Source organism: Pan troglodytes, chromosome 6 (genome assembly GCF_028858775.2).
Source record: "Pan troglodytes isolate AG18354 chromosome 6, NHGRI_mPanTro3-v2.0_pri, whole genome shotgun sequence".
Lineage (NCBI taxonomy): Eukaryota > Metazoa > Chordata > Mammalia > Primates > Hominidae > Pan > Pan troglodytes.
Window position 1 is genome coordinate 128,980,302 of NC_072404.2, and position 72,089 is coordinate 129,052,390.

At 35.6% G+C, this 72,089-nt stretch overlaps 1 long non-coding RNA gene across 1 annotated transcript; it reads right to left on the reverse strand.

Moving 5' to 3' along the window:
• Positions 1-38,908: 38,908 nt before the first annotated feature.
• LOC129144602 (uncharacterized) lies at positions 38,909-41,417 on the reverse strand. Its single transcript, XR_008549050.1, has 2 exons — positions 40,844-41,417; positions 38,909-40,741 (listed from the first exon to the last, which is right to left on the reverse strand). It is a non-coding gene; the product is annotated as an uncharacterized LOC129144602 (long non-coding RNA).
• Between the last annotated feature and the right edge of the window lie 30,672 nt (positions 41,418-72,089).

Consider the following 72,089-nt stretch of genomic DNA (forward strand, 5'->3'; position numbering starts at 1 on the left):
GGGAGTCAAGAATTATTCCAAGGATATTGGCATGAGAAACTGGAAGAATAACTGGTTATTGGTGACAAGAAGAACACCTTGAGGAGGAAGATAAGGAGTTTGGTTTTAAGTTAAGATGTTTATGAAATATCCAAGTGGAGAAGTTAACCTGTCAGTTGGATGTATGAGCCTGGAGTCTAGGAAAGAGTGTTTCCCACAAAGAAATAATATTTAAAGCCATGAACTTAGATGAAATCACCAGGAAGTGATTTAATGTATAAAATAGTTTCAAGGACTGAATCCTAGGGCGCTTCAGAGTCAGAGTGTGGGGAAAAGTGGAGGAACTAGTGTAAAGAAATGTGTCGGATTAAAAGGAAAATCAGGAGATTGTGGATTCCTGAAAGAAAAACATTTCAGGAGAGAAATCATCTAAGTCAGTAGGACAATAACTGATAATTTATCATTGGATTTAGCAATATGAAGGTCAATTTTTAAAAAAGGACAATTTCAGGGAAGTAGTAGGGACGAAATCTATTTAGATGGGTTCAGGGAGTCAGACAGAATGGAAGGAGAGGACCTGAGACAGTGAGGTTAGACAGCTCTGTGAGGAGTTTGGATGCAATGGGATGTTATGAAATGAAATAAATCAAGGGGGTTCTGTGTCAAGAGAAAGATTTTTTTCTACAATGAGAAATTATTGTCTATAGGCCAATGAAAATTATAAGTTACATGTTGTGACTTGTAATTAATTATTAAGAAAATTAATGATTAAGAAAATAATGGAGAAATTCCTGGAGGGAGGTGAGGGAAGATGCAATCTAATGTCTAAGTGAAAACATCAGCCTTAGGAGCGCAGGCTGCTCACACAGAGTATATGGACACAATTTCAAATCAGTGAGCAAATATAGGGTGGTCAGAGCTACTGAGATTTTTCTTATTGCTTCAATTTCTTCAGTAAAATTAGCTGAGAGTGCATATGGGGTAGGAAATATTAGAAGTTTTAGTAAGAAAGGAATGAAATATCCAGATAAAAACGATGAATAATGTAATACCCAAACCATTTGAGTTGACATGTTCCAGGCTGTGAGCCAATATTGAGGTCATGATATTTATTTTTTTAACCAGTCAAATGATTTCTTATTTATAGCTCCATACTGAAGGATCGACTGGATTCCGAGTACATGGGCTCCAGAAAACACTTTCATACCCTTTAGCTGCACATTTCACCATGAGGCAGAAGACGACTCAATATTAAGTCACTAATTAAGTAACTTTCTATATGCATGGCTATCTTCAAAGTTTCAAAATCACATTAAGTAAATTAGTATATGAATAAGCTAAATGCTTAGGCATTATAAATGACACTATAACTTTCTCTATCCATTTTAATAACAAATGTATTGATTGTTTATCATTTACTGACAGATTTCCTGTAATTTGTACCAGGGTGTCACAGACAAAACATGTAGGGCTAGTCTGATTTTCAAGAATAAACCTTTTCTATTGCAGATATTGACTCTCCAGACCATACATGGAGCGACTCACATCCTCATATTGTTGAAATCAAAGGCTGGCATAGTCTTTATTTCTATATGCAAGCTTGGTCATACAAAAGGATCTTTGTCCTGACAGATATTTTCTCCTGCAGAAGTGCTTCATTTTGGTTATTGTTTGGATTTGGTTTACAATTTTTCCTTCAAAGTTTTTCTTCAGTAAGCCTACTGAATATGCTAATGTGATTACCTCATGTGAACACTTCAACCTGACTTGATACTTTAGGTCTGTACTATCCAACATGGTAGCCAACAAGTTGCTATAGAACACTTAGAATGTTCCTAGTGCAACTAAGGAACTGAATTTTCAATTTTCCTTAATTGCAGTTAATTTAAATTTAAAAACAAATTATTTAAAACTATTTTTTCACTTAAAATACTTCACTATTTTTGCAGAAGTACAGCTCATATTAACCATTGAAAATTCAGCATATGAAGGGAGATGAGCTCTAGGGAAGAAAAAAGATTGAGATGGGCTGTAAGTGTAAAACACTTGCTGGATTTGAAGACTTAGTATGAAATAAAGAATAAAAAAATCAGCCTGATAATTTTTATATTGACTATTGAAATGCTAATCCCTTGAATAAAATGGTTTCAATAAATCACATAATAATAAAATATTAAAAATATTTTATTAGTTATAAAGTACTGTAAGATAAAATTAAAACATAAATAAGTATATCTTGCTTTTTAAATGTAGCTAGTAGAAAATGCTAAATTACTTATTGTGGGTCATACATATTTTTCTGGACAGCACTGCTCTAGTTTATTAAGTATAAAGTTGGTTCCAGATGAATAGAAAGGCTCACAGGTTATTACTGTTGTGAGACATCTTTCCCTCTGGTGAGGCAAAGAGCATTATTTTAACCTTTCCAATCATTTTCTCTCTGTGGCTTCAGAATTAACAAGGAGAAGTTACATGATGAAGACTATCTTTCTAAGAGAATTGTCTAACGACATAAAGAGTATCAGAGAAAAGAGCAGGTATCCATTCTAGGGTAGGTTCAAAAAGGGCCTGAATCAGTACTTGTTGATATAGAAAATACCAGAAGGCGTTGGAGAAATAAGTATTAATTTACTGAATGTTTTCCAATAAATTTCTTAGTTTCAAAGTCAGGAATAAAACATATCTACGAGGCTACCTTATAAGAGAAGTTTTTGTAACATGTGCATTCCAAGTCAAGCAGTTAAAAGACATATTGGCCCTTGTCATTTTACTTTTTTTTCTTTTTAATCACTACCTTTTCTTTTTCTTTTCTCTTTCTTTGTTTTTCTTATTTCATTTTCCAAGGAAACAGCAGAATAGCATGACCAGTCTGGGCAAATTTATCGGAATGGAGAAGTTTTATTTGGCATCTTCTTTCTTAGTGATATTCTTCCTCCTTTTCGCAATACGTTTAATGCCTAGAGCTACCCAAGGTCTCCATTTAAAACTCCAGCGAAAGACTACCTTTTTGAAAGAGAATAATAAATCAACATGTGCTAATATATTTTCTGTCCATTTATTAATATTTCATGGGCATAATGCCTTATCCCAATACAATAAAATTCTCAGGGCCCATGACAGGCAATTGGAGAATGTATTTTGGGAATGTCAGAACTTTTGTACCAAACTCAGATTTTACCATTTTGACAGCTGTCTATTCCACCTACTGGGCCTATTAAGGCTCTGTTGGTTGGTTTTATTAAAACCAATTTAACTTATTGAATTTTTTCCTGTTTATCAAAGAAAAATATATTCCAAAGCTCTGATAGAATGCAGTACTTTCTACACAGAGGTAATAATTCATTTTCAAAATTCTCATAGTCTCACAATTTCTTTAAAAAATACAGTGTGTGGATGCAGCACTGCTGCATACTCTTCACTTAGCCAGTGTAAAAGTTTCTTGCAAATATTTGATGGGAGTCATATTTGAGTTAGCATAACTTTATTTATTCCCTGGTGCGTGGGATTTTATTGCTTGGGTCCATGTGGGATAGTCCTCAGAGTGATAGATGACTCACTGAAACAGCTGTGACCTGACAGAGTTCTTGCTGAAAATGCATTTTCTGTATAAACTTGATTTTTTAAAAAACAATATCCATGATGTCATTGCAGTCTTCAAGTTCAACTCTCCCTGGGGATGGAGTAACACTCTTTTATAGGTGGTAATGGAACAGATGGGCTCATGTGGACAGCATGAAGAGGAGGGAAGAAAGATGGCAATGTATAAGAATTTGTGGAGCTAAACAGCACACAAAGTGGCCTATTTATTACTAAAGCTATGATGGACCCATTATGTGATGTCTTGAAATTCCTAGAAATGCCCCACTGGAGCTGGTAATCAACAGAGGATGCTGAGCAAGGCTGATCCTAGGCAAAACTGCAGGATGCCACATCAGCTTCACCTGACGAGACTCCTATAGTGCTTTTCTGCCCCATGCACACTCCCCTGTTGTCTTTTTTCATCCTTTCTAGAAGGATCCTAACAACATCCTCAGCTTATCTGTTTTTCAGTTTCTTCATCTTAACAATTAATAAACAATAGTTCATCTCTCGGCATAGTTTGTTTTTCTGTAGAGATGGGGTCTCACTATATTGCCCAGGCTGGTCTTGAACTCCTACCGTCAAATATTTTTCTTCACCATGGCCTCCGAAAGTGCTGGGAGTACAGGCATGAGCCACTATGCCTGGCCTTAAGTATTAAGTAAGTTAATATGTGTAACTTTTAGAATGGTGACTGTCTTATATATGTATTGAGAACATGTCCTTTGTATTACTTGAGAAACATCCAGTCAGAATTGTTTGACATATAGCCTAAACCCTTGGATCTGCTCTTTGAACAAAACTAGATGGTTCAGTTATCTTTCTTTCCCATGCCCTCATCAAAACTTATTGGTCTTGTGTAGCATTTCATTGGAGGCTTTTTTTTTCTATTCCAGATTTTTAAAAGCTATAAGCTAGCAGCTAATTGCTGGATTTGAGGTATACATGAGTTATCTGGGGCCTGCACAGTTAAAAGTGTTTTAATTTAAATGCCATTATTTAGAAATTCATCTATTTCTTATAAAATTATGATTTCTGATTTTCCTTGGAAAAAATTTTTAAAAATCTGGCAACCATGGGCAGTGGCCCCACGTGGGAACACACAGCTAGAACTAAATAGTAGTATTCCCTTTTTGATGCTGCACGGATCCTCCAATTCTCCAATCTCCACTACTCCTTATTTTTCCCTTCAGTCCAGCCGAATTCACTTTTCATTCTGGGCTCTGTGGATTTCTATGCTTGTGACCCAGGTGTCACAGTTGTCTTTCATGGACAGGTTATTTGTGTCTTCATGAAAACGCTCTAAATAAAAAAAAAAGGAAATTTAGTCCAGATGTGGAAGGATGCTGTGCCATTTTTGTATAGGAAGACATTTCATTTTAATTCCCTGAACATGTTCTGCTCTTGATGCTTAATCTGTTAACTCACTTGACTTTTATTTAGTCATGGCAAGGTGTTAGATTTTATTCTAAGCACAACAGGAAGTCACTGAGGGATTTTAACTAGAGGAGGGTTTAGTGCAATTTACATATTTAGGCCTTACTATGGTTGCTGTGCAGAGGTTGGAAAGGGTGAAATAAAAGAAATGGGAAGCCAGTTAGGCAGTTTCTGAAGGTGTTAACAAGGAGAGGAGGATGGCAATTTGGACCAGGTCATAGGAGTGATTTAAAAAAAAAATAAAGAGGAAGGAAGAATGGGGAAGAGGGGAGAAGAGGGGAGGAGGAGGAGGAGGAGGGGAAGGGGGGAGGGAGAGGGTAATCAATGCACTTCTAATAAAATGTTTCCTGTGGAAAATAAGACCATAGTCTGGCCCTGGCGCAGCACCTGGCAACTTTTTCCGTTTGCTTGTTCTATTCTTGTTCCATCAATATTTTCCTTTTCTTTCAAATGCCAAGGTTTTTCCACCCTCTGGACCTTTGCATTTGCTGTGACACTCATTCTAACATGTCGCCTGGATGTCTGTCATTCTTATTCTAGCATAGCTCATTGCTAGTTTTTATCTCATCACAACATTAAATCCTATTGTTTATTGCCATTTAATATTTCTTGTATATTTATGTTGTTGATTGCTTGTACTTGATTTGTTTGTTTCCCCTGATCAAAAATGTATAAGGTCAAAGACCAGTTTTGTTTTTTTTTTTTCAGCCATATCCTGGGTCCCTAGTATGGTATCTAGTCCACTCACTTGTTTAATAATATTTGTTGTATGAATGAGATTTTGTAGACATTTATTAAAATGTGAATGTGAGATTCACAACATCATCAAAGGTTGATTCTAGTTTTTGGTGGATAATTGGGTGGCTGGTGGCAACATATACATTGGGATTGTGGGGTCTGGGAGATCAACTCTCTTGTGTGGAGTTACAGGCAGAATTAGAGTTCTGTTTTGGATGTTGTATAAATTTTCTAGGGCTGCCATTACAAATACAACAGAAATGTATTTTAAGTGGGTAACTTAAAACCACAGAAATGTATTTTCTCTCGTTCTGGAGATGAGAAGTCTGAAATCAAGTTGATGGCAGGGTTGTTTAAGTGGCAGAGAAAAGAGATATGTTCTCTAGAGAGAGGACTATGGGTTGGAAAAGCCATCTTGTAAATCCTACAAACTTTGGTGGCAACTAATATCAGACCTTAAAAATAAAAGGTGAGAGGCATAGAAGACGGACATGGGAGCAAACAGACAGGCTGAGCAAACCAGAGGAAATGTAAAACGGGAGAGATGGGCCTGGATGTTTGATCTAAGCACAAGAAAAGAACAAAATTCATTCATTCAGTCATGGCTTTCCAGAGTCTGTCTTGTTATTTCACAACGAAGCAAAGGGAATCCAGTATGGCCCAACTTCCTTGGGATTAGCCATTGACTTTTCAAGATTCCAATATAGCAGCAGCTGACATTTCTACAGCCGTTGGTCCTCTTAGAAAGGTCTTGCTGGTGTGGTAAACCATGGGTTCCATATTCCCACATCACACATGAAAAAGGAACTTAGATGTTGAGAATATGTTTGCTGAGGCAGTGGGAAGTTTCACAATAATATGTCGACTGCACTCTTAACTTTTCTCAGCAGGAAGACCTTATGTTCAACTGAATCAGAACAATTATACTATTTCAGAGTGTTCACCACTGTCTCGTAGAACAGGAAGACAATCTTACAAATAGAGTACTGACAGTCACAAAGCCAAATGTTAATGCTAATGTCTAAATATTTTTTAGAATTTGGTAAGATCGGCATTTCAATACAATGCTGGAGGTATTTGGCAAACCAAGATGTGCACTCTCCATTCTGAACTCAGCCCACATACATTGGTCCACATCTGATATTGGGAGAAAGGCAACTGCAAATCAAGTTAGGGCATTCTCAGCGTCCTTTATCAAAACAACCCAGCAAATAAACTTGCAAAAGTTAAAAAAAAAAACTAAGCTATACATGAGTAAGTTGCTCTAGTGGCTCTACCTGCCTTTTTCCTTTGAAATGGATCTGAACTAGGATACCCTCAGTAGTCTGGGCAAGTGAGGAGCCCACCAGATTAGAGGCATCCATCCATCCATTTACTCATTCATTCATGTGTTTATTTTTGATTGTTTGCTTTTAAATTTTAGGTTGGAAGAGAAGGCACTTCTGTACTCAAGGACCGATTTCATTACTCTAATATCATATAAGGGAAGGGTTGCATCCTGGTTGCCTACTTCTACTTTCCATTTCTTAACTGTGTTATCAGGCTTACTAACAGTTTTAGTCTAGCAGACATAGATATGACTTATCACATCTTCAACTTACATAATATATTTTGAGAACCCAACCCCTCATCCCATCATTACAACAAATTGCTTTTGTATATTAAAATTGGACTTTCATACATCATCTAATAAACAAACATTTGCACTATCCTTTGGTAGTATTTATCTGTAAAGAGTGCAATAATGATTAAGAGAAGACTTCTTAGAGAATAATTTTGCAAATTACCTAACTCTCAGGGCTCAGATTCAACAAATGAAACATGGAGAAAATAATAGTACCCTTAATAGGACTGCAATGGTAATTAATTCAAGTAGTGTAGGAAGAGAAATTAATCTGGATCTGGCACATCACAATTACAATTACTAAAATTAGTGCCTCCACCTACCTAGTTGTGTGCTTTATTGCAAAGAGAAATTTAGAATTTTGATTTCTTAAAGAATTTGTACTATGGGTCTCAAAACTATTATATTTTGTCTCATATTTTTAAAATAATGTAATATAGAAAAATTAGAGTTCTGCTAGACTTCAGTCCACATGACATATTCACTTGTAAAGAAACAATATAATTAAAGAAAGTATACTATTTTTAAACATTTTGACTAAAAGGTGAGCTGTAATAAGGAGTGAGAATCAGACTCAAAATATTTAAGTGATACACAATCCAGTTACAATGAGTACCCCTAATATTTAGATTGTTTTCATCCAATATGTTTTTTTCATAAAATGGAACCAGAGCTCCTTGGAGAAATGACTGATTCTAGATTGAGGGCAAGAAATGTGCAAACTGAGGCTGGAATATCTTCATATGATGCCACAAAGCAAAAGCAAATAAGCTATCAGACTACCAGGTTTGTGTGAAAGGACTCAAGAACCAAATTTAAGAGGCTCTCATTGGCCAAGGATGGGTTACTTTGAAATTCAGTAAGAATACTAATTTGCAATGTACTGACATATTTCTAACGTAGTTAAAACTATAGATTTAAAATGACACTAAAAATAAAAATTAAATTAAAATTCATTGATTAAATTTGGAAGACTGGAGAAAATCATGTAAATTACAAAGGAAAATAAAGCAAAAAAATCAATGCTTAGTTTTCCTATATGAATTGTAAGTATAAACAAATAACTGATGCAAGTTTCTTTTTATAAAAATCTTCCAGCTAAGACAGGAAAGCAGAAACAATACAATTACAAGATCATAATTGTTTAACCTCTAGTGAATTAAATAAGCTAGGTAATGATCCCAATGGCTGCTGGCAACACATACACACACACACACACACACACACACACACACACACACCAGACATTATGTGTCTTCTGAAAGAATTGTAGAATCCCCAAAATGTCAAACTTAAGTCTGACCAATTCTCTACATCTAACCACCATTTTACAGTATATACAGGGAGCAGAGTAACATGTCAAAAAATATCTCAGGGACTCTATCAGCAAAAGCCAGCATGTACAGAAAAAAATCTAAAGAAAAATGAACTAGATTCTTCAACAAATAAATTTCAACTAATTGAAATAAGCCAGATACAGAAAGAAAAATATTGTGTGATCTAACTTGTATGTGGAATAAAAACAGAGCTAAAATACACAGAGAATGAAACAGTGGTTAATGTGGGTGGGGGTGGGGAAAGGGGGAGATGTAGGTCAAAGGATACAAAGTAGCAGACGTGTAGATGAGGTCTAGAGAGCTAGCGTACAATATGAGAACTAAAGTGAATAAAATTGTATTCTATTACAGATTTTTGTTAAATGAGTAGATATTTAGCTGCTCTTGTCTCACACACACACACACCCCCCACACACACCAATTAGCAATGTGAGATGGTAGACATGTTAATCTGCTTCAGTTTAGTAACCATTTTATTATCTATGTGTATCCCATAACATCATGTTGTAACCCTCAAATATACACAATTATATTTTTTTTTTAATTTTCAAGAGAAAAAAGGTGTGGGAGAAGTTACATGTACAAAGAGATTTAAAAGACATAACAAGCTATTAAAATAGATGGGTTTTTAATAGCTTGAATGTAAAGTAAGAAAGCTAGAATGAAGGCCGGGCGCCGTGGCTCCTGCCTGTAATCCCAGCACTTTGGGAGGCCGAGGCAGGCCTGAGGTTGGGAGTTCGAGACCAGCCTGACCAACATGGAGAAACCCTGTCTCTACTAAAAATACAAAATTAGCCGGGTGTGGTGGCACATGCCTGTAATCCCAGCTACTAGGGAGGGTGAGGCAGGAGAATCGCTTGAATCTGGGAAGCGGAGGCTGCGGTGAGCCGAGATCGTGCCATTACACTCCAGCCTGGGCAACAAGAACGAAACTCCATTTCAAAAAAAAAAAAAGCTAGCATCTAAAGTAAAAAAAATTTCAGAAAATGAATGCTCATATTTAGTGCTTAATCTACTTAGTGTTTTTGTAACTATACGTATTTCTTAATTCTTAGGAGTAAAAAATTAAGCATTCACAAAAACAATTAGGAATAGTTTCTTTAATATCTTGGAACAGAATTCCAATCATAACATATAAATCTACTGCTTGATTTTTATGTGTTTCACTTTTATTAATATATCCATTTTCAGAAATATATCATGTTAAATGTGACTATCATTCATATATTGAGAGCTAAATAACGTTTACTCTTTGACTCAATTTCTTTCCAGGAAGCTGTTTAAAGAAGGTAAATATTTCTATGAGAATGAATATAATATTTTATTAGTGTTATTAATAATACAATGTTTAAGATAACCTAGATTTCAAGTGCAACAAAACAAATTATAGCTCTTTGTGGGGGTGTGTTTTGTAGTGTTGGGGAAATCTAATCCAAAACAAAACCTTCTCCCAACCCAGAAATTCTCTCTACAAAGGTAGTAGAAAGGAAAACAACACTTTTATTACTGAATTAAACCAGAACACGGTGCCCATCACAGGCAATCTGCTAAGAGATTACAAAAACAGAAAGAAACCTTACCCTTTTACAAGCCAAGCAGATACAACCCATTACACACGTTTTTAAAATCAACAGTAACTTGCTCTCAAATAAGAAGCTTTAACAATGCCACACATAGTTTATCCTAAATTTAGCTGGTAATTTGGGGTGATCATCTGTGTTATCCAACTGGCTTTATCCAGAAGAAAAATAAACATCTCATATCTTTATGAAAGGAGGTTGCTTGGAGCAAGGTGCTCACCAACATTGGACTCCTACCTTTTCCTAGAAACTGGGAGATGGCACTAATATCTTTCTTAATGTTTATGCTTCAAAGAGATAGAGCCCAGGTCCTTGAGAAAGATATTCCTGGGTCATAAAACAAAAAGCCTACCTTGTTTTTAAAAGGATTTATATACATTTCAAAGAGTGGAGATTTACAATCACAAGTTTTTCAAGTAAATGCTCTAAGAGAAAAGAGAAGAGGAAAGTCTATTTCCTTATTTTCAACATGTATAATAACTAAGCCTATTATCTCTAATTTTTATATGTTCTTAGAATAGCTATGAAAGTTTTTTAATAGTATGGTAGCAGGTTTGCCATAAATGTTAAGAAAAAAATTTTGTTAAATTATATATGGCTTATATGCCAAATTTGCAAAACAAAACAATAACATATATGTATATTAAAATAATATTGACCTAATGTTATCTGTATTTGGAGAGTTATCTTTTATTTAGTTAATAATTTTTTATCTAATTAAAGTAATAGAAAATGATTTTATAACATTGAAGATACAACATAAAAATAGTATTACCTTAGATAATTTTATTTTCCTCTATTTTCTATTTTACCAGCTTCTTCATTACCTGCAGGTATTAAATTTATAATAATCAAACTGAAAAAAATACATTCTGTTCATACCAAAAAATAATTTCACTTTTGATACTTGAAAAATCAGACTTGAATACTAAATCAGAGGCATAGCCAATAATATAAACTGTTTGTATTTCTTACTTTATTAATTTTGACATAGGAGTTAAAAAGAAATTATTTAGTGAAGGTAAAGGAAGTCCTTTTAAGGTTTCCCTTTTAATGAAAAGCAACCCCCAAATTATTTCTTTTCTAACAAAGAGCAGCCTGTAAAATTGAGCTGCAGACATAGAAAAGCAAGCTGGAAGCTTGCACGGGTGAATGCTGGCAGCTGTTCCAATAGGAAAAGGCTACCTGGGGGCTATGCATGTCCAACATGGCAGCTCCATCTTCTTTTTCCCTTGCTAACCATGTGTGCAGTAGGGAGCAGACCAGCCAAGTAGAAAATCATTTGCAGAACCAGAAGATTACGCTGGTGTAGTCAGCTTCTTTGCCAGCCAAGTAACCATCACAACAGGTCCTTGGGCCCTATGTAAATCAGACACCAACTCCTCAAGCCTATCTATAAAACCTTGTGTACTCCGCTGCAGGCCAGAAGTCCCACTCAGGCACCCCTCTCTCTCACAGGAGAGAGAGCTATTCTCCTTTCTCCTTCTTTTACCTATAAAATATCTACTTCTAAACCCACTTCTTGTGTGTCCGTGTACTCAATTTCTTTGGCATGAGACTATGAACCTCGGATATGTATCCCAGACAACAACGCCACTTAAATTATATACAAAATATAGAAAACCCATTATTTTTCATTGACTTTTTTAAAATTCAAAAACATGCTAATAACTTTTTGAAAAAATAAAAGCTTTAGGGTGACAAAATTGTTCAGGAACTAAAGAGTGGTGATGATCACACAATGCTGCAAAGGTACTAAATATTACTGAATTGTGTGAACCTTGAAAATTTGAGACAGGTCTCAGTTAATTTAGAAAGTTTATTTTGCCAAGGTTGAGGACACATGTCCATGAGACAGCCTCAGGAAATCCTGATGATATGTGCCCAAGGTGGTTGGGGCACAGCTTGGTTGTATACATTTTAGGGAGACATGAGACATCAATCAATATGTGTAAGAAGTACATTGGTCGTCCAGAAAAGGGGGTAAAACTTGAAGCCAGGAGGAGGTTTCCAGGTCACAGGTAGGTGAGAGACAAATGGTTGCATTATTCTGAGTTTCTGATAAGCCTTTCCAAAGGAAGCAATCAGAATATGCATCTATCTCAGTGCGCAGAGCTGTGATTTTGAATAAAATGGGGGGCAGGTTTGCCCTAAGCAGTTCCCAGTTTGACTTTTCCCTTTAGCTTAGTACTCTTGGGGCTCCAACATTTTCCTTTCACATTTCCCTCCTTTTCTTTTTAAACATCTTTTGGAGAAAGCATTTTAGAAGAAAATGAGTCTCTGGTCTCAGGTTTCATCTGATCTTTCATAGTTAGGAAGGTTTATTCCTAGACAGGTAGGCCCGAAAAGCTCATTTTTAGAAAGTTGTGAAGTCTCAGATCCTATGAAGAGAAAATAGCAGGAGGAAGGAAGAAAAACAACAACAAACAAAGGAATGATCCTAGAAAATTGATATAGATCTTACGTATGTAAATAGGTTGCTGTTTTTTTTTTTTTTTTTTTTTGTAGTTTAAGTTGTCTAGCTTTAGTTCTCAGGGCTGTAAAAAAGAACAGCTTAGTTTTCAGTGATTTCAAATTAGAAATAAATGAGGGGGAAAGGAAAAGAAAGAAGAAAAAATGAAAATATTATTTTGGAGAGTTGTAGGCAGGAAAAAATAGAATTCAGCACAAATTGTAGAAAACAATAAAAATTGAAAAGCATTAGGCAAGATTAGAATCTAACAACAAGTGTACTATAGTTTTGAAACATAATTTTTCTCTGTCAAGTTTCCCATTTTTATTAAAGACAAATCATGGTAGGACTGATTTGCTTTATTATACTTGGTCAGATTATTTGTATAAAGTGCAGAAAAAATTATTTTTTATATAGGCTTTTTAAAATTGGCTTTGATGGAATTTTATTCCATAGAAGGCATCTCAGATAAGACTTTTTTAAAGCTGAGCTCAGTCATGGATTTGTGCCATCAAATACCTATGAGTTGGGTGAATTTCCTCTACTCTTGAAGTTCCAAGATATACCTGGGGCTCCAGGACCTGTCAGAAAGTGACCTTCTTTACTTACCACAGGTCAGAAACCCTGTACAGGGATTCTGTACATAGAACATGAGGCCAGTTTTCCCAAGGGTTTTAATTGGCTCCATAAGTCAAGTTTGATTCCTTAAAGGAAAGCAAACCATTCCAGTCAAGGTCTTGGTTAAATAGCAAGTTTCTTCAGCTGTGTCCTGTTACTTATGAAAACAGATTCTTATTGCACTTATGCAAATAACTGTATTGCCATAAGTTAAGAATGCTCACAAATAGCTTCCAAATTCTGGAGAAATCAGGTAGAGAGAAACAAATATGCCCCAAATTTTGTTCATAAAAGTATACTAAATTGTTAAAAGCTATCAATAACTCAAAAGTTTCAAGACTCTGAAAAACAAAACAAAGGATCAGCAATGTTTTAAGCAAAAAGTCAAAAATATTAGTTCAGTCCATGCAGTTAATTCCTGTTCTGCTTGATATTCATGAACATTTTAGCTCTCCATAAGTCCTGAAAGTTTTTCCTCTATTCTGACGTCACAATCTCCAAGGTTATCAGAAACCTGCATTCAAGAGCACCTGTTAGAGTTTTACAGCTGATTATAAAACCATATTCTAAAGAGGACCAAAACAACACAATTGTCCATGGATGACAAAAGGTTTTATGGCAGCCATAGTCAAAGAAACAATTGACAAGGAAATCTGTTACCTCTGTGGCACACAATTTTAACATAACAACTATGATTATTACTGATAATGTACACTAAGTTATATCAGAATTACAGAAGTTTCCCATAATTTTGGAACACATACCAATAACATATTTATACAAATACAGGCCAAAGAAAACTAAACACCATTTCATATTTGACAAAGTTTCCGTATAATTTTTGTGCCAAACAAGCCAAATTATGTCATTTTTGGACTTAAAGGAGCCTAGTGTCTTAAAGGAATAATTAGGTCAGGAAAAGACATAATTTATAACTTGATTTTGGAAAGTTTGTCAAATATCAAAGGTTTAAAACACTTGGTATCACAAAATAGGATCACAGGTCATTGTAAAATAAGTCATTCATTTAACCAAAGTGATAACTCAAGGATTTCAAAAAAGGTGAAAACCTTTATTCTCTGAGAAAGAAGACTTAATTTTCCAAACAATACATCCTAATAAAAACAGCATGAAGCCAACTAAATTTGCTTTTCAAAATTTTATAAACAATCTATAAAATTTTAATCTTGACCATAAATTTTAACTTTCAAAAGCCTTTTATATCCTTCACAACCTTTATTACAGAGTTGGTTAATGCTTCAAGAAAACCTTGTTAATCTAATACAGGGCCCCATATGCTGGTCTCACATCGGTGTGCCTTTGACATTAATGATTATTTTATAGAGAAACTGAACTTATTTTATTTCTCAAAATTAGCCTTTACAATCTCACATGCCCACCTCTTCCACAATAGTGCCTGGGCCTTGAGGAGTTGACTAGCTTCAATTTCTGGCCCTGTGTCTCAGGAATGAAGCTTATTTTGAATCGCATCTTCTTTGGGGCCTGAAAAATGAGGTTTTAATGGCTGTCAGTGTTTAAGATTTAGTGGGACTTGGTGTCCTTTATAGATGCAGGAGTCAAAGCCCTGTAACTCAATGTCACAAGGACTTTAAAAGAACTTACAGGATGATACACGGATGTAATAACCTTAATTGAAAAAAAAAATCTCAGTTTCTTCCTAAGCAAACCAAAGTTAATAATAGTGCCATCGGAATTATTTTGATAAAATGTAAAGTCTGTTAGGCCAGTTACCAAAAGGCAAAAGAAAAGACCTCCTGCAGTGCGCAGAATTCTATGTTGGAAGAAAACATTTCCTTTTGACCTTTAAAAAAAACGTTTCTTGTAAAACGGGAGAGAAAGGTGAAAAACGGTGAGATGCAATAAAAGTTGAACTTTGGGTTAAAAATTAAAATTAAAATCTCTTATAATTTATTATGAGTAAATCAACCCCTTAAGAATATTTCTTTGTTCCAACCAATAATTTAGTGTATGTGTTTTTATAGCAAACCTAATCTCTAAAGAGAATTATATTTTCCTTTAATTATAAACAACTTGATCATATAAAAGTTTTTTTTTTTTTAAATAAATCCTCTCATTGTGACTTAGACCATTCATGACATACTTTGACTTTCTGGTTTATCTTGAACATCTCTCTTTCTTAAACAACCAGTCATTTTATTTTAGGACTAAATTTACCATACAAGACTCTTTCTCACATAAAATCATTTCTCTTTAAGCTTCCTTATCACAAAAAACCTCTTTATTTTTATAACTTTCTGTACATCTCTCTTATTTTCTGGCTCCTTTACCTTGTTTTATACATAAACTTTAAACAAGCTTTGAATTAGACAAAACTTGTTCACCCTTTTTTAAAAGGACACACTTTTAATTTTTTTAGCAAGAATTTTTTTCTACAATATATTTTTACTGGAAAATACACAAATAATAATATACTGTTTAATTTAAATTTATATTCTAAATTATGACAAGTTTGTCTACAAGTATTTATCCCACTATACTTACCTAAATATTTTATTTTAATTGCTTACCTAGATTATTTATGAAAACTGTGAGAGTCATGATTTAAAGTTATGAAACCACCATTGCAAAATGATAACACAGACAGTGAAAATTATTTGACCTAATTGACTCCATCTTGCTTTTAACCTCCAAGCTGTCCTTGTTCATTCCTGGGTGTAGGCCAAACTAACTTTGGGAGGAACTTAGTGTATAGTTTAGCTTTGAAACAAAGACAATACTAAAAATTATACAAGCAAAAATCATTCTGTTTTGGGCTGGGTTTTTTTTATAACCCCTTTGACACCTTATAGTATTTGCAGTGATAAGTATGAAATTGCTTGATTAATAAATGCAAACAAAAATGTATGCTGGAAATTATTAAGACATTTCTAATATTACTTTACCAATAATTTTAAAGCTAGCTTATTTATTAAATATTTGACTTAAGTTACATAAACTTGAAAAAAATATTTGACTAGTCTTTTCTTTCTTCCTGATAAAAATATTTAATTCAAGTGCTTTTATTTTCTTAAGGTAATTAATTAGAGCTCTTTATAAATTTTCAATAGTGAAGCCATGTGTACACAATACGTAAATACATAGTTGTATTAGGCACGCATCTTATAGATTTCTAAGACCTCCTTTTTTTTTTCCTATCTTAGATTTGCAAACTCTTGATAACCTGTTTCCTTACCCTGGCAGTTGTCAGCTAAATAGCCCTAAATCTGCATATAAAAGGAAACAACTCAGGTGAAAATCAGACAGCAAAATTTACATCATAAGGTATGAAGAGAAAGTCTCAGGAGCTAAGGGAAATTAACATGAATTAAATTGCCAATTGAACATAAAATTATAGAAGTCTATTTTAAAGGCCTTCAAATATACACACATACATATACATACACATATACACACATACAAAGATTCTATGGCTTTTACTTCAGTACTTTAGCCAAGAGATTAATACAAATTCATCAGCATGCAAAAAAAAAAAAGTTAGATCCAAACAGTGGTTTTTATCTTAGTAGAAAGGTAATAGCTTATTTAAAGAAGCCAGAAAAGAAAATAGAGAAAAAGGGGACCTAGAACTCTATAGTTGGCAGGTTGGCCTTAGGGCTCCTTTTCCTTAATGTAAATATGCATGGAGACCATATTACTTTCACTTTACTCTGGCAAGTAGAGGTGCCATAAAACCTACAGAGTGCTGGAAAGAAGGTCATTCTCCTTGTTTTCTCCTCATTCTTGGATTGTTTCCTGTTTTTTGTTTTGTTTTTTTTCCTTAAACGGAGGAACTGAGGTGTGGCCTAGGCCTAGGGTTTTTGTGTGGTGGATCAACATGTGCTGCTTGTGGGCAGAACTCTACAGTTTGTAACCACTGAGTCATTTCCACCCTCTTGCATGTCTCAGTTTCTCTCTCCAGAGGTCTATGACCTCTGAGAGGGCTCAAAACTCTTGAGTGATCAGCCTTTATATGCATTTCCTGGACAAGCTATTTTTTAAATTAATTTTTGTTGGGGATATCCCTGCAGGGCCACTGCACATTGCAGGGTGTTCCCAATCCCATATGGTCCCCGGTGACCCTGGGGCACCTTTTAGCTGGGAGGAGTAAATGCCCTTTCCCTTCAGAGATGAGAAAACTCAGTCCTTCAGTTCCTCACACAAATGCACACAGACAAACTGAATTAAATTAAATTTGAGAGAAAAAACAATGGAGAAGACCCTTTAGTATGCAACTGCAAACTAGAATTAGAATTCTTAAACAACAACTTCCTAGGACAGAAAAGAGAAAACACACACACACACACACACACACACACACACACACACACAGCCAAGACCATTTCCCGTAAACTGTAGTCAGTCACCCATAACTTTGTAGCTCTTCTCCACCATTACACATGCCAAGGTCAAAGCCTCTCACAGTGCAAATTAATCTCTGGTACCCCAAAGCTAAAAAGTGTCAGGCCATGCAATACAGAAAAACAGAGCTTTAGACCTAAAAAGAATCTACCCATGACTCTTGAAACTTCACAAAGAAAACAGAACACCTCCAAAGTGGGTGAGTGATGCCTTTGTTCTGAATTCTTTAAAGGGATTCAAGTCATGAGAAGCCTTCTCTAGATTTTTTTGGTACTGCAGATGGCAAAAGGAGAAAGGAGGTAAAGGGTGAAAGAAAGTAAACGAAATAACAATTTTTTTTGAGGCAGGAAGCAAACACAGAAACCAAACACACAGTTGTTTTCTCTTTTTTATTTCCTTTTACTTTTCCAGCAGCTAGGAATTTGGGCCAAATTAGAGAGGACTTGTTACCCATAATTTGAAATTCTCACTCAGATTTGATCAAGTCAGGTAGAGTTGGTCAAATCCAATGGGAGAAAGACTAGAACAAATAACAAGAAACCCCAACAGAATGATCACTGAGCACTCTAATGGTAACGAGAAATTAAGACCAGCTAGTTGTTAATCTTAACTGTAGCCAAGACAAACCCCAATTCAGTTATTTACCTAGGGATAGGTCTCAGGCTGAAGACTGCTCTCTACCATCCTAGAAGCAGGGGGAAAAAAATCATCTTCCCTGTTGGAAGCTAGCTCAAACTCCATAAAGGAATTACCTGCCTTCTGTTGTCATGAAAACAGGAAAAAATTGCCACCCTTGTGCTGGAAGCATGTAAAACTCCAAAAAAGAAAAAAAAAAAAAAAAGAGGAGTTGTACAGCAAAATAAACTTTAGCTCTCTACCAAATTTTGGGAAATCAGGGATTCTCTGCAGGGGGTGCTCTCAGATCTCAGCAAATTGTCCTCTTGGTTTGAGCCATAAAGTTAGCTCATGGTGGTACCAGAGACCAAAAGGAGATTTGTCAAAGGTCTGGGCAATCTCCACTCAGAATCCCTCGGTGGTTACCACATGTGAACCCTGAAAATTTGATACAGGTCTCAGTTAATTTAGAAAGTTTATTTTTCCAAGGTTGAGGATGAGCACCCGTGACACAGCCTCAGGAAGTCCTGTCAACATGTGCCCATGGTGGTTGGGGCAGAGCTTGGTTTTATACATTTTAGGGAGACAGGAGACATCAATCAATATATGTAAGAAGTACAGTGGTTCAGCCCAGAAAGTCAGTGTATTATTCTGTTTTCACGCTGCTGATAAAGACATACACAAGACTGGGCAATTTACAAAAGAAAGATGTTTAATTGAACTTACAGTTCCATGCGGCTGGGGAAGCCTTACAATCATGTCGGAAGGCAAGTAGGAGCAAGTCACGTCTTACCTGAATAGGAGCAGGCAAAGAGAGAGCTTGTGCAGAGAAACCCCCATTTTATAACCATCAGATCTCATGAGACCCATTCACTGTCACGAGAAGAGCACGGGAAAGACTCACACCTATGATTCAATCATCTCCCACCAGGTCCCTCCCACAACATGTGGGAATTATGGAAGCTACAAGATGAGACTTGGATGGCGACACAGAGCCAAACCACATCAGGCAGGGACAACTTGAAGCAAGGAGGGGGCTTCCAGGTCCCAGGTAGGTGAGAGACAAATGGTTGCATTCTTTTGAGTTTCTGAAGGCGGTAATCAAAATCTTCATCTATCTCAATGAGCAGAGGGATGACTTTGAATAGAATGGGAGGCAGGTTTGCCTTGAGTAGTTCCCAGCTTGACTTTTTCCTTTACCTTAGTAATTTTAGGGCCCCAGGATTTTCCTTTCACTAGTGTATATTTTAAAACAGTAAATTTTATGTTATGTGTTTCACCATGATAAAAAAAAAAAAACTCACCACAAAGAACAAAGAAAAAAAGACAAAAAGGCACCTATAACAAGAATGATTTTTTTCTAGGCATCTTAAAGATCAAATGATAAAGGAGGGTAAAAACTCTGCATATTTCAAATAATTTTATCTAAAATTATATTTTACCCTAGAGACAGCTAGTTTAAATCTAGCATAGTTTTAGGCTGTTTGTAAGCATTTGGTGAGTGTGGAAAAGAAGGAATAAAATCATTAACATATAGTCTATTTTTAACATTAAAAAGCAAAACAAGATTTTAAAGAATCAGGAAAAATATAACAACATTAATTTTACAAATTTAACCTCCCCTCCCCTCTCCTTCCCCCTTCTCCCCTCCCCTCTCCTTCCCCCTTCTCCCCTCCCCTCCCCTCCCCTCCTTTCCCCTCTCCTCTCCTGTCCTTTCCTCTCCTGCAACTGTTAAGCAACCTAACAATCCGGCTACTTTTCTCATCTGAGCTTTCATGAACTAGAATTGTCTGAAACAAAACTCCCAGCCTCAAGGATATAATTATTTGGAAATTGACCCATCTCCACAGTGATCAGCATTGATCTCCACAGTGTTTAGCCTAAACCTCAACAAAGCAGCAACAAACAGTGTGCTATAACATGATTTCAAATTCTCAAATAAAACACTCTTAGAGGACTAAAAATTTCTACATATTAAAAAGCTAATATTTTTATCACAAAAAATATAACTGGCCTTTTTTACTTCCCCTGAACCCAAATTGAGAAAAAAAAAATGTTAGTTTCTAACAAATTAGATAAAATTGATTTGCAGGGGTGGCTAAAGTTCTTATTAAGAACAGCTCATTCCCGGCTTGCAAAGTTTCTGTTTAACAGATGTTTTCTGCCAAAGAATTTATTGCATATTGTTATTGGTGCATATAACTCTATACTAACAATGGCACATTAATTATTTTTATATGAATTATCTAATTTTTCTGCCTATGTTAATCAACATATTTGGATAATTTCAATATCCACTTTGGTTTTTAATTATATAAATTCATCATATAAACAAACTTTTGTCTGGCCCTTAACTGCATAATGTTAACTCACTTGACTTTATAAATAAATGTGTTAGGCAGACAGGGAAGACGTTACTGTCCTTGCTTTTTTTTTCTCCAAAAGAAACAATTTCAGATTTTATCTTCTATGAAGTAGCCCCAAAGACTCAGTCCTAGTCTAGAACTCTTTTTATTACATTATCCGTTCTAATTCTAGGATTCACTCTTTGTTTGTTCTTGTTTGGTATTGTAAGAAACATTTTCAGTGACTTCGAAGCAACATATATTTATCACTAAAAGTCTGGAAATAGAGAACTGCAGTAAGGATATAAGACTCAGCTTTAACCTCATCACTTAGAGAATAATTACAATTAAGAATAATTTTTAGAAGAAGCACACCTTCAGCCTTTTTATATAATCCTAGGGAGATCAAAATTGACACATACATGATATGTCAAAAAAAGGGCACCAAAACCAAACAAAACTTCCATCTACTTCAGGTTTAAAAATGTCTCTGGTAAATATTATCAATTCAAAACGTAAACTTTCTACCAGTCCCTCTTAAGATGTTCCCTCCTTCCATTTCAAAGTGACTTTTGAGGTCAGAAGTAAGTTTATGTATCCTTTTCCACTGTAGGGAAGATTCTGAAGGATTTTCCTCTTGCTGGAGGCTCCTTCTGACCTCCAATTGAAGTATATCTCATTCATCCTGTTAGCATCTTGCTGAGACCAGCTCATTTGGGGAGAACCCTAACCCAGCGGTGCTAGAGGAATTAAAGACACACACACAGAAATATAGAGGTGTGGAGTGGGAAATCAGGGGTCTCACAGCCTTCAGAGCTGAGAGCCTCTAACAGATTTACCCACTTATTTATTAACAGCAAGCCAGTGATAAGCATTGTTTCTTTTCCTGTTTTTCTTTTTTTTTTTTTTTGAGACAGAGTCTCGCCCTGTCGCCCAGGCTGGAGTGCGGTGGCGCGACCTCGACTCAATGCAAGCTTCGCTTCCCAGGTTCACGCCATTCTCCTGCCTCAGCCTCCCAAGTAGTTGGGACTACAGGCACCCGCCACCATGCCTAGCGAATTTTTTGTATTTTTAGTAGAGATGAGGTTTCACCGTGTTAGCCAGGATGGTCTCGATCTCCTGACCTCGTGATCCACCCGCCTCGGCCTCCCAAAGTGCTGGGATTACAGGCGTGAGCCACCATGCCTGGCCGATAAGCATTGTTTCTATAGATTATAGATTAACTAAAAGTATTCCTTATGGGAAACAAAGGGATGGGCCAAAATAAAGGGATAGGTTTGGTTAGTTATCTGAAGCAGGAATGTGTCCTTAAGGCACAGACCGCTCATGCTATTGTTTGTGGTTTAAGAACGCCTTTAAGCAGTTTTCTGCCCTGGGTGGGCCAGATGTTCCTTGCCCTCATTCCAGTAAACCCACAACCTTCCAGCGTGGGTGTCATAGTCACCACGAACATGTCACAGTCCTACAGAGATTTTGTTTATGGCCAGTTTTGGGGCCAGTTTATGGCCAGATTTTGGGGGGCCTGTTCCCAACAGCACCTAACACACAGCAGCTCATGCAACCCCTGGACTATTCTCTTCTATTCTCTTGGTCACTTCCAGAAAGCACTTGCATTTCTCTTCCCAAGTAGACTCATAAGTTTGGCTCTTGATGGACCTGCTCTAGTACAGCCACATCCTTCATCAGAGTATCAGTCCAAGGTTATCCACCCCTCTCTTGAGCAACCAGTTGGGTAACAAATCTTCCACTAGGTGACATAAGAAATAGACCTCCTCCACAATATGCCAATGTATTGGGCTTGCTAATAATCACACTATTTCTAAACTGCTGTTTACCCTCATATTAGCTTATGCTTCTCAAAGGCTTGACTTTTTCTTTCCCTGAGAAGTGAGGAGTAATCTCTCCATGCTTTAGAATCTTCCCAAATTATTATGTTGATATCAGCACCATTCCTTGTGTGGAGGAAGGATAATCATATCAGATAACTTGTTCTTGGCTGATTCTCTCCCCTAAATCTTCTGAGTCTTGGAAGAGCATCCTTCTACCCTTTTTTCTCTCACTACCTTTATATCATATACAGGCAGCTTTCACTTTATACAGAGGCAGAGTACCATAAAAATGACAATGCAAAACAAGATCATGCAAAGCAATCTTAATAATCAGTTGGAAAATTGTGATTGCTCCCTGGCATTTAAAAATTTGTGTTAAAAATATCAAAAGCTTTTTATTGTCAATTACAAATGTATAGGGAATGACAACAATAATAAAGCTGTTATTTATTTAGCACAGTGTAAATGACAAAAATCGGAAACACTGAGACCTAAAACGTTTTATTTATTTGTAAAAAAACAAAACAAAACAAAACAAAAAAACTCGTTGAGTAGTTTGGACAGATTGTCTTCTTTTACTTTTCATAACTTATGATAATTAGTGAACACTTTAACCATGCCTTCAAAATCGTTATATTTCTTTCTAAGTATGGAACAGCTCCAACATTTTCTCCTTTGCACCCTCGATGTCATGAAATATCTCCAAGAGTTCCTTTAATGTGAAGATTTCTGCTGGTGTCAGTTCCTCTGGGACATCTTCATCCTTTTTGTCAAAACCTCTTTCCTCATTTGTGTCGGTAAGTTCACCTTCACTCAGTTCCTCAGGCTATGTATATAGTCTCTCCAATGGCAGCAGTGTCAACACTCCCACAGCCAGCTCTTTGTTTTATAACTCCATTCACTTTCAATTAGAATTTCACTTCCAGCATTATCCCTTTTTGTTTCTTTGCTGCACTTTTATCTTTTTTGGCCATTTCTCTTGTTGGATTATATATTTTTGTAAAATGTAAGATGGCTTTATCATCGGGAGACCAGGAGGCAACACAATCACATGCTTTGCTGTCTGTGCATGAACATGCAGTTGCACAGAGCCCAGTCACTGACAGATTGTGAAAGAAGTAATGTGATTGGCCACTGATCATGATGCACATCTTCTATATAGTGAAATGTGGACTGAAGAACTAGTGGTGAAGTTTATGTTTTACCCGATTACTCATAATTAATATACCATAGTGGCTAAAATTTAAATCATGTTTCCAGGGGACTGGTGTCATTTAACTAAACTGTGGTATCTGGAATTCCTGCATATCAGAACTGTGCCAAAAGAAGTTTGCCTGTGCTTTTCTTACCCTAGGTGGCCTTCACACTCCTGTCTCCAGAGGCTATAAATGTAGTACAACTGCAGAGAAAGAAACTGAACTAGGGAAAAGAAAAATCATTAGAAAGTAGTTGAAAAATATTGACTTTATTTTATTAAAATATTGTTGATACATACATAGTTGCTTAACATAGTGTTTATGACTTTCACATTATTAATATTTACCAACATGACTTTATGACTGCATAATATTTCATCAGACAATAATAAATTTTACTGTTTCTAGGTACCAGATACTGTCTCAAATGCTTATAGTATTATCTAATTTAATGCTCTTAATATTTTGAGATGGGTACTATTATTACCTATTTCATTTCAAAAATTACAAAATCAAGGTACAAAGAGATTAAATTCATACTCAAAGATGTACAACTTACAAGTGAGAAGCTATTATTTGAATTCAAGCAATATGATTCTAGTGCCCTGTCCTCCTTTTTACTAGGCTATACTACAATATTACTTATTCATTCTAAACCCTTTAGTTGGGTACTTAGACTTTTTTCCTGCTATCTTTATACAGAAATCTTTGTATACATTCATGATTTTCCTTTAGCAAAAAAGAAAGAAAAATCCATGACTTGAATTACTGCATCAAATTTTATAGGTCTTTTCAAGGTTTTCAGTTGCATTTTGCAAATCACTTTTGAAAATATTTGTATCAATTTATATTTTCATAAGCAATGCATTAGACTGCCCATTTAGAAAATCCTCACCGACTAAAATAGTTGCACATTTTTTTTGTGACTTTTGTAGTTTTCTTTTGTCAATTACTGTTATTCTTTGCCATTTTTAATTGGGTATTTTTTCAAGTTTTTAGTATACTTTTTATATATTAATGATAATAAGATCTTATTTTGTATCTTGGATGTATTCTAGTCATTTCAGTACTATTTTAGATAGCTATTGGTATTTATAGGAAAGCCGTGGTTTTTGCATATTTATTTTGCAACTGTTCTGTTTATTGTATGAGGCAGAGACACTGTGAAAATAGCACAAAATGAGAGTCAGTATAAAAGAACAGCTATGATAATGAGGTTAGGATTTATGGCAGTACTGTATGGGTTTGTTTTAAAATTCAATATATAAAGTAAAATTGGACATATAATATAAGATTAGAATTATCCAGAGTAACTTAAGAACTCAAAGTTCTGAGCAGACCTACAAGGAATCAGTTAGAATCTATTACCACAACTAAGGAAGAAAGGCAGAACAAAACTTGCAGCAGAATTGTGATTTAATGCTGAGTTATAAAAATGTGGGCTTAGGATTTCACCGACATAGGGGTCAGAGACTGAGGCAGATGTGGACTGGCAAGCTGCAGGGGCCAGGGACCTGATAATTAAGTTGAATCCTCCCTTAATTAATCACATCACATCCAATAAGACAGGTGAGGAGTGGTAATAATGACACTTATATAGATTTTGCATATTATAAAATTAAATGAAGAGGTGGCACAATCGGGTGACTTATTTATATAATGCAAAGTAAGTCTTTCAGACTGACTATCATGGAGTTCCCTGTTGTTTGAGAACTTTGGTCTAGCTACCTTCATGGCAGAGTCTCACTCATAAAACTAACCTTAGAATTATTAATACTATCAGATTATGTAAATGTGATTGCATGACCCTACCATTACTTCCACCTTTTCAATTACTGACTCCTTTGTGCTAATTAATCATTTCAGGCCTCTGATTTTGTTTTATACTAATGGTAACATAATTTTTAAAAATAATATTTACCTATATGGATAATACCTTAATTGTGTGAATGTCAGAAAAATACAAATAATACCACAGAGAAATTGACAGAGATGATAACTCCGGTTTGGTAAGCAATCAATAATAGACTTTGCCTTTATGGTTCTAATAACTGATTATGATTTTTTTTCTTTTTTTTTTGAGACAGAGTCTCGCTCTGTTGCCCAGGCTGGAGTGCAGTGGTGCCATCTCAGCTCACTGCAAGCTCCGCCTCCTGGCTGATTATGATTTTTAAATGCTACATCACTGTTTTGATGGGTATAGGACAAAGTTAATAAGTGCCCCTAAAGTGGTCCCTTCCAAGCCAATTTATCTCAAAGTATGTTTATATTTTATCATAAAATAAATGTAATTGTAAAAATCTGATTAATTTTAGGGTATTTGATGTGTCAAGTTTTTCTTTCCTGTCATCATAAATGGAATCCTCATTCTTAAGAGCCTTCCTTGGTTCTCTGAACATTTAAGAGGATCAACTTGACAAGAAGAATAATTTTCAAGCTGTTTTAAATTTATACATTGCACTTTTTAATAAAATTCACTTACCCAGATTCTTAAAAATGTATAATAATGCCACATCACATGGTATTTTTGTCCAAACATTAAATGAAAATGTTTCATGTTTTGTTTATTGACTATAGAATGCCCTGAAGAGTGCCACAAAGATTATTTCAATATTGCAGTAGCCAGTGTAGTGAGTAATCTATAATTTACCCTATACAAGTGATACTGATTTACGTAATTTAATCACGCAGAGATTACTAAATTACCAAAGGCTGCAGAGTCTTATTAAAGGAAGTATATACATTTCAATTTATTTGTTTCTTACCTTACAAGAACATCTCCCAGTCGAATCAGAAATTATAATTCAAATTAGCATAGCCAGAGGATTTTACAGACTCTAAAAGAAATGTGTTATTTATTATCAACTCCATTGAGCTGTTCCCAAATTATCACTTTATGCAAAAGAATACATGCAGCCACTATTTTGTAGCTGAGACATCATTAGCCTTCATTTTTCACCAGTTAGATTTTCACCTGTGCTCCTTGCAAAGCCCAGGAACTTCAGACTTGTAGAATTACTCTCACCCATCCCTCCAGGTTGATGAAAATGGGAAGAAGCTCTTTCCTACAAGAAATTAACCCATCACCTCCTAACCTCTGAGGTCATATCTAAAGAGCTATTATGCTGTAATTTAAAATTATCTCTCATAATAAACCCACAATAGCCCAGTCAGTGATTTTAATATCAAGAAATGTTGATATCTGATATAGGGCATATTTGCATTGCTGAAGAATGTCAGAGCAAATTCTTTCTAAAATGATATTTTCAACTACTATAGTTGCATTTAAATCATAGGCAATTGCATAGCTCATTTTCTCCTGTAATTTAAAGTTCCATTCCTAGTTTTATTTATAGGAAAAGACCTTAACAAGTATAACTGAGGAAGAATTGAACAGTTACTTTATCTTTTGAGCATCACGAGCATTTCTGCTTTAGCTGAATAAATATATTCCCTAGCCTCTTCCACTCTCCTCTCATCTTCACCCTCCCAACTGTGGAGAATATGTTTGTTTACATTACATTTTGGTTTTGAAAAGTTTTGTAATATTATAAAAGAAACATGCCTGAACATAATAGAAACTTACAATTACCTCAGTGATACAAAGACAATGCTCCTCTATTTTTTGAGAAAATGTAAATTAGAAAATGAGAAGTTACTGCAGCTGAGCAATCAAGGATAAATAGTTGGCCAGAGAGCCTACCCCAGGAGAAAACTAATGTATATTTGTGAGCATACTTCATGCGATACAAATCAGCAACTAAGAGCAGCATTGATGATTCAGAGCTGAGAGTAAATTGTTAGAAAACCTGCAAATGGACTAAAATTGATAAATCATCCTGATTAAAGTGCATTATTTGGGACCGTGAAATGTTTTTGTTCCTTCTGCAAATCTACTCTTTGCCACTATTTCTTAATAAACACCTATTTTCTGGAGAGTAATACTAGAATAACTGTTCTAAACACCATTTTGATTCTGCCAAACAAACTACTTATCATTTTCCCCACATCACTTCTCAAATATTTCCTTTTACCTAACACATTGGTCTACACATAAGAACATAATATTAATATTTATTGAATTCAATGATGGAAAAAATATAGAGTCCTTATCTTTAGAGCCAGCAAAATATTAACTCATTCTACTTCTTTTGTCTTATTTTACACTGTGCCTAAAACTGTCATCCACTAATGTAATCAGACTGGTTTCTTCACTTATTGTATTAGTCTGTTCTCACACTGCTATGAAGAAATACCTGAGACTGGGTAATTTATAAAGGAAAGAGGTTGAATTGACTCACAGTTCCACATGTCTGGAGAGGCCTCAGGAAACTTACAATCATGGCAAAAGGCAAAGGGTGAGCAAGGACCTTCTTCACATGGTGGCAGGAGAGAGAAGAGTAAGGAGTGAAGAGGGAAGATCCCCTTATAAAACTATCAGATCTCATGAGAACTTAACTCACCATCATGAGAATAGCATGGGAGAAACTGTCTCCTTGATCCAGTCACCTCCCACCAGATCTCTCCCTAGACACACGGGGATTATGGGGATTACAATTCAAGATCAGGTTTGGGTGGGGACACAGCCAAACCATATCACTTGTCAACAAGCAAATCTTGCACTTGTTTTGTCCCTTCTTGATAACCCATTGTCATTTTGATTGCATAAAATCTATCTATTCCTCAAAGTAAATTTTAAGCCTCACTTTCCTAATGAGCCTCCTTTAATTTCCCTTTCCCTCATTGTTTATTTCCAATGCCTACCTCTATAATGCACAATTTTTAACCTAAATATTGATATAGGGATGTAATATCTGGCATTGTACACCATTCTTCTTGTGTATTCATCTGTTTTCCAAATAAAATGATAAATAACTTAAGGATCAATGTAATGTCTTTAATTTTTCATGTGCATATATATAGCTTAGTGAAGTTTTGAGAAGTTTGCTATCTACAATAAAATTTATAGATAAATAGGAATATGGGATGAAACATATGGGATAAAAGATACCTAGCAGCTACATTATAATCTTTTCAAAATTCTCTGTATTTTCCTATTATTAGTAAGTATCCATGACCACTTTCTTTTTGAAGAGAGGGAATTTTTTAAATTAACAAATAAAAATTGCATATATTTATCATGTACAACACGCTGTAAAATATGTATACATTATGAAATGGCTAAAATGAGCTAATTAATATATGCATTAACTCACATTTTTTGTGGTGAGAATACAGAATGTATTCTCTTATGATTTTCAAGAATACCATACATTGTTATTAACTGTAGTCATGATATTGTATAATAGATCTATTGAATTTATTTCTCCTATCTAACTGAAATTTTGTAACCTTTGGGCAACATCTCCCCAAACTTCTTCCTTCTCCAGCTGCTAGTAACTACCATTTTGCTCTCTGCTTCTATGAGTTCAATGTTTAGATTGCACATCTAATTAAGATCATGTAGTATTTGTCTTTTGGCATGTGGTTTATTTCACTTAATATAACGTTCTCCAGGCTCATCCATGTTGCCTCAAAAGAAAGGATTTTCTTCTTTTTTATGGCTGAATAGTATTCTATATCACAGTTTTTTTGTCCATGCATCCATTAGGATCAGTCAACACTTAGGCTGATTCCCTTATAGCCAATATGTGGAAGTGTTGCTTTCACATCTTGGCTATTGTGAATAATGCTACAATCCCAAAGCAACATGCAACAATAAATGTGGGCATTACCAAGGGCAGTGGAGAAAGATTGGAATGAATATATTAGAGGGGTGCTCCTCAACCAACTGGCACATATTATATTTGCATTTTTTAAGATTTTACACAATGCAGTGGGAAGGTGTTAGAATTTTGGATCATGAATCATTAATCACACATCTTTTCAGTGTGCCTCATAAAAAAGTTAAAAATATTGCTCTCTTGAAATAAATAACATGATGTCCCAATGAAAAAATGTATACAGTGTGAAAGTTAAAGGAAGGACAAGAGTTCAGAGACTTTAAAACAATTTATGTTTGAAGAAATACAGGCAATGTGACTATCATGACTAAAATATTTTATTGGCAGAGGTGGTGATTGGAAAAATTATATATCACAGCCTTTAAAGGAATTTATTTCAGTAGTATTGAAATTTTGTTTCTTTTTTGTTGTTTGCTTGTTCATGCATGTTTTTGCTTAGTCATTATGTTTTTCAGGATGTACAAATTGCACTTAAACATAATTCCAGACCCCGCTTATATGAAAAGAATAAGTGCGTCAGGGTGAGCTGCACTGGTGCAAATAATAAAATTCTAAATTTAATCTCAGGTTTCCATAATCACCTTTGCAGAATAAAATATTTTATGCAAAAAAATTTCACAGTAAAAAAATACTTATCCACATTTAGGTAAATAACTTTACATTTTAATTTAAAAGTAGGAAGGAAAACACTTAAGTTCATTTCTCTCATTCATTGAAAGCCATAAACATCTTTTCGCTCTTTCTTTTACTGCCCCGAAAATCAAAATAGCAAATAAATATATCAAAGTCAATCAGCTGTTTGATTAAAAAGTAAAAGATACATTTTCTTAGCCTAGGCCAGCATCAGCCTTCTATTAGTACTATCAGATACCCCCAGAAACCTGAACAACTAACATGCAATCTCTTTAAATGATCCTCACGGTCTCTCCACAAAGTTAGGAAATAACCTAACCATATCTAACCTGGACTTAGTCCTGACCCACCTAAGACAAGCTAAAGCATCTGGAGGTGAGGTGACAGGACCAGACTCTGCCTTTCATCCATAACATCAGCCTTCCAGAGACCCTGAACTAGCCATCTCCCATCCTTGCCTAACTCATGGAGTCCAAGCGATAATAATGAAGTGGCTCTTGTGAACAAAGTCAAAACCTATGTAAAATTAATCCTAGTACTAGTGTTTGGATCCAAGTACAAACTTCTTTTCTTAATCCATTTCAGCATCTTCTATGCTTCCATATTTACGGATTTTCAAAGCATTGCAGGCCACTTCTGGCAGATATCAAAACCTTGGACTACTGTGATCTCTACTCTGAGGTCTCCTCTGAGGACATCACCATACAACACCTACAGTGTATGGAGCCCTGCCCACCCCCTTTCCCAGAGATATGGTGTTGAAGAAATTCTAATAAAGAATTTCATGTAAACTTGGTCATGATATGACTGCAGGACTAAACCACTGGTTTCTCTTTCAGCCGTATAGAAGGATTGGAAGAGAAAAGACATAGATTTATTTGACTGGTGTAACTGGACTGCTGGTAGTTTTATGTTAGGCATCCACATGTCAACCTTCTCTCCTGGGGTGCTTTTGTGGGTTCTTCTGAGATTCCCTTTGCAGGCTTTTACAATATACAACATCATCCCCGGAAACATGTGAGTGAGTCACACTTCTACTGACTTCATACAACTCCCACTCTCATCTCAGCTTGGCTCCTATCCCCAGTAGTTTGCCTCCAGTGTTTTTTTTGCTAGAGTCCTCTCAGTTATTCAGGCAGTCCTCGAGATAGCTCTTGGCCTTCTTTGGTGTTCACCAAAGTTAATATCTAGCTCTTTATCCTATAAAGTAGTAGAAGTGCCAGCTGCACCTCATTCTGCTCTCTCTCCTCCCTCTGCCTCAATAGGTAGCTCTAGCCAGACTCTCCATACCTTACCTAGAGAGATGGAGCTGCCACACCAGGGGCACATTCCAACTTCTCTGCCATCATGATTCATGAAGACCAGGACTGTGTAAACCTTGTACACTGGTATTAGTCGCTGACATTAGTCACTGACATCTAATGGGTATTAAATACATATTTGTTGAATTAATAAATGAATGAATTAGCTTTGACTTGCTTGACGGAAACTAAAAACCCCATATTCAGCTGGTACACAGTCTCTGGAGGATACTTTGATCATTTTCATCAGAAATACTTTTTTTAAAATTTCTTTTCTTCAACCTAGGTGTGCCAATTTGAGGAATTCATCTTAAGAAAATAATTCAGGAGGGGCTCACAGATGTGTGTACAAGGATAAGCAATGTCTAATCTAAGCAGAATGAAAACTATGTTCAACAATAGTGGTTTGGTTAAATAAATTATTGTTAATTCAAACATATGGGACATTATCCTGCCATTAGAATTTTTTGTGTAGATACATGTTACTTGATATGGAGATCGCAGCTTGAAAATTTAAAACAATGATAACTTGCAAACAAATAAACAGTATCAGACTATTACCTGGAACACAAATGATCTAAGCTCAAATAAAATGTTTTAACACCGTTTCAGGACTTATGTTTCAAGCTAAGTAACAATAACAGTAAACACAGATCTATATGTTCTAAAGACCACTAACTATTCCAGCAAGTAACCTAGTTTATAAATCTGACCATTCCCTGTCAGACCATGATCATTAACTTCTGCTATAAAATAATCATAACTAGAGTTCCTGAAATCCTATATGCACCCTTTCCTCTTGGGACTTACTTAAATTCTGACAAAATGATGTCCCTTGCTCAGCACGTTTAATAAACCCAATTTTGTATGTATGTTCAATAGGTTTCTTTAGTGGTCTTTGGAAGGGAATTCAACAAAAGAGTTTTGTGATATGTTTTTGTTATATTTAAAATGCAATATGTGTACTTTGATTACGTGGTAGGGTTTTTAATCATTTCAATTGTTTACAAAATTATCTGCAATTTATAATTTTTATATGATATTTAATTTTTGTAATATAAAGAGGAAAAATAAATAAAATAATACCCATTGAAAAGAATTAAATTACATCTAATAACCACTGCCTGTGTAAAGGGAGCCTTAGCCCACTTCTTCTTCTCCCTTCTTCCCACTCTAGTTCTTATTTTCTCTTTGTAAATCTGTCATGCTTTATGTCCAGATTATCATATTCAGTTTAATGCATAATTTACATTTCCTTCCAAAAATACTTTTGGCACATGTATATGACTAATATTTATTTATTAATTCCACTTTAGTAACTGTATTACTCAGATTCTCCTCCATTGTTTCTTTTCAATCTTCTGGATCTGTCAAGAATAAAAGAGGTGTTTTAAAATCCCCCAGAGTGATCATCTTTCTATAAATTATTCTTTGTATTTCATGGAACTTTTGCTTTATGATTTCAATGCTATTATTCAGTTCACAGAAATTCATGATTTTTATATTGTCATTGAGGATTATAACTCTTCCTGATATAAAATTACATTTCAGCCCCATTTAATGATTTTTTGTTACAAATTTTAATTTACTTGAATTATTTATTATTTTATTTTTAATTGGCAGAAAAATATATATTTATCATGTAAATTCTAATTTATTTGAAATTTAAAGTTACCACCCCCATCTCCTTTTTATTCAAAATAAAGTTGTGAATTATTAAAATGTTTATGCTTTTCTGTCATATTGTCGGTTTTTGTTTGTTTTGTTTTTCTTTTCTAAGTAGTCCTATTTGAATTTTTTTGTATTCAATATCCTTTTGAAAAAACCTTTTAGAGAAGGTTTTCTTAATGTCTCACTAAGAACTTTTATGTTTACTGTCATGGTTGATGTATTTGCCCCTCTCTGACATGTTCATAAAAGCTGTATGTAATGCACTAAGTTTTACTCCTGGATGTATATTAAACCAACACAGGTCACTTGTTTTAGAGCTTCGGAGTTTATTGCTGTCCTGTGAGGCTAGTATTTCTGATATTTTTAAAGAGTTTTAAGTGATTTTAGTATGCAGAGAAAGCTGATACCCACTGATTTAATCAGTATTTAAAAATAGTAAAAACTTATACATAAATAAAAATAAACCTTCCTTTTTAGTAAAAACTCATGCACACAAGATAAAAGCCATGTGGTTACACTTCAGAATTCCTGAAGTAGAGGAATGTATTTCTCTTGACCTCGCCCTTATGAGTACAATGGGTACAAACTGTCCTGTTAGGGGCTTTTGCACAGAGAGGTGAGCAAAGGGAGCAGAGTAGGAGAGAACTGATTTACACACAAGAAATTCTGGAGCTTCTGTGTGAGTATCAAAAGTAATAGAGTAGATAAAGAGTGGAATTATATCTACTAGATAGAAGCCAGCATTTACTGAGTGCTAGGAACCAATATGCTTATTAACTTGCATAGAATATTGCATGTACTTTGAACAAAAATCCTATGAATTGGATGTTATTATCTGCAGTTTACATAGGGAGAAACACACATACACAGGTTAAATAACATACTCAAATGTCCTCAGCAGGTAATAGTGGAACCTGAATATCAATTCAACAGTCAGACTCCAGGATATACATTTATAACCCCTGTGCTTCCAGAGGGTAAAAAAAGTGACTAAGTACTAACACAGATTCTTTTCTTCTCTTATGTCAGGAGATGTGTATTAGTACATTTTCACACTGCTGATAAAGACATAACTGAGACTGGGAAGAAAAAGAGGTTTAATTGGACTTACAATTCCACATGGCTGGGGAGGCCTCAGAATCATAGCAGGAGGCAAAAGGCACTTCTTACATGGTGGCAGCAAGAGAAAATGAGAAGATCTGGAAGTGGAAACCCCTGATAAAATGATCAGATCTTGTGAAACTTATTCACTACCACGAGAACAGTATGGGGGAAACAGCCAGTATGATTCAAGTTATCTCCCATTGGGTCCCTGGCAATTATGGGAGTACAATTCAAGATGAGATCTGGGTGGAGACACAGAGCCAAATCATACGATTCTGCCCCTGGCCCCTCCAAATATCATGTCCTCACATTTCAAAACCAATCGTGTCTTCCTAACAGTCCCCCAAAGTCTTAACTCATTTCAGCATTAACTCAAAAGTCCACAGACTTATCTGAGACAAGGCAAGTTCCTTCCGCGTATGAGCCTGTAAAATCAAAAGCAAGTTAGTAACATCCTAGACGCAATGGTGGTACAGATATTGGGTAAATACAGTCATTCCAAATGGGAGAAATTGGCCAAAACAAAGTAGCTACCAGCCCCATGCAAGTCCAAAATCCAGCAGGGCAGTCAAGTCTTAAAGCTCCAAAATTATCTCCTTTGACGCCATGTCTCGCATCTGGGTCATGCCGATGTAAGAGGTAGGTTCTTATGGTCTAGGGAAGCTCTGCCCCTGTGGCTTTTCTGGATACAGCATTCCTCTCAGCTGCTTTCACGGGCTGGCATTGAGTGTCTGTGGTTTTCCATATGCAAGGTGCAAGCTGTTGGTGGATCTACCCTTCTGGGGTCTGGAGAACAGTGGCCCTCTTGTCATAGCTCCACGAGGTGGTGCCACAGTAGGGACTCTGTGTTGGGGCTCCGACCCCACATTTCCCTTCCACATTGCCCTAGCAGAGGTTCTCCATGAGCTCCTGCAGCAGACTTCTGCCTGGATATCCAGGCGTTTCCATATATGTTCTGAAATCTAGGCAGAGGTCCCCAAATTTCAATTCTTGACTTCTGTACAATCACAGGCTCAACACTACATGGAAGCTGCCAAGGTTGGGGCTTGCACCCTTTGAAGCCATGGCCTAAGCTCTGCATTGGCCCCTTTCAGCCATGGCTGGAGCAGCTGGGACACAGGGCACCAAGTCCCTAGGCTGCACACAGCACGGAGACCCTCGGACTAGCCCACAAAAAACATTTTCTCCACTGAAACCTCCAGGCCTGGGATAGGAGGGGCTGCTGTGAAGACCTCTGACATGCCTTGGGGAGGGACATTCGGCACCTCAAATATATGCAGCCTCCTAGAATTCTCCTCAGAAAGTGTTTTTTTCTTTTCTATCGCATCATCAGCATGAAAAATTTCCAAACTTTTATGCTGTTTCCCTTTCAAAACTGAATGCTTTAAAAGCACCCAAATCACTCCTTGAATGCTTTGCTGCTTAGAAATTTCTTCCACCAGATACTCTAAATAATCTCTCTCAACTTCAAAGTTCCACAGATCTTTAGAGCAGGGGCAAAATGTTGCCATTCTCTTTGCTAAAACATAACAAGAGTCACCTTTGCTCCAGTTCCCAACAAGTTCCTCATCTCCATCTGAGACCACCTCAGCCTGGACCTTATTGTTCATATCACTATCAGCATTTTTGTCAAAGCCATTCAATAAGTCTCTAGGAAGTTCCAAACTTTCCCACATTTTCTTGTCTTCTTCTGAGCCCTCCAAACTGTTCCAACCTCTGCCTGTTATCCAGTTCCAAAATTGATTTAACATTTTTTGGTATCTTTTCAGCAGCGCCCCACTCTACTGGTACCAATTTACTGTATTAGTCCATTTTCACACTGCTAATAAAGATATACCCAAGACTGTGAAGAAAAAGAGGTTTAACTGGACTTACAGTGCCACATGGCTGAGGAGGCCTCAGAATCATGGAGGGAGGCAAAATGCACTTCTTACATGGTGGTGGCAAGAGAAAATGAGGAAAATGTAAAAGTGGAAACCCCTGATAAAACCATCAGATCTTGTGAGACTTATTCACTACCATGAGAACAATATGAGTGAAACCGCCCCCACTATTCAAATTATCTTCTACTGGGTCCCTCCCAGTAGAATTATGGGAGTATAATTCAAGATGAGATTTGGGTGGGGACACAGAGCCTAACCATACCAAGATGGAAAAAGCCTGAGACCTCAAGTTTTTTTTTAGTCTCTTTTGCCTCCTCCCCATAGAAGAACCACCACCTCTTTTTTATTTGCCAGCTTTATAGTACTTATCACAATGCTAGTTCATGTATAATTATTGTACATTTTTTGCGGGGGGGTATTGTTTGCCTTCTTATCTAGACTGACAATCCTTGAGGGCAGAATTCATATTTGTGGTTTCCTGCTGGGTTCCCTGCTTCTAGCATAGTGCCTGTCCCATGCAAAACAATGAATTAATATGTGAATACATTCAAACATTCATGTGAGAAGGAAGGAGGAAAAGGAGAGAAAGACAAGAATGGTTTGGAGGAATACCTGTGCAGCTGGGGACCCTTTGTTGCTTTCACTCAAATCTGAAAACAAAAAAAGTGATCCTAAGTGTTGGTAAGAACCTCAAATTTTTATGTTCCATGGTCTTACATGGAGTACAGATATCCTGTAAGTACAGATGTCCTGTTATAATGAAGAGATCATCATAGAAAGGTCATTGAGTCAGACTGAAGTTCAAGATGGCTAAAGTATAAAATTAAGGATATTATATAACAGAAAAATTCATCTTTTAAAAAATCCTTTACTTGAGTGCAAAGACATATGTATACCACTCCACTCTTTAGCATGACTGCCATAGTTCTCAAATAGGATCTGTGTAGTCTGGCCTGGTAAGGCCATGCTGGGTAATTTGCGCTGATCAATTTGATAAGCGTTAGACACAAAAAAGGACAGAGTTGAATAAATCCATTAAAAAAAAGTTTCTGCTCTCACAGCCCAGACTTTTACAGTGCATGCCATATGGCATTAATATCAATAAGAAAAAAATAATCAAGAAAAATTCTCCATAAATTTTGGAAACTAAAACACTTCTAATTAATGCATTTATAAATAAAAAAGATGAACAAAGTCAAAAGCTGATTGTGTATATTGACTAATAAAATGTATAAATCATAAAAAGCCTATTAAAATCAAGGGGAAGAAATAAATAATACTAAGAAGAAGAGAAAACAACTGCATATACATATTTTTTTTAAAAAATAGAATAGATTGAATACAGTGATGTCAATAAATAAAAAATTTTATATTTCAAATTAAATTTCAGGAAATTAATAGATTTCCTAGGAAAAATATAGGGATTAACTGACTCAAGAAGATTTAATAAAGCCTGATCAGATATGTACTATTATATCAAATCAGCAATCACTGTCACTCATAAAACTGTAGAAGATCCAGGAAGTTTCAAAGTTGAGATTTTACCCAGGCTTCAAAAACAGGTAACTTCAAATATATGCAATTTCTCGTGTAACATATAAAAATAAGAAATGTGTATCAAATCCTTGTTCCGAGCTTAGTATAACTTTCACACACCAAGATAGTACAAGAAAAGAAATATCTAGACCAACCTCTCTTATTAATATATATACAAAAGTTAAGATGAAATATTTGTACCATACATATGACATATTTTTAATGCAGCATAACCATATAGTGTTTATCTTAGCATGAAGAAATGATTTAACAATAGAAAATTTAAAATGTAATTTACCATATTAATAGATAGGATAGAATAGGAGGGAAACAGATTTGGAGAAAAATATAATTATCTTACTACCCACAGCAAAAGCACTTGATAAAATATAAAACTAATTAATTATATATTTTTAGCTTTAGTCTCAAAAAGGGTATCTCCCTAAACTTTACAAAATTTCACAGTTAATGGACAAGCATTATGATCAGGAATAGGGATATCCACTACCTCTTTATCATTTCAATATTTTTTTAGTAGTCCCAATCAGTCCAATAAAACATAAAGAATATATAAAACAGGTAAATATGGTAGACAATTTCTGGATGACACAATTATAATCTCAGTTAAACTATTTGAACTATTTAAAGACTTCAGAAATATAGCTCGACACAAAGTTATGGAAAAATAAGTAGCATTCTTGTATATTAATGGCAGCATTTCTAAATTTTCAATAATTGGAAAAACCAATTTTAGAACAATGACTGTCATAATATTTATAAAGTTATAAAGTTCAAAATTATCAAAAGATAATTTTGAAGAAAAAAGTTGGGATATAAATCTACCACATATAAATATTTATTACAAAGCTGTAGTAATTAAGATAATGCAAAAATGGTACAAAAGAACAGAGTATAGAACTGAGAAGAAAACTCACATTTTATGGAAACATAGTACATTAAAAATATGGGGCCTGGCACAGTGGCTCAATGCTTGTAATCCCAGCACTTCAGGAGGCCAAGGCAGGCAGATTGCTTGAGCCCTGGAGTGTGAGACCAGCCTGGTCAAAACCCTGTCTGATGACAAAACCCCATCTCTCCTAAAAATACAAAATAAAATAGCCAGGTGTGGTGGCATGGACCTGTAGTCCCTGTTACTCCAAAGGCTGAGGTGGGAGGATCACCTGGGCCAGTGAGATGGAGGTTGCAATGAGCCAAGATCACAGCACTGCACTCCAGCCTGGATGAGAAAGAGAGACCCCGTTCCAAAAAGAGTATATATATATTAGCCTGTACTCACACTGCTAATAAAGACACACCTGAGACTGGGTAATTTATAAGGAAGGAGATTTAATATACTCACAGTTCCACATGGCTGTGGAGGCCTCACAATCATGGTGGAAAACAAAGGAGACACAAAGGCACATCTTACATGGTGGCAGGCAAGACAGCTTGTGCAGGGGAACTCCCATTTATAAAACCATCAGATCTTCTGAGACTCATTCACTACCACAAGAACAGTATTGGGGAAACCGCCCCCATGATTCATTTATCTCCACTTGGCCCAGCTCTTGATACATGGGGATTATTACAATTCAAGGTGAGATTTAGGTGGGACACAGCCAAACCATATCATTCTGCCCAAGCCCCTCCCAAATCTCATGTTCTCACATTTCAAAATGAATCATGCCTTCCCAAAAGTCCCCAAAAGTCTTAATTCATTTCACCATTAACTCAAAAGTCCACAGTCCAAAGTCTCATCTGAGAAAAGGTAAGTCCCTTCCACCTATGAGCCTGTAAGATGAAAAGTAAGTTAGTTACTTCCTAGATATAATGGTTGTACAGGCATTGGGTAAATACACCCATTCCAAATAGGAGAAATTAGCCAAAACAAAGGGGCTACAGGCCCCTTGTAAGTCCAAAATACAATGGAGCAGTCAAATTGTAAAGCTCTGAAATTATTTCCTTTGACTCCATGTCTCACATCCAGGTCATGCTGATGCAAGAGGTGGGCTACCATGGCCTTGGGCAGCTCCATCCCTGTGGCTTTGTAGGGTACAGCCCCACTCCTGATACTTTCATGGCTGGCATTAAGTGTCTGCAGCTTTTCCATGAGCACAGTGCAAGCTATTGGTGGATCTGAACCATTCTGAAGTCTGGAGGACAGTGACCCTCTTCTTACAACTCCAGTAGGCAGTGCCCCAGTGGGCACACTGTGGGGGCTCCAACCTCACATTTCCATTCTGCACTGCCCTAGCAGAGGTTCTCTATTAGGGCTCTGCCCTTGTAACAGACTTTGGCCTGGACATCCAGGCATTCCCATACAACTTCTGAAATCTAGGCACAGGTTCTTAAACCTAAATTCCTGGTTTTTGTGCACTGGAAGGCACAACATCCTGTGAAATCCACCAAGGCTTGGGGCTTGCACCCTCTGAAGCAATGACCTGAGCTCTACATTGGCCCCTTTTAGCCATGGCTGGGACACAGAACACCAAGTCCTGAGACTGCACAAAGCAGCAAGGCCCTGGGCCTAGCCCATGAAACTATTTTTTCCTCCTAGACATCCAGGCCTGTGATGGGAGGGGCTGGCATGAAGACCTCTGGCATGCCCTGGAGACATATTTCCCATTGTCTTAGGGATTAACATTTGGCTCCTCTTTGCTTATGCACATTTCTGCAGCCAGCTTGAATTTCTCTTCAAAATTTATTTTTCTTTTCTATCACATCATTAGGCTGTGTATTTTCCAAATTTTTATGTGCTGCTTCCCTTTGAATGCTTTGCCACTTAGCAATTTCTTCTGCCAGACACCATTAATCATCTCTCTCAAGTTCAAAGTTCCATAGATATCTAGGGCAGGGGCAAAATGCTGCCAGTCTCTGCATAGCAAGACTGACCTTTACTCCAGTTCCCAGCAAGTTCCTCATCTCCATCTGAGACCACCTCAGCCTGGACTTTATTGCCCATATCACTATCAGCATTTTGGCCAAAGCCATTCAACAAGTCTCTAGGAACTTCCAAATTTTCTCACATCTTTCTGTCTTCTGAGCACTCCAAGTCTCTAGGAAGTTCCAAAGTGTCCCACATTTTTCTATCTTCTTCTGAACCCTCCAAACAGTTCCAGCCTCTGCCTGTTATCCACATCTTTACAGCAGCTCCCCACTTCTGGTAAAAAAAAATCTGTATTAGTCAGGGTTCTCTAAAGGGACAGGACTAATAGGATAGATGTATATATAAAAAAGAGTTTATTAAGGAGTATTGACTTACAGGATCACAAGGTGAAGTCCCAAAATAGGCCATCTGCAAACTGAGGAACCAGGAAGCCAGTCTGAGTCCTAAAACCTGGAAAGTAGTAAGCTGAAAGTGCAGCTTTCAGTCTGTGGCCAAAGGCCTAAGAGCCCTTGACAAACCACTGGTGTATGTACAAGAGTCCAAAAACCGAAAAACTTGGGAGTCCGATGTTCGAGGGCAGGAAGCATCCAGCATAGGAGAAAGATGGAGGCCAGACGACTCAACCAGTCTGCTCTTTCCATGCCTGCTTTTATGCTGGCAGCTGATTAGATGGTGCCCACCCAGATTGAGGGTGGGTCTGCCTCTCCTGTCTACTGATTCAAATGTTAATCTCCTCACAGACACACCCAGGAACCATACTTTGCATTGTCCAATCCAATCAAGTTGACACTCAATATTAACCATCACTATATAAAAATCAGTAAGAAACAGATACTTTACTTAAAAATTTTTGTTTAGATAATTGGAAAAAATAATTTAGACTCCTACTTCACCCAAAAATAAATTTGAGATGAACATAATTAGGATAATCACATAATATATTGCTTAAACCAGGAATGTTTTTAGTGAGAGTACTAAAAATAATTAAAACTATTTAAGTTTGATATAATTATTTGTAAATACTTGTTTTAAATTATTTTAGTACATTGGTGATTGATAATTTAGTTTTATACAAAAATATTTTCAAAAGTAAAATTCACTCCAAAAATAAAAATAGCATATATTCATGTATTAAGCAGAAAAGTCTTTATATAAATTATCTTAACTGTAACACAAAAGAGAAACAGAATGATTATATTTTGATATTTACATATGTTAACTTTTTTACCTTATAGGTGTCTAAAGCTGTATCATAGGTGCTATTATTCTTTTAAAGTGTAATTCTAGTGTTTTTAATTTTTAATTCCCCTTTCTTAAAATTGTCTGCAACATATTTCAAAGTTGTATTCTGGGGATAGTTCTCTATACACAATAGTATTCGTATTAAAAATACTTTCTGGCAAGGTCAGAATGAACTAAATTCACTCAATTATCTCTCTTTTGCTTTCTTCCTTTTTTTTGTACCATAATATTTTAACCACAGAATTTTGGGGGTGGTTTTTACCTCCCTTTGGAGGCTGTTTGTTTGCCAAATATTTTATGTAAAACAATGAAATTAGTTGCTTTAACTTAAGAATACTTTAAATTTTTAGCAAACTGAGATGTTGCAGAATTATGTCTTATCAATTTTACTCCATTCCCAGAGAGTATAAATATATTTAATTAAATTAGAAGAGCCATCAAAACATTCTTCCCATAAAATAAGAAAATGATATTTCAAAATTAAATCTTGTATACCATTTGAGGTGTCATTTATACTGTTCCTCTGTAGATTTTATAAAGACAAGCTTGTTTGCAAGCACTGTTTTTAAAAGTTTCAGTTTGCCAAAATTCACAAATCCTGAACTAGTTTAGTACTCTTTTTGTAGAATACATGGATTAAAAATTTCCAAAATGATTTTGAATAAAATATTAGCAAACTTTACAAGACAAATTTATAAAAGACAAATTTGTTAAAGTTGAATATGTTTATAGGACATCTAGTCAGATTTACACAGTAGATATTCAAAGGGTTAAATACTTATCTATTTGGTGATGATTAGCAAAGATACAAATCATGCATCTCACAGGCTATAACACAACTAGCAACAGAGTATAACACTTTTATAACACAAAACACTACAAGGAGTTAGTTTTCCCACACAAAACACTACAAGGAGTTAGTTTTCCCTGGTTCCTTATGTCAGAGAGCACTTCATTGCTAGGATATCCTTAAAAAAGGAGAACTGGTAACACTGCACGTAGAAAGGACTAAGAAAAGAAAGAAGAATTATGATTGGCCATCTTTCAGATTTATCATGGCTTAAAGTTGAGCTCTGTATATTATACTAGAAGATACTAGACAAAGCACTGACAGAAGGTGAAAATTTAAAGAGGGGGCCTGCTGAAGAAATAATGAGTTATTCTAATGAAACTATTAATCATAATACTTCATTATGTAATAAAAAATCTGGGAAAATTCTAAAACATTTGGAACCCTGTTAGGCAGAATGGGACATATGGTCTCCCTAAAGATCTAAATATGTAAAACACAAACTTAAAATCTTTAGAAAAAATGTAGAAAAATATCTATTACTTTGGAGTAGAGACAAATAAATCAAAAAAGAGAAAAAAGCACAAAGTATAAAGAAAATTACTGACAAAAATAAATAAAACAGACCCAATGATGACGGTGAAAAGAGAAGACACAGACAGCATAAAGATATTTTCAAAATATATAACAGATAAATTTGGAGTATCCAGGTCATATGAAAACTCCTGCATTCTACATGAAAAACACACAAACATCCCAATTTAAAATGGAATATATATATGTATATCTGTATGTGTATATATGTAGATATTTATGCATATATGTAGTTCTCATTTTTGTATATGTGAATTACAGAGTAAACATCAATGTCAATTAAATATGTGGAAAGATATTCAAATTCACTCATGGTGAGTGCATATTTCTAAAAGTCTGACAATACAAAGTATTGTGAAGGTATGAGTAAAGAGGATTTCTCACATGTAAAATGGTATTACTTTGAGCATAATTTGAAAATATCAATAAAATTGAAAAAGTACCTAATCGGCAATCTAGCATTTCTTCTTCTAAGCATATACCCTAAAGAATCTTTCAGGCGAGTACACAGAGATAAGTACAAACGTGCATTCTATCATTAATTATAACAAGAAATAACTGGAAACAATCTAAATATCTTTTAATCAAAAAATTGATACATAAATTGTGGTTTATTTATAGGGCATAAAACCACATCACTGCAAAGGTTATTACATTTGATTTATACATATATCAATACTACATTATTACAAAAGCAGCATTTATACCACATAAAATGTTTTAAAATTCATTCATGTTAGCACATATAAATCGAGTTCTTTCATTTTAGCTGCTGTAGGATTTCCATAATTATGTAATTTGCATTTTCCACTCAATATTGTTTTAAGATGATATGTAAATCATGATATATTCTGTAGAATTTTAAAACACATAAACCAGTTTTCTACTATTGTGAAAGATGAAAACATATTTGGTAACCTTAGAAACCAAACAGGCATGATACTTTTCAGGATTGTGGCAGAAATTACAAAGGAAAGTGAGAGAATGAAATGGGAGAGGGGTACAAAGTGTCATTAGCTCAGTCTATAATGTTTTCTTTCTTAAAAAAATAAAATAAGGGGAAGAGGAAGAGATTTGAAGCAAATATGACAAAAATCTGTTCAATCTGGATGGTAGGTATTGACAAAGATTCTCTGCTTGAACAAACTTTAGTCAGGATCCTGACCCTTCTCCTAGGCCCATCTGTGCACTTCCTTGTAGAATGCAAATTTTAGCAAAGAGCCATACTAAGTCAGTTTAGCATGAAACCCCCACTCTTAGTATCCAATCACCATCAGTATTTGATTGGGTTTCTCATCCTCCACCATCCCCCAGGTGATGTCTGATTACCCTGGCCTGTCTTCAGCAAAGTTGGCTTACCCAGAATCTCCCTTACCCATGATGTCTCCTTTTAGTAATTTTCCAACCACTGACCCCCCTCCTGCTCCTTGACTATAAGTTCCCACTTGCTCATGCTTTATTTGGAGCTGGGACAAATCTCTCTCCCACACTGCAAAATCCTATTCTGGTGGTCCCTATACCGATCGCAGTGGTCCAGAATCAACTCTTTCTTACCATGCTTTACCAAGTATCATTGAATAATTTTTTCTTTAACAGTACATAGGTGTTTTATTATTCTCTGTGTTTTTCCGAATGTTTGAAATATTTCATTGTGTTTCAAACACTTTTGTATGAAAAATTTTAATTACTCAAATCAAGAATAAAACTATATATTCTGACATCTCCCTATGTAATAGGATATTAGTGTTCCCTTTTTAAGAAATATCTGCCCTTCGACCATTTTTAACATTGGGCTTTGTTTTAAATACTGAATTTCAGATTGCAGTTATTCTTATAAAGTAATAATTTTACATCTTGAGGTTTCTTTTCCAAAACAGTTTTTAAAAACATTTGCACAATTGCCTCACTGTTTAAATGGTCTTCATGAATGTTGCTAACAATTTTATACCTTGCTTCTCATTCATCAGTTCTTAATTTTGATATGTTTCATGAATGGCTGGTAAATTTTTCAAATAATTCTATTTTCAGAAATAATACAAGGTTTCTACAATTTCTAAGTCCTTGCATTTATAAGAGTATATTTCTATTTCTGTCTTACATGAACAGCAACATGGCTAGACATATAATTCAGGGGTTAGGCTGTTTTCTCCTCAAAATGCTATACAGTTGACCATCATTTACTAACATTTAGGAATACAGAGAAGTGTTAAGCCAGTTTAATTTTTGTTTATTAAAGACTCTTAGTTTGTCTTCTGCTGCAAGCTTATAGTTTATGTTCTGTTATTTTGCAATTCAAGAAAGTTTTCCAGGATTGGCATTAGTTTCTTTTATCATTAATTTTGCTTAGACCGTGGTGAACTTTTTGATGGGTATAATTTGCTCTGTTTCATCTTCAGGATGTTTCCTCCATTTATATTTCACATGTTTAAATGTATTCCATTTAAGTGTTTTGGTTTCTTCCTTAGGAACATAAATATTTAATTTAATATTAAATTTCCATTGTATTGTCTTTCCATGGAGAATATTGTTTATTACCATTTTAACTCATTATCTTATTTTATCCATCTCTGAGCTCTCCACGTTTATACTCCATATTACTTGATTTGTTTTCTCTAATGTCAGTATTATATCTTATTTCCAAAGCAGCTTTTAATTTTGAGATTGCATTTTTGTATCTGTGATACTTTGTCTTACCTGAAGAAACCTCATATTCATCTAAGCCTTTGCAGCCATACCCAGCTCTCCAAGTTTTCTAACAAAGCAAATGTTGGGAATAGTTTTATTTCTGCTTAATCTCCATTTGGTTGCTATTAGCATCATTATCTTACACCTCCACCCCTGGCATGGAATCGAGAACATTTGGTGATGTTATCTTTACCCAAATTTCCCAATGCCTAGTGGCACTCACTGTTATACTCTGATTGACCAGATAGAATCTTCTCCTGTTCTCATGACAAGGTTCTCAGGCACTTTCAGTCAGTGCAGTAGGTAAAAATCTAATATTCCCATAATTCCTTACTGTTACCAGGTTTTTGTCTCTTCCCTCATAAGGACACAACTTATTCAAAGGTGCAATATGCCATTTTTAGCAAATTCCTCTACTATTTATTGGAAAATATAATATTAGAACATAGAAAGGTAAGTAACAGTGGGGGAAGAATAAACTGGGTTCTCCTGGAAGAAGTACTCATGCAGTTTTAAACAGGCTGGTCAATCATCACTGTTTAAAATAAACCTACCCAAATATATCTATTGTGAGATAGAATCCAGAGAAAAAAGAATAGCTAAAATTTCCTTCTATCTACTTCTTGGGTAACAGACTGCTATGTCTCAGAGAATGTGTAAGTTAAATTTATGCCTCTCAATGAACTCTTTGATATTGTTTTTAAGCATCTTTATTGAAATATAGCTGATATACAAAGAACTGTACCAATTTAAAGTATATAATTTGATGAGTTTTTATGTGTGCAAACACCCATAATGCCATCACCACAATCAAGGAAATAGATCTAACATGTTCCAAAGTTCTCATGTCCCTTTGTTTTGTTGTGGTTGGTTTGGCTTGCTTGTTTAGTTTGTTGTTGTTGTTGTTGTTATTTTGGTGAGAACACTTAACATGAGATCTATACTTAACAAATTTTGAAGTGCACAATGCTGTATTATTAACTATAAACACTATGATGTACAGCAGGTCTCTCAAACCTGTTCATCTGGCATAACTGAAACTTCATATTCACTGAACACCAACTCCCCATTTCCCTATCCCCAACTCCTGGCAACCACTAATTTATTCTCTGTTTCTCTGAGTTTGACTATTGTACATTACTCATGTAAGTGGAATCCTCTGTTATAAGTCTGACCTGAGGTGCTTTGGTATTTGTATTAGTCCATTTTCACACTGCCATAAATAACTGCTCGAGACTGGGCAATTTGTAAAGGAAAGAGGTTTAATTGACTCACAGTTCAGTATGGCCTCAGGAAAATTACAATCATGGCAGAAGGCAAAAGGGACGCAAGGCACCTTCTTCACAAGGTGGCAGGAAGGAGAATGAATGTAGAAGGAACTACTACCATGCACTTATAAAACCCTAAGATCTCCTGAGAACTCACTATCACAAGAACAGCACAGGGGAAATTCCCCCCATTATTCAATTACCTCCCCCTGGTCTCTTCCTTGACACGTGGGGATTCAGAGGATTATCAGGATTAAGGGGATTACAATTCAAGAGGAGATTTTGGGTAGGAAAACAGCCAAACTATATCAGTATTCTTTATTAATAGAAGTCACTTCTGGATTTTAACATGAACTTGCCTGTCCAGCCTTCGTTTTTGGTTCTATTCTTTTTCACTTTTTTCTATAAGTTCACAGAAACCTTTGGGAGAGCCGATGTAGGGGCCTGGTAATTTGACTCCTGCTCAAACAATAAATCCAAATTATTAACTAGTAAACTAATTTGCATATGCTTTAAAAAAATAACTGATATATTTTAAAAGTAAACTGGTCCAAAAGCAGAATTTTAAATAATTTCTACAAAGCAGATATATCCTCTCTGCTTGTATGTTCAAATCATGATCAAACTATGCTTTTGTTTCTGTAACTCCAGATATTTGAAATTGTAGAAAAAAAAATGATGAAAATCTGTGAAAATTTCAAATTCATTAGTTTATTAAAATAATGTAGGTGTTTAAACATATTAGTAATAAGCATTGATATGCTTTGCTATGTCCCCACCCAAATCTCATCTTGAATTATAATCCCCACAATCCCCAGGGTCATATGAGGGACCCAGTGGAAGGTAATTGAATCATGGAGGCAATTTCCCTCATGCTGTTCTCCTGATAGTGAGTGAGTTCTCATGAGATTTGATGGTTTTATAAGCATCTGGCATCTCCTCTGCTGGCACTCATTCTTTCTTCTGTTGCCCTGTGAATAGGTGCCTTCCACCAGGATTGTAAGTTTCCTGAGGCTTCCCCAGCCATGCGGAACTGTGAGTCAATTAAACCTCCTTTCTTTTTAAATTACCCAGTCTCAGAAATTTCCTTATACCAATGTGAGAACAGAGTAATACAGGCATTATATCAATAGGTATGGTCATATCATGATATAGATTCTATTACAAATAATATACATATATACACACACATATATATATACACACACTCTTAACTATATACTCATGAGAATTTCACAATTCAACTTTTCAAATTTATTAAGCAAACATTTAATATACCCTATGTGCTCTGAGAACTGAAAAGATGAAAGAGATAAAGTAGATAATTAGAAGTTTTAAATATTTTTACTACTGTGAGAAATGATGAAAAGAAGGAATGCAGTTTCCATTCACTAAGTCATTTTGTTTGCAAATATTTGATGCCTATAGTGTGCCAAGTACTGTGCTAGCACTGTACCTGGTACACAGTGGGAAGAAAACATAGTCGCTCCCATCATGGGGGAGGAATGGGACTGGGAAGGAGGGAAAGGCACATATTGAGAGTCATCAGAGAAGTGTTACTACTAAGATGATATATAAAAGATGTAAAAACCCAGCAGAAGAGAAAGACTCTGATTTAAGGAAAAGCATAGCATAGCATAGGAGTCAAATGCAGCCTAAAGAGTAGGGATTGGGAGAGTCATAGTGGATGCAGTTGAAAAAGTAGCAGGAGTCAGACCATACATGGCCACATAGGCCAAGAGAAAGATGCTGGCATTCTTCTTAAAGTGTAATAGGAAGCCATTGAAGAATTTTAAGCAAGTAATGAGATGTATTTTGTAGTATAGCAGAGGGATACTTTAAAAAAAACTGTAACGTAGATATGCATAGGTTTAAAAGGTAAGATGGACTATTTCACAGAAAACTAGAAACTGTAAGAATCCAGAAGGAGACTGTAGAATTGAAAAACACAAAAATTAAAATAAGATTAGACAAAGCTGAGAAGGGAAGTAGTCAACAAAGCATAAATCAGAAGAACATTTCCAGATCGAAGCAGAGAGACAAAAAGATGAAAAAATAATGAAGGAGCGTATGACACACATAAGATACCTAAATTTGAAGAAGAGAGGAGACAGTTCTGTAGGAGAAGCAACATTTGAAAAGATGGCAGCAAAGAATTGTTTGGGTGATGTTTCAAACTAAAGACATCAGATCACAGATAACAAAGCCCTAACTAGGGTGAATCTTAAAAATATCACATCCAAGCACGTTACTGTGAATCTGCTGAAAATAAAAGGCAAAGAATAAATCTATAAAGCAGCCAATTCTGGTAATAATAAAATCATATTACCTGCAAAGATACAACAAGATTGATAGTTAATTTTTCACAGAAAAACACAAATGAAGTCAATGGTAACAAAATGATATCTCTAAATGTGGAAAGAAAATGATTGCCAACCTAAAAGTAAAGATTGCCATCCAAATGAGAGGAAAATGAAGACATTTTCAAAAATGAAAACAGAGTATTCCTGAGCATCAGTCCCACATTAAATGGCAGGTTTCAAGGTGAAGGAAAAAGGTAACAGAAGTTCAGAGATATGGGAAGGAATGAAGAGTAATGGGAAGGGAAAATAAATAGGCAAACACATAATCAAGAAAAGGTGAATGTCTAGAAACCTGAAAAAAGCACTAACCACAGTGACCACAACATATAACCCACGCATGTTGTAATCTCTGGAGAGCCTACTAAAAAATCATAGAAGTATAAAACTAGAAAACTAATGGAAAGCAAACTTGGAATTAAAAAAGTGTTTAATCTATCAAAAAGCAGACAAGAAAAAAGACAAGTGAAAAAAATCAGTTAGAAAACAAAAGGTAAAATTGTAAATTTAAAAACGAAAGCAGTAGTAATCTTAATAAAATTACATATTTTTAAGTACTTAAAAATACTTTTGAGGTGCCATTTAAGAAGCTAATAATCTATTTCTTAATAGTTTGTGGTTTCTCAATTTGTCTATTCATTTTGTTATGTTTTATAAAACTTTTTGTATAACTTAATGTTATCTTTAAAATATATTTATTAAAATTGTAGAAGAAATTGAATAATCCCTCTGCAGTTTACTGGAGAGTTGGATTTTTTTTTTAAACCCAACTATTTATTGGTTAGAAGAGGCAATCTTATCTTGGGATAGTTGTGTTATCACTGAAATTGAATACATAGCTCAGAAACATCACATATACAAGGAAATTTGGTTTATGATGAAAGTGGTACTGCAAGGAAGTATAGAGTCTTTAATTATTGGTGTTGCATCAATTGGACACTGGCATGACAGAAAAACACTTGACTCCCCCCTTCTCACATCATATACAAAAGTCAATTCTTAGCTGATTGTAGATCTGGATATGAAAGGAAAAGCAAAATATCTTCTAGATGATAATATAGAAGACTATCTTAATCACTGTAGTACTTGGCAAACATATCCTACATTTAACTACATTAAAATTAAGAATGTCCTCAGAGGACATCAATAAAGGTACTTATTGATACACCACTGAGTGAAACAAGATTGTTGAAGCACATAAAGCTCACAAAAGGCTCTAATCAGAATATATAAAGAATGCCACATTTTCAAAATTATAGACAATCTCATCTCTCAAAAATAGGTAAGTAACAAGAGTAGGTATTTCAAAAATGATGTGATATATACAAATGGCCAATAAACTTTTTACCCAATTATTGATGATGGGATTGGATTAAAAAAATGCTGCTACATACAAAATGACTAAAATCCAAAACATCTACAATATTGAGTGTTGGCAAGGCAGTGGAGCAACTGGAATTCTCAGACATTGGTGATACAAGTGTAAACTGGTGCAGTCACTTTGGAAAACTGGCTATATCTGCTGAAGTTAACACATCCCACCCACAGCCCATCTTGCCTTTTCACCCTGCAAATCTGCTTCTAGGTATATATGCACAGAAGATAAATGTATACGCACAAAATACTTGTACAGAATGTTTAAAGCAGCATTATTTGCTATAGTCCCAAACTAAAGACAGCCCAAATGGCTGTCAGCAGTAGCAAGGAAAAAGTACTTCCGGGGGCCTTCTAAGAAGCTAATAACATTCTATTACTTGATAGGTTGTGGTTGCTCAATGTGTCTATTCGTTTTGTTGTGTTTTCTAATACTTTTTGTATAAATTAATGTTATCTTTAAAATATATTTCTTTAAATTTTAGAAGAAATTGCAATAATCCCTCTGCAGGTTACTGAAGAATTGGACTAATTTTTTATCAGTGGAGATGGAAAGGAGAGACTGGGTTTGAGACTATATTTTATACAAAAAAATAGAAGCTACAAGAGGCGTCCCTGGATTGCACGAGGGAGAGGGGAAATAATGTAAATTTTGTTTGTTAGTTTTAATAGTATTAACCATAACATTGTCCACTAGTTACTACTTTCAGACAAAAGAGAAAAATTTTATTCTGTGTCAGTAGTCATTTCTCCACTTCTAAATAGAGTTAAGGTTTTAGAGAATTCCTAAAGTATATATTTTTCATTTTAGTGCGTTTTAACTTTGTTTTATAATAATATATTATTCTCCTTGGTATAGGTGAGATTGAAAAAGAGGCAGCAAGATATAATTAGAGAAGCCTCCCTTTCAGAAGTTCACACTAGAACTCAGAAAGAATGTCCCAGATATTACACAGAAAATCAAGGGAAGTTTCAAATCAGTTTTCACATTCAAAACTACCAGGAAGTTTACATAAGCTTTAGGATGACCTTAAATTTCAATTTAAATAATTCCAACTGTAAAAAAAAATAAAAATAAAAAGAGATTTAAAGTTGTTCATTTTACCTCTTAATGAAAGTGACTGTGATAAAAGAGACTAGGTAGAATTTTTGAAACCAGAAACTGAAACATTGATTTGTATGTCAAGGGAGATGAGAGGGCTGTTTCTCAACCACTTTAACATACCACTCTCAAATTTCCTGTGAGACCCTTAGCCGATCATGTCAAAATGGAATTGTTTTTCTTTCACTTTCACAAGGTACTTATGGGCTACTCAAAATACATTCTAACATCCTGTACAGCAGATTTCCAGTCCCATTGCAGTGGCAGTAATGATGGAAGGACCAGAAGGGGAGCCTGAGATCAGTGCATTTGGTGAACTGTATGTTGTGTTCCAGATTGGTGTCTCAGGAGAGGAACAATATCCAGGACTGATTCTTAGACTTACGTAATATGCCCTGCAATATTTAGGAAAGGATGACACTCTGTATAGGATTGGAGAAGCAACTGGAAGACTGAGCATATGAGCTAGTAAGAGTATGTCTGCCATGGTTGGAGAAGGCAGGAACAACTCATTTTCACCAATATAAATATAGAATCTGGAAGGTGTGCTGAGAAAAATGTCCCATCCTATGCAGTTCTAGATTACTAAAATCTTCAGAAATGAAAGGAAAGAAACTATGTGATAGATATAGCACTTCTGGGTAAAAAAAAGAAATGCTTAATGTCATTTGAATTTTTATCCTAAGAAAGCAAATGAGACTCTCACAAAGAAGATGCTGCTGCTCCTTGTAATTTTTAAAAAATATATCATTTGGTGGCATGTGTTTAAATATGTTTAATAAAGAAACCTTAATTCATTGAATAAATATTGACCATTGCTCTTCAAAAGGTTTAAGAGAAGCATTATATTAGTCCATTCTCTCATTGCTATGAAGAAATGCCTGGGTAATTTATAAAGAAAAGATGTTTAATTGGCTCACAGTTCCACAGGCTGTACAGGAAACATGGCTGGAGAGGCCTCAGGAAATTTTCAATCATAGCGGAAGGCAAAGAGAAAGCAGACATGTCTTACATGGCCAGAGCAGGCGAAAGAGAGAAAGGGGGATGTGTCACGCACATTTTGTTGTTGTTGTTGTTCTTTGCTTGTTTGTTTGGAGACAGTGTCTTGCTGTATCAATCAGTCTGGAGTGCAGTGGCGGATCTCACCTCAGCACAACCTCTGCCTCCCAGGTTCAACAGATTCTCCTGCTTCAGGCTCCCCAATAGCTGGGATTACAGGCACCCGCCACCACGCCTGGCTAATTTTTGTGTTTTTAGTAAAGATGGGGTTTTGCCATGTTGCTCAAGCTGGTCTCGAACTCTTGGCCTCAGGCGATCCACCTGCCTCGGCCTCCCAAAATACTGAGATTCCAGGCATGAGCCACTGTACCCGGCTATGTGCCACACACTTTTAAACAACCAGATCTCCCAAGCATTCACTCACCATCATGAGAGAAGCACCCTGAGGGAAATCGGCCCCCATGAGCCAATCATCTCCCACAGGCCCCAACTCCAACATTGGGAATAACAATTCAACATGAGACTTTTGGGGGAACACAGACTTAAACAATATCAAGCATAAAACACTTTCTCCTTAATCTTAAGGTTTTAAGTATGATGACAAACATAAATCAAGATAATATTTAGGGTGAAAGTTTTGATGCTGATGTTAATTTTTGTATTTTTTAAATTTATGTGAATGGCATGGTTATATATTTCTACTGTTGGCAAAATTAAGTTATTTTCTCTGTGAATATTTGAAAACCACTGATACTCTCGTTTTAAATGATAGTATGGTGTAAAACGGAATGATTACTCAATTTTGATTTGAAATATGTCTATGCCCTACAGATTTTGGATGTCATAAAGGAGAAATGAGAATGAGTACACTGGAGTCAGAGTAGTTGCTCTATTTAGGTGGCAAAGATAGTGAATGTTCCTAAAGGACTTGGATGCAAGGATGTAAAGTACACTCACCAGCAGATTGCTTCTTAGTTATTCTTAGAAGAAACATATGTGCTATCAAGGCCTGCCAGAAAATAATTTACATAGTTCTCTACAGCAGTAGGAAGCACTGATTTTCAATTGCAAACCAATACAATAAAAGAGAAAAATTAGATTAAGAATGAACATAAACATTTAAAAATATGTTCTCTTAAGAAAATATATCTGTTAATATTTTTCATTTGTGGTTGATATTTTAAAATGTTTTAAATTTTAAAATAAATGAACAATCTTCAATCATTTTTGAAATAGTGTGTTAGCTAAAGATATTATAAAGATAAAACATACCTTAATTTTGAGCTTAAAATTTTACTGTAAAATACATGCATTTTGGGGGCACTAAACACTTTCCTTTTAATTACTTATTTAAAATTGAAAAATAAACATTGTATATATTTATGTACAACATGCTGTTTTAAAATATATATATACTGTGGATATAGCTAAATAGAGCGAATTAACCTCATATGTCTTTTTTTGTGGTGAAAACACTTCAAATCTATTATTTTAGCAATTTTCAATACAGAATTATGTATTTTAAATATAGAAATTGCAACTGGAGAAAGGGAAATATTTTAATATTAATTTTTAGTTTAAATTAATTTTAAAATATGGTTAAAAACTCTTCAATTTCCATATAATTGTATGTGAAATTCAGTTTTATAATAACCTCATTACAAGTCTAGGCAGTGTAGTGACTAGGATTCAATTTCCAATCCAAATTTCGTTAATACCAATAATGAGTGCCTGCTATGTAAGAAATCACAGTACAAAGTAATTTACTATGTTTAAAAAAATCAACCCTCAAAACAACGCTGAGAAACTAATATAATGTCCAGTTTCAACAATGATGAATCTGACGTTCTGTGTAACTAAATTACTTCACAATGTTATTGCTATTAAACTTCAAAACAAGAATTAAAACTGCATTTTCTGATTCCAAATAAATGTACGATAATTTTCAATGGTAATGAAAATCTATTTTGATGAAACTATAGATGAAGATATATTAGTAAACGATTTTTGTAAACTTTAAATTCTCCATCTTCAATACCTCTGGTGGATGCAACTGGCATTAGTAAAATAAATGAATGATCAGATAGTTGTAGATATGCGGCGTTATTTCTGAGGGCTCTGTTCTGTTCCATTGATCTATATCTCTGTTTTGGTAAACCTGAGAAAAACAAGCAATGGGGAAAGGATTCCCTATTTAATAAATGGTGCTGGGAAAACTGGCTAGCCATATGTAGAAAGCTGAAACTGGATCCCTTCCTTACACCTTATATAAAAATCAATTCAAGATGGATTAAAGACTTAAACATTAGACCTAAAACCATAAAAACCCTAGAAGAAAACCTAGGCATTACCATTCAGGACATAGGCATGGGCAAGGACTTCATGTCTAAAACACCAAAAGCAATGGCAACAAAAGACAAAATTGACAAATGGGATCTAATTAAACTAAAGAGCTTCTGCACAGCAAAAGAAACTACCATCAGAGTGAACAGGCAACCTACAAAATGGGAGAAAATTTTCGCAACCTATTCATTTGACAAAGGGCTAATATCCAGAATCTACAATGAACTCAAACAAATTTACAAGAAAAAAACAAACAACCCCATCAAAAAGTGGGCGAAGGACATGAAAAGACACTTCTCAAAAGAAGACATTTATGCAGCCAAAAAACATATGAAAAAATGCTCATCATCACTGGCCATCAGAGAAATGCAAATCAAAACCACAATGAGATACCATCTCACACCAGTTAGAATGGCAATCATTAAAAAGTCAGGAAACAACAAGGTGCTGGAGAGGATGTGGAGAAATAGGAACACTTTTACACTGTTGGTGGGACTGTAAACTAGTTCAACCATTGTGGAAGTCAGTGTGGCGATTCCTCAGGGATCTAGAACTAGAAATACCATTTGACCCAGCCATCCCATTACTGGGTATATACCCAAAGGACTATAAATCATCCTGCTATAAAGACACATGCACACGTATGTTTATTGCGGCATTATTCACGATAGCAAAGACTTGGAACCAACCCAAATGTCCAACAATGATAGACTGGATTAAGAAAATGTGGCACATATACACCATGGAATACTATGCAGCCATAAAAAATGATGAGTTCATGTCCTTTGTAGGGACATGGATGAAATTGGAAATCATCATTCTCAGTAAACTATCGCAAGAACAAAAAACCAGACACCGCATATTCTCACTCATAGGTGGGAATTGAACAATGAGATCACATGGACACAGGAAGGGGAATATCACACTCTGGGGACTGTGGTGGGGTGGGGGGAGGGGGGAGGGATAGCATTGGGAGATATACCTAATGCTAGATGACGATTTAGTGGGTGCAGCGCACCAGCATGGCACATGTATACATATGTAACTAACCTGCACAATGTGCACATGTACCCTAAAACTTAAAGTATAATAAAAATAAATAAATAAAAATAAAAATAAATGAATGAATTTAACACTGACATGAGCCTTATAAGACAAATTGGTATAAGTATTCCAAAATAGTAAATGCAATTTCTCTTTCTTAAGATCCTTTCCATATTATATGGTTTTACTGAACAAAATATTGAAAATTATTTAGAATATGTGATTTCTCTACACTAGAGCAAAATATTAAAATTCTTAAAATAGGCCAGGCACAGTGGCTTACGCCTGTAATCCAACGCTTTGGGAGCCAAGGCATGTGGATCTCTTGAGCTCAGGAGTTTGAGACCAGCCTGGGCAGACAGGTGAAATGCAGTCTCTAGAAAAAACACGAAAATTAGCCAGGCATCATAGTGTACACCTGTGGTCCCAACTACTCGGGAGGGTGAGGTGGAAGAATCACTTGAACCCAGGAGGTTGAGGTTTCAGTGAGCCATGAGTGTGCCACTGCATTCCAGTCTGGGTGGCAGAGTAAGACCTTGTCTAAAAAAAATTAAAAATTCTTAAAATATTTCTTTGTTCTTTACAAAGTTTTATATAATCTAAATGTATTCCTGAATGAATATTCAATTTAATTCATTTCAACACACATTTATTGAGTCAACCATATGCCAAGGACTCTACCAGACACTTCAGGAAGTACAGTAGTCTCCCTTATTCATGGAAGATATGTTCCAAGATGCCCAGTGGATGCCTGAAACTGCATAGTACCAAATCCTACATATACTATATATACATATCTATGATAAATTAATCTTTATCATATATGTATATATAGTAAAAAACAGTTGTTTATTTAAAACAACAATAACAATAATAAAATGGAACAATTATAACAATACACTGTAATAAAAACTTACATGAATCTGGTTTTCTCTGTCTTTCAAAATGCCTTATTGTACTCTACTCACCAATTTTTGGACCATGGTTGACAGTGGGTGACTGAAATTGTGGGTAGCAAAACTGTGAATAAGGGGGGACTACTATACAAAGATAAGTAAAACCATTCCTATACTGAAGATGTCTTGTTATGTCATATACAGAGTTAGACACCATGAGGTGTAGCAAAGGGCAGCTGCTATGGAATTGAGATCTTATCAAAAATACCAGAAGTCATGCAATGCTGAGGAATCTTGAGTAGAGTTGAGAGATACTGCTGAGCTTTGTGTCTCCAAGTAAAGTCCTAGAAGGCCATTGTTTAGACTAAGGACCACAAATTAGGACCTAGGACAAATGGAAAATAGACCACCCTAATAAACATAAAACAAAGCTTGACAGAATAAAGAAATATACTAGCAAATTAACTGTAAGTCAAAATAAAATCCAAAACACTTCAAAAGAATAATAAATAATACAGATTCTCTAGAAAATAAAATTGTGTCCAGCATAAGATCCAAAATTACCCAACACAAAAGAAACAGAAAATGGTGTTTTGAATTAATACACAAGGGCTTTAAAACTGCTATTATAAATATGTTTAATGACATAATGGAGAAAATAGACATACTCAATGAACAGATATGGAAGCTAAGCCAAAAAAGAAAAAAGAAAAAAGAATCAAAAGGGAAATTATAGAAGTAAAAAGTGTAATTGCTGAAAATTAAAACAGGATGGGATTTGTAGTAATAGGGCACTACAGCAGTAAGACTCAGTGAACTTGAAACCAAATTAATATAAATTATTCAAACTGAAGAAATAGAGATAAAATGACTAAAATAAATATATAGAGCCCCATTGAGTTGTGTTTCTCAAATTTGGAGAATTTGCAAATTCCATTACTATTATTATTATCACCATCATTATTAGAAGTGAGGTCTCACTCTGTCACCCAGGGTGAAGTACAGTAGAACAATCACAACTCACTGTGGCCTTCAATTCCTGGGCTCAAGAGATCCTCCTACCTTAGCCTACCAAGAAGCTGGGACTATAGAATTCACCACACCACCTGACTACTTTTTTTTCTTCAGTAGAAACAGCATCTTGCCGTCTTGCCTAGGCTAGCCCCAAACTCTTGGGCTCAAGTGATCTTCTGGCCTTGGCTTCCCCAAGTGCTAGGATTACAGGCATGAGCCACCTTGCTCAGTCCAAGCATTATGTTTTTCAACTATGTTTCTGCCCTATTCTCTCTTTCTTATATTTCTAAGAATTAAATTTTCCTTTGTTCGTGGAAATTTATTTAAAAGACATGACTGTTTAAAGCAAAAAAAATTCTGTATTCCCAAATTTTTAGGTTGTAACACATGTAGTATTATGTATAACAACAGAAAAGGGGAGGGGTTGAAGTATAATGGTGCAAATTCCTATACATAGCTGAAGTAAGTCAGCAGTAACTTAAAAAAAATTGTGGCAAATTAAAAATGCATAATGTATTCATTAAAGCATTACATTAAAAATAAATATAACTAAAATGTCAACAGGAAAATTAAAAAAGCATACTAAAACTATTTTGTTAACACCAACAAATGTGATAACAAACTAATACAGGAACAAAAAGTGAGATGTAGTGAACAAAAAACAAATAGCAAGAGGTAGACCTAAACACAACATTTTCAATAATTATGTTACATGTAAATAGACAAAATTGACTAATTAATAGAGATGGTCAAACAAGATTTAACAAATAAGATCCCATAATATGCTGTTTACAATAGATAAAATTTAAGTTCAAACGCATAAATCAGTTGAAAAATAAAAAGATAAACCACGAAAACAGTAAGCATTAGAGAGTTGGAGTGACTATATTAATATCAGAAAAGCTGTGCTTTAAGATAAAAACAATTCTAGAGACAAAACAAGACTTTTTCTCATAATAATAGATGAATTAATACAGATACATTTAGCAGTCAAACATTGATATATTCCTGGAAACCTGAAAGATTGCATGCATGCAGAATGTAGGCCCAGGTCCTTTCTTGGTCATTCTTTCCCAGAATGATCCAGTCACTCAACTCTGGCTGAATGTGAGGTCATACAAAAGCAGGAAGTGAAAGCTTAGCTTGTCCTGTAAACTACTGAAGTATGAGGCATGAATTCTCACACAGATTCTCTTGGCAAAGAGTGGAAGACATATAGGAAAAGCTTTTAAACAAGTGTTCCAATCAATAATTTGATGACCACTAAAGTATACTAGCTCAGAGGTGAACGCTAAGAAGCAAAGCTTAAAAAGAAAAAGGAAAAGAAAGCTAGTAGTGATCTTGGTGGCCCAAACATTGCAGGAAAGATAAAATCTACAAAATAACTTCAGACAGGATGCTAAAGAAGTGGGTAGTAACAAGAAAAAACAAACAAACAAACAAAAAAAGGAAAAACCAGCAACATCAAAAAACTGTAAGTGGAGAGAGATATCTAATACCAGAAATGATACAACATATCATTTCAAAAGAGAAAGTATTAGAAAACAGTGAATGATAAAACAACTTATTACATATAAGTAGTCCTGGTTAGATTAATAAATGAGTTCTCATCAGAAACCATGGAGGTCAAAGAACAGTTGGCTGATGGGGAGACATCTTCAAAAATTTCAAAAGAATATGACAGTTAAGCTCTCCTTCAACATTAGGATAGCTTAACTAAGCTCTCCTTCAACATTAGGAAGAAATTAGGACATTCCGGATAAACAAAAACTGAAAGAATGTATCAGTAAAAGAGCTTCCCTACAAAAAATACTAAAGGGAATCTTTCAGGCTGAAAATAATAATAGGGAAAATAAGTGAACACTAGATAATTACTGACACCCATAGTAAGAAATAAAGAGTACCTAAAAAGGTAAATATATAGGCAAATACAAAAGAGAATATAAATATATTTTTATTTGTAGTTCTTTTTTCTACCATCTACTTTTAAAGACATCAGTATAAAATAATAATTATAAAATTATATTGATCAGCTTATTATATATAATGATGTAAATTATAGAAAATAATAGTACAAAGGAAAGGTGAGGAAAGGAGGTTTATTAGAAGATTGTAGTATTGAAATTAAGCTAGTATCAGTCCAAAATAGATTGTTTTAAGTTAATATGATAGCTGCCAGGACATACACAGGGATAATATTTCAAAAATATATACAGTAAAATAAACAACAAAGTACACTATAGATTATCGACTTAATGCAAAGAAGGAAGTTACTACACAAAGGAGTGTAGAAATTATAAAGGCATAAGGGCTATGAAAAACAAACAGGAAAACGGCAAACGTAAATCCTACCCCCTCAGTAATTACATTACATGTAAATGCATTAAAAACTCTAATCAAATGACAGACTAATATTAACATTTCACATATTTCAACTATTGTGTCTATAAGAAAACACTTTAGCTTTAAAGATATAACTTGTTTGAAGACTAACAGAAAAAAAAGACATACTATGTAAGCAGTACCATAAATAATCTAGAGTGGATACATTAATATCAGATAAAATATACTTTAAGACAGAAAATGTTCCTAGAAACTAAGAAAGACATTTTATAGTAAAAAGAGTATAAATCAAATTAGAATATATAAAAATTATAAACATATGTGCACCTAAAAACAGAGCCCCAAAATACGAGAAGAAAAACCTAAGAAAATTGTACAGAAAAATAGACAATTCAACAGTAATATTTGAAGAGATAAATAACCCACTTCCAAAAATAGATAGAATGACTAGTAAAAAATCAACAACAAAATGAAATATTTAACCCAACTCTAAATCAATTAAACTTTACAGATATCTATGTAAAGCCCAACAACAGAAGAATAAACATTTCTCTCAAGATCATATGGAACATTCTCCAAAATAAATTATTTACTAGGCTATAAAACAAGACTCAATGAATTTAAAAGACTGAAATTATGCAATGGATGCCCTCTAACAGCAATGGAATTAAATTAGGAATCATCAACATAAATAAATTTGAGAAATTCACAAATATGTGGAAACTAAAATAACACATTCCCAAATAACCAATGAGCCAAAGAAGAAATCAAAAGGAAATTAGAAAATACTTTCAGATGAAAGAAACTAAAATACAATGTATCAGAACTTATGGGATGCCACTTAAGCAGTGCTTAAAAGTAAATTTATCAAGGTAAATATCTATTTTTTTTAAAAAAAAGATTGTAAATCAATAAACTAAACTTCTACCTTCAGAAACTAGAACATAGCCAGAGGCATCACACTACCTGATTTCAAAATATACTACAGAGCTACAGTAAGCAAAATAGCATGGTACTGATACAAAACAGACACACAGATGATGGAATAAAAATATAAAACTCAGAAATAAAACCACACACATACCACCATCTGATCTTTGACAAGGCTGACAAAAACAAACAATGGAAAAAGGACTCCCTATTCAAAAAAATGGTGCTGGAATAAATGGCTAGCCATATGGAAAAACTGAGGCTGTATTCCTACCTTTTAACATATATAAAAATTAGCTTAAAATAGATGAAAGATTTAATGTAAGACCTCAAACTATAAAAATCCTAGAAAACAACCTAGGAAATAGTCTTCTCAACATTGGCCTTGGCAAAATATTTTTGGCTAAGTCCCCAAAAGCACTTAACAACAAAAACAAAAATAGATGAGTCAGACCTAATTTAACTACAGAGCTTCTGTACAGCAAAAGAAACTATCAACAGAGTAAACAGGCATCCTACAGAATCGGAGAAGGTATTCACAGACTGGGCATCCAACAAATTCTGGGCTAATATCCAGAATTTCTACAGAACTTAAATCAACAAGTAAAAAACAAATAACCTCATTACAAAATGGGCATAGGACAAGAACAGACACTTTTCAAAAGAAGACATAAAAGTGACCAACATGCCAGGCATGGTGGCTCACACCTGTAATCCCAGCACTTTGGGAGGCCAAGGCGGGCAGATCACGAGGTCAGGAGATTGAGACCATGGTGAAACCCCATCTCACTAAAAATACAAAAAATTAGCAGGGCACAGTGGCAGGCACCTGTAGTCACAGCTACTCGGGAGGCTGAGGCAGGAGAATGGCATGAATCTGGGAGGCAGAGCTTGCAGTGAGCGGAGATCACACCACTGCACTCCAGCTTGGGCAACAGAGCAAGACTCCGTCTCAAAAAAAAAAAAAAAAAATGTGACCAACAAACATATGAAAAAATGTTTAGCATCATTAATCATCAGAGAAATGCAAATTAAAACCATAAAATCACAAAGACACTATCTCACACCAATTGTTATTACTAAAAAGTCAAAAAACAACAGATGCTGGCAAGGCTGCAGAGAAAAGAGACAATTTATAAACTGTTAGTAGAAATACAAATTAGTTCAGCCACTGTGTAAAGCAGTCTGGAGATTTTTCAAAGAACCTAAAACAGAGCTACCATTCAACCCAGCAATCCCATTACAAGGCATATACCCAAAGGAAAATAAATTATTCTACCAAAAAGATATATGCACTTGAATTGACTCATCACTGCACTATTTGCAACAGCAAAGACATGAAATCAACCCAGGTGCCCATCAGTGGTAGACTGGATAAAGAATATGTGGTACACATACACCATGGAATAATACACAGCAATAAAAAAGAATGAAATCATGCCCTTTGCAATAATGTGGATGCAGTTGGAGGCCACAATCCTTTGCAAATTAACACAGGAATGTAAAACCAAATACTACATGTTTTCACTTAAAAGTGGGAGCTAAACATTGAGCACACATAGTCATAAATGTGGGACAAATAGACACTCTGGACTACTAGAAAGGGGAGGGAAGGAGGAGGACATGTGTTGAAAACTACCTACTGGTAGTGTACTACTATGCTTACTACCTGGGTGATGAGATTCACACTCCAAACCTCAGCATCACGCAATTTCCCCATGTAATGAACCTGCACACTTAGCATCATATCTAAAATACAAGTTTAAATTTAAATTAAAAAAGGAAAAAACTAGTAAAAGTAGAGGAAACCAAACCTAAAGAAAATGGAAGGAAAGAAATAATAAATACTAGAGCAGAAATAAAGGAAGTAGAGAATATTTTTTAAAATAGAGAAAAAATCAATAAAACCAGTTGCTTCTTAACACAATCGACAAAATCGACAAAAAGTTTACCTAGACTGAAAAATTTTAAAAGAGAAAAATTAAATTACCAAAATTAAGAATAAAAGAAAAACATCACTACTGACATTAAGAAATGAAAAAGATTAAGAATACTATAAACAACCTGACAAATTAGAAAAAAATAACATGGACACACTCCTGGAAAGGCAATAACTACCATAACTTATTCAAGAAGTAATAGGAAATCTCAATAAACCTGTCAAGAGATTAAATAATAATTAGACTTTCCACAAAGGAAAGTCCAGGCTCAGATGGCTTCACCAGTGAGTTTTGCCAAAAGTTTAAAGGATTAATGTCAATCCATCACAAACACTTCCAAATAAATAGAAGGGAACATGTGTCAATTCAATCTACTTTGATATCAAAAATGAACAAAAACAAAACATGAAAAAAGCAACAGATCATTATCTCTTATGAATGTATACACAAATAACCTTAAGCAAAAGAGTAGCAAACAAAATTCAATGATAAGTAAAGAGAATTAAACATCATGACTAAACGGGATTTATCCCAGGAATGCAAGGTTGTTTAAACATCTGGTAATCTTTTACACCATCTTAATAGAATAAAGGACAAAATAGCATATGGCTATCTCAATTGATATGGTTTGGCTGTGTCCCCACCCAAATCTCATCTTGAATTCCCATGTGTTGTGGGAGGTACCCTGTGGGACGTAATTGAATCATGGGGGCAGGTCTTTCCTGTGCTGTTCTTGTGATAGTGAATAAGTCTCATGAGATCTGATGATTTTATAAAGGGGAGTTTTCCTGTACAAGCTCTCTTCTCTTGTCTGCTGCCATGTGAGATGTGCCTTTTATCTTCCACCATGATTGTGAAGCCTCCCCAGACATGTGGAACTGTTAAGTCCTTTAAACTTCTTTCTTTTGTAAATTGCCCAGTCTCAGGTATGTCTTTATCAGCAGTGTGAAAATGGAATAGAGTAAATTGGTACCAGTAGAGCAGGGTGCTGCTGTAAAGATACCCAAAAATGCAGAAGCAACTTTGGAACTTGGTAACAGACAGAGGCTGGAACAATTTGGAGGGCTCAGAAGAAGACAGGAAAATGTGGGAAAGTTGGAACTCCCTAGAGACTTGTTGAATGACTTTGACCAAAATGCTGATAATGATATGGACAATGAAATCCAGGCTGAGGTGGTATCAGATGGAGATGAGGAACTTGTTGGGAAATGGAGCAAAGATGACTCTGGTTATGTTTTAGCAAAGAGACTGGTAGCATTTTGCCCCTGACCTAGAGATTTGTGGAACTTTGAACTTGAGAGGGATGATTTAGGGTATCTAGTGGAGTAAATTTCTCAGCAGAAAAGCATTCAAAAGGTGACTTGGGTGCTGTTAAAGGCATTCAGTTTTAAAAGGGAAACAGAGCAAAAAAGTTTGGAAAATTTGCAGCCTGACAATGCGATAGAAAAGAAAAGCCCATTTTCTGAGAAATTCAAGCTGAGGTTGCATAAGTAACAAGGAGCCAAATGTTAATCACCAAGACAATGGGCAACGTGTCTCCAGGGCATATGAGAGATCTTTGCGGCAGCCCTTCCCATCACAGGCCCAGAGGTTTAGAAGGAAAAAATGGTTTCCTGGGCTGGGCCCAGGGTCTCTCTGCTGTATGCAGTCTAGGGACTTAGTGTCCTGCATCCCAGCTGCTCCAGCCACGACTAACAGGGGCCAAGGTATAGCTTGGGCTGTTGCCAAGTCTTGGCAGCGTCCATGTGGTGTTGAGCCTACAGGTACACAGAAGTCAAGAATTGAGGTTTGGGAACCTTGGCCTAGATTTCAAAGGATGTTTGGAAATGCCTGGATGCTCAGGCAGACGTTTGCTGCTGGCGCAGGGCCCTCACAGAAACCCTCTGCTAAGGCAGTGCAGAAGGGAAATGTGGGGTTGGAGACCCCACACAGAGAACCTACTGGGGCATCCGTGGAGCTGTGAGAAGAGGGCCACAGTCCTCCAGACCCCAGAATGGTAGATCTACCTACAGCTTGAACTATGTGCCTGGAAAAGCTGCAGACACTCAATGTCAGCATGTGAAAGCAGCCAGAAGCAGGGCTATACCCTGCAAAGCCACAGAGGTGGAGCTACCCAAGACTGTAGGAGCCCACCTCTTGCATCAGTGTGACCTCGATGTGAGACATGGAGTCAAAGGAGATCAGTTTGGAGCTTTAAGATTTCATTGCCCCGCTGGATTTTGAACTTGCATGGGGCCTGTGGCCCCTTTGTTTTGGCCAATTTCTCCCATTTGGAATGGCTGTATTTACCCAGTGCCTATACCCCCATTGTATCTAGGAAGTAATTAACTTGCTTTTGATTTTACAGGTTCATAGGCTGAAGGGAGTCACCTTGTCTCGAATGAGACTTTGGACTGTGGACTTTGGAGTTTATGCTGAAATGAATTAAGACTTTGGGGACTGTTGGGAAGGCATGATTGGCATTGAAATGTGAGGACATAAGATTTGGGAGGGGCCAAGGGTGGAATAATATGGTTTGGCTGTGTGCCCACCCATATCTCATCTTGAATTCCCATGTGTTGTGGGAGGGACCCAGTGGGAGGTAATTGCATCATGGGAATGGGTCTTTCCTATGCAATTCTCATGATAGTGAATAAATCTCAAGAGATCTGATTTTTTTTGTTGTTGTTTTTTTGAGATGGTGTCTCACTCTGTCACCCAGGCTGGAGTGCAGTGGCATGATCTCAGCTCACTGCAAGATCCACCTCCCAGGTTCATGCTATTCTCTTGCCTTAGCCTCCCGAGTAGCTGGGACTACAGGCGCCTGCCACCACACCCGGTTAATTTTTTGTATTTTTAGTAGAGACAGGGTTTCACCGTGTTAGCCAGGATGGTCTAGATCTCTTGACTTTGTGATCTGCCCACCTTGGCCTCCCAAAGTGCTGGGATTACAGGCATGAGCCACCATGCCTGGCCAATCTGATGGTTTTATAAAGCAGAGTTTCCCTGCACAAGCTCTCTTCTCTTCTCTGCTGCCATGTGAGATGCACCTTTCACTGTCCACCATGATTATGAGTCTCTCCAGCCATGTGGAACTGCAAGTCCATTAAACCTCTTTGTAAATTGTCCAATCTCAGGTATGTTTTATCAGCAGTGTGAAAATGGACTAATATATCAGTACATGCAAAAAAAAAATTGGACAAAATCAAAAACATTTTTATGATATAAAACAAAAACTTTAAGAAACTAAGAAACTTCTTCAACCTCCTAAATGGCATCTACAGAGAACCCATAGCCAGCATCAAACTTAATGAAGAAAGACTGAATACTTTCCCCTAAGATCTGGAACAAGACAAGCATATATACTTTCTTCACTTTTATTCAGCATTATACTGATACATGTGATAACATACATGAATCTTCAATTATTCCACTTATATGGAAATTTTATAATTGACCAATCTTTATAGAAAGTAGGTTAGTAATTGCTTAGAGTTAGGGAGTGAGAATAATGAGGAATGCTGGGTAGTGGGTATAGGGTTTCTTGTTAGAATAATTAAAATGTTCTAAAATTAGATAATATTGGCAATTTTACAAATCCGTTAATTTTCTAAAAAACCATTGTATACTTTAAAGGGGTAAGTTTTATTATATGTAACTGTATTTGAATAAAGCTATTTTCTCAAAACCTCAAGGTAATGAGTCTGCCACATTAGTGAAGATTTAAGACTCCAGTGAACTATAATATACCAAGACATCTCCTCGAACATAAAGGAGAATTTATTGCATATTGTATCCAAAATAGAGCACAAGTAATTTCACTTTACATCTTTTGCCTCTAAGAAAGTAGCATAGGTCTTAGTAGTCCCTTACACTTTTAGAGATATCATATACCACATTTTGAAACACCATTCAGACCTATTTATTCGATGACTTGTGAGAATGCCCATTTCAAGTAGGATCTAGAGCAAGAGAGGGCTTTGTAGCAACTTCACGCTGCTAGTGGGACCATATAACTTGGCAGATCCCGTGTTGCTAGAGATATTCATGGCAAGACATGTGGTGTCTCTCACAGACTCCAATAAGATAGACACAACACAGACTACTAGAGTTCAGAAGTAAGACCCTGCTTTCTGCAGTAAATAACTATTTACCTTTTGACAAGCTGCTCCTGCCATACTGCTATGACTCACAGACCTAACAAAAGACCTGATAATGGTACATCAAGTAAGATGACTATTCAGTTTAGGGTCTCCCTTACGAGCTATGTAAACCCACCAAGTCATACTGTCAATCAGGAGCATTCAGCAGAAGGAAAACATTCATGGTTGTTGCTAAGCACATACAAAACCCACAAGTTATGTGAATAGTAGGCCCTATCTCCTGCATTCTCTCTATGTTGCACTAATACTTCTCCCTCTGCTCACACCTATGGTCTTGTGATTTATAGTCAACATCCAGTTGACTAAGGAGGAAAAATGCAGGCCCCTTTCCTGGATGGGTGACTCAAGATATTGGTACAAACCAAAAATGGACTAATTCCACACTATAGACTCAATCAAGGATGGCCCTTAAATACAATAGTGAGAAAAATTCCTCTCAATAGGCATAGCTTCAAGCCATATACTTGGACATCTTCTTTGTGTGAAGGAAGAAGTAGATTAAGGTAAGGTTAATTACTTTGATGGTTTGTCAAGGGCCTGGATGGAGAAAGATTGAAAGAATTCAAAAGCTTATAGATGGACCTATGGGAGTGAGTACAAAGTGTATGAAATTTAGGAACTCAGAGAAGACATTGAAAACCAGTGAGATGGGATGATTCATGACTATTTAAGCATAGATTAGCTAGCCTCTGTCCTCTGCCACCACAGTGCTTACACATGGTGCTGAGGATGAAGAATGCTATGCAAGGCCCTACAGTGTGGGGCCTTACATACATATATATAACTAAGTTATATGTAACTAAGGCTTATGTATGGGCTTATTTTCACTACAGCTGACCTACCTATTTTGATTAATGAATGTTCAACTTCTCTTCGTTAGTGACCAATGCTGAACTGTCAAAATAATGCTCATCACTCAAAATGAGAATCCTGGAGTCTGAATGTGTCCGCCAAAATTCATATGTTAAAATTTTATGGCAAATGTGACAATACTAAGATGTGGGGCCTTTAGGAGATAATTAGGTCATGAGTGCTCCTCCCTCATGAATGGGATTAACAAGTCTTTATAAAAGAGGTTTCACAAAGAATCCAGCCCTTTTGTTTGTTCTTCCATCCTTTCTGCCATGTGAAAACACAGTGTTTGTCCTCTCCAGAGGTGGTGGCAATAAAGCATCTTCTTAGAAACAGACAGCAGCCCTCACCAGACACCAAAGCTGCCAATGCCTTGATATTGGACTTTACAGCCTCCAAAACTGTAAGAAAAAAAATTGTTTTTCTAAGTTACCCTGTATCAGGTACTTTATAGCAACACAAATGGACCAAGACAGAGACCATCCTTTAATACAAGACCATCCAGGCACTGGCTGATTATTCTGGATCTCTTCCATTTTTAAGGAGGCAGCTGTTCATACTGCCTGAGTTTGATATTTCTGGGAATGGGTTTATCTTTCTTACCCTGGCCATTAACACTATTCAAGGGCCCATAGAATGTAATTTATTAGCATGTGAAGCTGCATTACATTGCCTAATACCAAGGAACCCCTGTGTATTAGTCCATTTTCACAACTCTATAAAGAATACCTGAGACTGGATAATTTATAAAGGAAAGAGGTTTAATTGATTCACACTTTTGCATGACTAGGGAGGCCTCAGGAAACTTACAATCATGGCGGAAGGTGAAGGGGAAGCAAGACATGTCTTACATGGTGGCAGGAGAGAGACAGAGAGAGTGCACAGGAGAAACTGCCACTTTTAAATCATCAGATCTCGTGAGAACTCCCTATCACGAGAAGAGATTGGGACAAACCAGCCCCAAGATCCAATCGCCTCTCACCAGCTCCCTCCCTTGACACGTGGGGATTATGATTTGACATTTGGGTGGGGACACAGGTCAAACCATATCACCCTGTTAAGGCAAAGAAGGTACAACAGTGGGCATATGAGATTCATTATTTCTTTCATATACTTCATTGCCTTGAAGCTGCTGGCCTATAGAATATTGAAGTCATTCAGCTTAGAAACAACACTCTAGGATATTGGGGAAACTTCAGGATGAGGTACATGTTTTGAAACATTACTAGTGCTGTGTCCCTAGTTGACAAAATATGCATATCTGGAGACAAAGGATGAAAATAACAATGGCCTCCTACCATATCTCCCAGTGATCCACACTTGAGGCATTTATATTTTCCATTCCCTCAACTTTAGGCTCTGCTAGCCTAGAGGTTCCAGTTTCAGAAGAGGTGATGGGGGAAATCTTCTACCAAGACAAGAAATAATTTCCACCAAACCTAAAGTTATAGCTGCCACCTGGTCATTTTAGGCTTCTTATCCAAATGACTAGCAGGCAAAAGAGAAGTTACTTTGCTGGCAGAAGCAATTGACTATCCTGAGACGATAGAGTTACTATATCCATGTAATAGGGGCAGGTAGTATTATGTTTAAAACCCCACAGTATCCACTGAGATGCCTCGTATTGTCTCCACACCCAGTAATAATAATAAATCGTCAACGGTAGTAACCATGGCTTCATAAGAATGTAAAAATGTAAGGGCTGAAGCTCCTCAGAGATAAAGGCTTTGGTAAATTTTCTGGGTCAGTGGACATGTTGGCCAAGGGTGAAGGGGATCTACAATGGGTAAGATGGAGATTGAATGGGATAGAAGGGAGATAATGAATGGAATAGAAGGGAGATGATGAATATCAATGGTGGTCTCTGATACAGCTGCAGCGGTGACAGCTGTAAATTGTACTATTTACTCTCCTATTGTATTCTCTCTTCAGAAATTGTGACTGTCCACCAAATTGGAAAAGACATAAGAGGGCAGAATGAAATTAGTATGGCCCATGGGTGGATCTCTGTAGTGTAAGAGATGGACTGTCACAGACACCTTTGGAGCTCCACTCCTGTTTTCTTGCTTTTATGGTTGAAGTTCACACTGGCCTTACTTACATTGTCCAGGACCAATATTTCTTTGCCTGAGAGCTTTCTTTGCCATGGAAGCCTGCTTTGCCACCTATGTAGCTGGTTGGAAAGGCTATGGAATTATGTACTTTTTTATGGAATTATGTGGAATTAAGGGCTATGGAATTAATGTGCTTTTCTTCCTGGAAACAGTCTTCAATCAATGAGCATTCAGATTTGATATTTAGATACCCAGGTCCATCCCTCTTCCTGTCAGACGTTTTTCAGGCCTTTGTTTTACACTAGCCTTCAGAGTTTTCCAAGTAGGATTAAGCTCCAGTTGACTATAGTGGTAGTCAGTTTGATAACACACCATGTATTAGTGAGCCATGCCTTCTGATTAACTTCCCACTTCCCTGTACCTCTCAAATACATTAATTGTCTCAAATCTTTGCTCAGTTTGCTTCTAGAAGAGCCCAAAAGAAGACAGAATTTCATAATACCATGAAATATGGAATATGGAAACAACCTAAATATACATTAGTAATAAATTATGACACAGTCATATAATTAAAGCAATGATATAAACTTTTCTTCCTTGATGTGGAAATGTAATCTATATGTGAAATAAGATTACAAAAGTATATATTATTACATTTTAAGAATAAATAAAATATTAATGCTTATGTATGAAATATATAGTATATATTTACATATATTTAGTGTGTATTATATACTACATTTACACATATTTTGTATAGATATATATATACTTACACATATTTTGTATGCATATATATACACTATGTATAAATATATACACTATATATACTAAATATGTGTAAATATATATACACATGCTAAAATGTTAAGAGCAGCTGTAACGGTTTTAGTTGTTTTCTTTCTTTATTTGGAATTTTTAATTTTCCCTAGTGAATATGTATTAATTGTGCTGTGAGAAGTATTTAAAGGAAATGTGACATGTTAGCCTGTTCAGTTTTAAGTGTTGGAGTTTTGACTAGGGCATTAAGAAAATTAAATTTAATAAATAAAATACTGCCTGGCAGGATAAACATTAAAATAATCTTACATACTCCTAATAAAGTATACAACCTTCAAAGGATTATATATCATTTCACATGTATACATTTTTATGTGGTGGTCTCAAGAGTTCAGAGACTCAAGGCCATTACTCTGGGCATTTTGAAGAGCTCTTCCAGCAGTCTAACCTACCAGGCTTGACCAGCCAGAAAAGTCTTTTTAGGCAGGAAAACTGGAACTTCTTTTCAGCATCTTTTCCATCCATCTCACACACACACACACACACACACAGTCACAGCTCTTCCTCTCATTCTTTACTTTTTGCTGAGTTAATCTCTAAACAATTATTAGGTTTGGAGTCTCAGACACATTAATTACCCAGAAGGCAGAATCCACTTAGTGGACAAGTCTCTCTCCCTAACGATCTTATTTTATTAGATTTGCACTTCTGATGGGAAAACAAGTTCCTGTGTTGAGTTTTGATTTATCTGACTTTGTGTTTATGTCATACCTGTTTCCGACAAGCCTGATAATATCTGAGTCTTCTAGTCTTTCTTCAGGGTGCTTTTGATTGCATTTAAAAAAATCATAAGCCAAATTACAAAATCT